Raw genomic sequence first — 72,089 nt, forward strand, 5'->3', positions numbered from 1 at the left:
GGAGCTCACATCATGCTCACATAAGATTTTGTTAGACACGAGTGGTTGAACCTGGATACTTCTAGGTGGGTCCGGGGGCATTAAACTGGGTGTTAAAAACTTTGTCACACTATTAACAATAGTAAATAGTAATCACTGCAAATAGCATATCAAAGTATTATAACAAAATTATAGCATTACAAAAATATGTTAGACAAATAAAATAATACATTTAAAAATGTATTTATAACTGTAACAAATATATAGTTGCATGCAAAAATAGGGCCCTGTTTTTTTCCCCCAAATTCCGTTTTATTTTATTTTATTTTATTTTTTTCAAATTCTCATTTTTCTGGTCTTCTTTTTAATGGTCAAATTTAACTTTATTAATCAAAATGTATTTAATCATGTGTAATTCATTAAAACCATGAATCTTATACAGTTTACCTCAATTTATTAAAAGTTAAGGAATATTACATGTTTAGGAACTAGGTTTAATTTTTTTTTTCACTTTACGTTTTATTGTTACCAAATATGTTTTAGCATGTCTGTTTATTTGAATGCATAAAAACAACTTTTATTTATTTTTACAATAGCCTTATGGAATTCTGTGCTGTGTATTTTTCTGGTTATCAGGTATAAAATATTGATTTAATTGATGTTTTAATGAAAATTATATTTTATTTTTGGCAAATAAAGGGGATTTGCTATTAAAATGTTAAACATGGAACATGCAGGATTCACATATAAATAGTCTTTTGCGGCATAATATTCACAGATACCAGTCCGTATCGCGACTTGATTTAAGTTTAATGACCAACTTTTGATTAAATCATTCAAACTTTGTCAAATTCCGTGGAAATCATAGGCCATACAAAAAATCATTCAGGGCTGGAGTAAAAACTTTCGGGGCTCGAGCCCCGAATGATTAGCCCTAGCGACGCCCCTGGTGTCATTGTTGTAGGCCAGGGGTCACCAAACTTGTTCCTGGAGGGCCGGTGTCCTGCTGAGTTTACCTCCAACTTTCCTCAACACACCTGCCTGGACGTTTCAAGTATACCTGTTAAGAGCTTGATTAGCTGGTTCAGGTGTGTTTGATTAGGGTTGGAGCTAAACTCTGCAGGGACACCGGCCCTCCAGGACCAGATCTGGTGACCCCTGTTGTAGGCCTAAGAACAGAAAACTGGCAATTGCTTATAAGGCCTTTCCAGGACTATGCACACAACATTTGCACCTAATAAACATGGCAGACATTGCAGTCGTGTATTAAATATTAAAACCGATATTAAAACACTAAACAAATTCAAAGGAAAAGTGAATCTTAGTCTGCGGACTGTCTTTTTTTAATAGTCTAATGCCTTTTTAAGCTGTTCTGTCATGGTGATAACATCATGCAAACACAAGCACATGTCTTCGTGTATTTGAAAAGTATGCTGCTTTGCAAGCTCAGTGTTTGAACACTATTTAAGCGTGCAACTTTCAGTCAGAAGGTAGACAATGCCAACAGTACACAATGTTCCCTACTAAAGGAACTCCCCCTATGTGCAGCTGGCACGAAACGCATCATGACCTTTTAAATACTTAAGTGATTCAAAATCATCATGACACTATTCTTTATTCATTTAGACATGTCTATTATTCCGTAAACGACATAAATGACACAGTTTGTGTGCATAAAACTCACAATTATGACTTTGAACAAGTTGTTCAAGAAAAGTACCAACGGCACAATGCAGGACAAAAACGGACCGTAGCATAGTTTCGGGGAGGGGGGTGAAAACTACTAACATTGACACGGAAGTGTCTTTAAATAAGTTGATATAATTAACAGACTTTTTATAAAATATATTTCTCCTACTATTCTTATAAAAGCAAAAGCAGAGTATAATAAAAACAAAGAATTAATAACAAGAACACAACGACATCCTGCTTCAAGTTTTCCCCATGTAAATACATGGTATCGTCCTCAGACACTTATATCGTCCCAAACCTTATAAGAGTTTGATTTACTCACGGGACGCAGTTCGTTTAGATATTTAGATCGTTACATGGCGTTATGAAGGTGCTGATCATGTATACTATTTTGACTCATGATTATAAGCTTTATTTCTAAGTTTTACTTTGAATGTCTGGCTGCCAAATTAACAACTGGACACTTGGATTAAGAGAAGAAATACGGACATTTTTGGATTTTTATCGTTGTTGTGCCGTTTTTGTCTTCGTTATCTTCGTTATACCAACAGGACGGTCGTTTACAATATTTGACGACACGGTTTACAGTGTTTAAAACGGCTTAATTTACTTCTGCAACACGATCCATTGTTGAAGAAAGGATGTCATCGTCTGCAGAACCGTTTTCCTACATCGAAATGAGTCGAGTCAGCGCAGCTGGCACTGGTACGTAACTTTATTTCTGTGTTATTTCCTTCTCATCTTTTTATATTTGCTGTTTATTCTGTTTTAGTCACTCTGCCTTTGTTCTGCTTCAAACACAACGTAAGTGTCAAGCGTTACTCTTGGTAACAACAACAAACATGCCAGTGTTCACTGACGGTAACATTTGTGAAAGTTAGTTCGTTTGATATAAAAGTGAGTTAACCAGTCTTGGGCTTTTCATTCGTTAAGTTCTGCATGTCTCAACATGTCATCGCCGAGTTCATTCAGGTCAGCAGAGCAGGAATATCGGGCCACGAAACTACCAATCCTACTATGGCGAAGCGCTAGCTTCTGAATATTAAACAGGCAGTGATGACGTTGCTTGGTAACAGGCCCTGAGCGTCCAATCGCTTAACTTGATAAATATTCATGAGTCTCGCTAAGTCTTTAGTTTAGCCAATCGTAGAGGTCCGCTGGTCAACGTCACTTTATGTTGTAAATATTCACAAATCTCAATCTTCTCCATAGTAGAGTTCGTACATTCGCAAGCGGGAATACCAGGGAAATCCTGAGCGCTCGTCTGTCCACAGCTGTCACTTCATAGCTCTACACAGGCGTCATTTTAGAAACTTACTGTATCTGGTTAACAGTATTACTGATGGGTTGATGAGAGAAAAGGCTAGAATGAAAGTTTTTGTGTCAGCTTGCCATCTGCTTCTCATTAAAGAAGTCGTGACTGCCGCTGCTTCTTTTCCTCTCCGCGTACACATTTAGATATTTGCCCTATTGTTGTATTGTACTTTATAGGGTTTTTGGCTAATTCAACAATTTGCAACTCCTGTTTGTATTGTAATGTATGGGTATCTATGTGAACTGACAAAACTTGAACAAAGACGAAAATGTTATTATATTTAAATATTTTATGTATTTAATGTATTTTAAACATTTAAGTAATTCATTTTGCGATACAGTTATTAAACATTTAAACTATTTTACATAGAAAAAAAATGTAAAAATGTTAATGCTTTAAGTAGTTTAAATATTTAATATATACTATATCTTTTACAGTATAATTAAATATTATTTTATTATGCTTTATGTCTTACATGCATACATTTTACATAGTTATGTTTTTTTTTTAAAAAAAAATCGAATGTGTTAATTTAATACAATTATATTAAGAATTTTACTTATATTTTTTGTTAATGCTTATTATATTTAATATTTTAAGCTAAGTTGTATTTTTCTGTGTAAAATAGTTTCAGTATTTGAGCTATTAGTTTAATTAAATATTAGTATGCTTTTTAACTTTTTTTATTATTTTATTGTTGTATATATTTGCCTTAAAATATGTAAAAACAGCTTGGCACAGAAATCATAGATTTTGGTCTATACTGGTAAGTACATTTATACAAAAATCAGTTTTACAATTTATAAATAAAATATTAAATACATTAAATAAAATACTAGATTTTTTATTTTCTTTCCTTTCTAAAAACTGACAAATTGGCAGTTTTGTTGTAAAGAGGCTGGGTGTTTTCCAGTAATGTTAGGACAGAAATGTAACAATCGCTGAACTGTTAAAGAACCTATTGTCTCACACGTTTTATGTTTCTTCTTCTAGACATCAGTAGCGACGATCATCTCCTAAGAGAATTGGAGCCCAACGATTTATTACAGGAGACCGAGTGGTACTGGGGTGACATATCAAGGTGAAATTTTATTTATTTATTTTATTCTGGAAACAGTTTATTCAGAATAAATCTTTGTATATGTTTGTTTGCTTATTATTCAATTAATGTTGCTCCATTGTGTGTCAAACTATTAGGGAGGAGGTGAATGAAATACTCCACGGCATGCCTGATGGTGCTTTCCTGGTCCGAAATGCCTCTTGCAAACGGCAGGGAGAATATACATTAACTGTTAGGTAAGGTTGGCATGTTTTAGGATTCCTACTTTTTCAGAAACACAGCATTTATGTGTATTTCCAGCAGTGGGCAAACAATGATTAGAGCGCTTTCACACCGGAAACAGACTTTTGTCCATGTTGCTACCATTAACACGTTAGCACCAATGTGTCATTAAAACTCTGATGTGATTGGCTAGTAGCATTTACTCTGCCTCGTCTTTCAAACTCACATTAGAATATCTAAAAATATATAATAATAATTTTTTATATAATATTTTTTTTTATTTTAACAGTCATTATTAATTGTCATGTGGCATGTGTTTTGTACTTTAGATGAAATTGTAATGGAGTAAATGTACATGTATACAGTTTTAACAGAACACAGAGTACAGATTCCCCAAAATAATACTTAACTAGCGTAGTAAAGTACTATTACTCGTACTTTACACTGCTGCTAATTTGACAGATTTTTTTTTTTTTTTTTTGAACAGTGTAGATAATTGAGACTCTTTATACTTTATACTTATCATTTACTCTTTATACTTATCAGAGCAACCTAATCTTTAATTGTCTTAAATGGACTTTGACATTTAGTTAATCTCATGGCTTAGATAACAAATAGCATCAATATAAAATGGTTTCAACAATATTACAGTTACTTAAGCGGAAAAGACGACCACAGATTGCTAGATCTGATTTGTTGGCATTTCAGCAATGTTTTTTTTTTTTTTTTTTTTTTTTTTTTTTTTTACACATGACATTGCATTTCCAGAAAAAGCTGTATGTGTGAAAGCTCTTCTTGAAATCCCCACAGGAACAACGGCACCAACAAACTCATCAGGATCCACCATCAAGATGGGAAATTTGGGTTCTCGGAGCCTCTGACCTTCAGCTCAGTGCCGGACCTGATATCTTACTACAGGCATAGGAGCTTAGTCCAGTACAACAGCTCCCTGGATGTCACATTGGCTTATCCCGTGTCCCACTTTGACCCGCTCCGTACCTTTTCAGTGAGTTTCATTGTGAAGATCATCTTTGTTGAAATGCGCTTTTTAATTTTTTAAAAATTTTTTTTTTTTTTCTCTCTCAACAAGTGAACAGTTTTAGTCATTAAACCTCTTGTATTTTTAGGATCTACCTGTGAAGGAAGAGTTCTTGAGTGCAACCAGAGAGAAACTTCAAGAATGTTTAAGGCTGTTTCAGAAGACGGCAGAGTATGACCAGCTATATGATGCTTGCACTACATTATTACAAGTAAGCCTGTCAAATTACAGTCTGCCAAATTACTATTGTAATTATAGTTTTTTTTTTTTTTTATTAGATTTTATTTTTCTATTGTTCTCAATTTTTAACTGAATTTCAGTTCTAGTATTCAAGTATTTTTTTTTTATTAGTTTTATATATATAAAAAAATTACAAAATTATAATTTTTAATTTTTTTACTGTAAATTTAATAAAGATTAGGTTAAGTTCTGTCTGTACTTAATTATGTTAAGTACAGTATATATTTAAAAAATCTTATAAAATATTAAAATATATATAAGTGATAATTATTAAAACAAATGTAAGTGTGTAAGTGTATATATGTGTGTATATGTATATATGTATAGATTTATATATAACTATATAGAAAAATACTCTATATACTATATAACATAATGTATTATAGATGTAACTGATACATTACTTATTGTGTGTATATAAGGAATGCAAAAGGTTCAGATCAGATAAATGTATTTCTAACCACTGCCATCTAGGAAGAAATATAGGATTTTTAAAGCTAAACATATTCAGACAACACTAATTTGCAATATATGACCCTGGACCACAAAACCAAGTAGCACGGATTTGTTTGTAGCAATAGCAAAAATACATTGTATGGGTCAAAATGATCGATTTTTCTTTTACGCCAAAAATCATTAGGATGTTAAGTAAAGATAATGTTCCATGAAGATATTTTGGAAATTACTACTGTAAATATATCAAAACTTAATTTTTGATTAGTAATATGCATTGCTAAGAACTTCATTTGGACACTTTTAAAGACAATTTTCTCAATATTTTGATTTTTGACTCTCAGATTCCAGATTTTCAAATAATTTCATTTTAGCCAAATATTGTCTTATCCTAACAAACCATACATCAATGGAAAGCTTATTTATTCAGCTTTCAGGTGATGTAGAAACCTCAATTTCAAAAAATTGACCCTTATGACTGGTTTTGTGGTCCAGGGACACATATAATGTATTATAATGAGAGGACACACAAGCATACAGAGCTGCTCTGTCAATGAGCTTGCGCTAGAATGCAACTCAATTTTAAACAATATAGAGTGAATCATGAATAATTTAAACACTTCTGATTGGCTGTTGTGTTCACGCCTTAAACAGACACATCTATGATTGGCTATGATACTCAGTGCTGCAATTGCTTTTCAGAATGCAAACACAAATATGCCCGGGAACGGAATGTGAATGTTAATTGTTATTTTAGCTAGTTTTAAAGGCAATGATTCCAGGTTTCGTTTAGTTTTTTTCATCTAATTGTAAAAGAAAAATTTATAGATGCATATCAAGTGTATCAAATACATTGCTTTTCTAAGATTTTCCCTGTTGCTTTACAGGAAATCCAAAGGAGAAAAACATTAGAGGCCGTCAGTATGACCGAGATCTCCAAAGAACAGAACTCCTGCAAGGATTTCCAAGACACAGTCCACAGTGAGCTAAAAGAGTGAGTGTCCATATGATCAATATGTTCAACTTACACAGCAGTGCTAAAAGAGCACCAGTATTTCTCTAGGAATTAAATTTGGTAATGGGATTAATGAATGTAGCTTGCCAGGGAAAAATCAGGATGTTATGTGGGTGGCTGGTTGGTATTAGGGTCACTAGGGTGTTTTGTTAGTGGTTGTTAGTACATTTATACGCAGCTAAAGGAGCATTCTGGGTGACAGGGCCCATCACAAGTCTCCACGATCAGTGTTGGGGAAAGTTACTTTTAAAAGTAATGCATTACAATTTTGCGTTACTCCCTGAAAAAGTAACTAATTACGTTACTTAGTTACTTTTTATGGAAAGTAATGTGTTACGTTACTTTTGCGTTACTTTTTAAATCCGGGCAGGGCTTGATGCTTTGTTTTTAATATAAAACAATTCTAAAAAAGCCAGTTTACACCAAAAGTGAAATGAATTCACCTCAGGCTGAAAGAAAAGTACATTTATGCAGGAGATCACTCTTCAGCTATAAAAAGAAAAAAAAAGCACAAATGTTAGTTTATCTAAAGTAATTTTTGCTTATTAGTATGGTTGAATTGCATCATTGAAGGTCAGCAGCAAAGACACTGGTTAATAAAATGGGATAAAATACATAAAGAATATTTGTTTTATTTAACATATTTAATTATTGCAGGGTTGCATCATATTTTGAGTTTGCATTTCACTGTTTTTATTCATTTTGAGGAATACTGAATCTGTTTTTTGTGAGTGAGATGAATTAATGCATGTTCACATTTAGTCTAGAATACAGTAACATCATGTTTACTCCCAATTTCTTGACAGGAGACTTGTCAATCGGTAAATGGAGAAAAAAAGTAACTGGCGTTACTTATTTCAAGAAGTAACTCAGATATTTTCTTAGAAATTCAAAAGTAATGCGTTACTTTACTAGTTACTCAAAAAGTAATATTATGTAACTTGCGTTACTTGTAATGCGTTACTCCCAACACTGTCCATGATATTGCGTAATTTACAGTATAACACAGATTTTGGATGAGTAAAAGAAATGTAGGTCTGTACACATGATACAGACTAGTGTCTGTAAAAATGAAACCTCTGAAAGGCTGCTGTTTAATTATGCTGACTGTATGGTCTGTCTGTCGAATGAGCTAAAACACGAATATAGATATTATTAATGAAACCTAATTTCTGTCGCTCTGTTAAATCTATTCACCCAAAATTGACACTTCAATAAGTTAAGAGGTCTTAAAAGAAATCCATATGAATCGAGTGGTTTAATCCAAATCTGATGACACTAGACTTATTATGTTCTTGTATTTGTTGAAATATTCTACCTGTCACCACTGATTTGATTAAAAAAATCATGTTTTAATTCTTTAAGCCTCAATATAAAGGCACCTTTTGAAGTTGTTTAATTTCCCGCTTCTATTAACAAAAATCAAAGGGGGCAAGTGGGTACACGTCTGGCTGCTGTCTGATGCAATAGGTCTGTAAGGTCTGTAGAGACAAAGGCACAATGGCTGTGAACGGGAACTGGCATTTAGAAGACAAATTGAGGCGCTCCTAGAGCTACGGCCGTGCATGAGGTGTTGAGATTAAAAAAAATATATCAGAGTTTCTCACTTATTAATGAGTGGTTATTTTCTCAGGTCTGAATATGAGGTAAAAGAGGAGGAAGAGAAAAATGTGGAGCTCCTGGAGGAAGAGAGCTGGTTTGTAGGAGATCTCGGTCGCGGTCAGGCAGAGGAGCTTCTTCATGGGAAACCGTCTGGAGCTTTCCTCATTCGCAACAGCAGCACCAAGGACTGTTACGCCTGCTCTGTAGTGTAAGTCATCAGTCAGTGGTCTTTAATAACCGAAATGCATTCCTGTTTGTTTGTTTCATAACTTGACTGTCAGCTTTAGAGTCTGTAGTCTCATATAAGAAGGCATTTGGCAGTTTGTTTTAATGAACCGATTTATTTAATTGAACAGATTGACTATGTGTATTAACCTTGAAGAGATAATTCGCCCAGTAATGAAATTCTGTCATTTTACACCCCCCATATTGTTTCAGACCTGCATGACTTTTTTTCTGCAAAACACAAAAGATATTTTAAAAAACATTGTCAACCTAACAGTTTTGGTGACCACTGACTTTCAGTGTATGGACAAGAAGTCCACAGACATTTCTCAAAATATCATCTTTTGTGTTGCATAAAAAGTCATACAGTTTTGTAATGACATAAGAGTGACCTAGCTTATGAAAAGAACTGAAATGAATCATTTTAAGAGCTTTTTATTGACCTTTTAATCAGAGATGCTATTAAAATATCAAATAAATGTCATTACTTTCATAGTCTGAAGTCATGAGACAATCAAGCATTGCAAAACTAGTCCAAAAACTCTGTCTTTTTAGTATCATACTTAGTATTTTTGTCTTGTTTTCCAGTGTAAATTTAAACATTCTTAAATCAAGAGACATGTACTTGAAAAGTGTAATGACATAAGATATTACGTTTTGTTTTGTATTAAAATTAAGATAAAATATCTGCTAGTGGGGCAAGAAAAATAATCTTGTTTTAACTTCAAATTTAGATTTATGTGTGTGTCCCTGGACCACAAAACCAGTCATAAGTTGCACGGGTATATTTGTAGCAACAGCCAACAAATCATTGCATTGGTCAAAATTATAGTTTTTTTCTTTTATGCCAAAAATCATTAGGATATTAGGTGAAGATCATGCTCCATGAAGATGGTTTGTAAATTTCCTACCCTAAATATATAAAAACTTAATTTTTAATCAGTAATATGCATTGCTAAGAACTTAATTTGTACTTAAATAGTTTGTTTGCCTCTGATCTTCATAAATATTTGTACAAATGAAGGAGGGCTTCACTCCATGGTATTTCATAGTTGTTGTGCTTCGATCATAATTTAATTCTGCCAAACAAAGTGTGCAACTAAATTGACATTAGTTAAATGTCAGTCTAGAGTTTATCAATGCAACGTTAAAGTGTTTTTTCTCCATCAGTCACTGATTATCCCTTTAGGTTGTGGCTGTGTTAAAGGCCCAGCCTCTGTTTTGGGAAATGGCCAATCATAGTGTAGAATTTCACAGTGGCACCTAGTGTAGCCAAATACATTTTAGTGGCTGCTGGAGCCACGCATGCCCATATATAGTCACGCCTGGAGACCAAAGTATTAAAAACGAAAATGAAAATATTTCATGATTTTGCTTTCATTCTGATTTTAGGTTATTTTTTGGAACTTTGTTTTAGTTTCAGTTTCCCTAACCCTACTCTCATCTCTTCATCCACAGGGTCGGCAACCAGGTGAGGCATTGCGTGATTCGCCACACGGAGCGTGGCTACGGATTCGTCGAGCCATTCGATCTCCACAAGTCTTTGAAGGATCTGGTCATGCACTACCATCACACCTCCCTGGCACAGCACAACCAGGCTCTGGACGTCCGGCTCGCGTATCCAGTCCACATGTCCGGCTTCCCAGCCGCTCACAGCTGAATCCGCTGGCCTCACGCCGGAGATTACCTGCACTAAGACTGAAGGAGATTTCGCCCTAGTTGGCGTTTCCCTCGATTTTACCATTTGGACAATGTACATGTGCAAAGAGCGGAAGCGACTGTCAAGCTGTTTGTTCGTATACTGCACTTTCCAAAGCATTCCTCATGGTCATAATGATACTCCAGTACTTGAACAAGTGTTTAATGAGCCCTTTGTAGACATGTTTACAGACGCTCACGAAATTTGTTTTTAAGAGTTTTGTAATACAGTCATGCTCTTTTAAGCAAACAGATGTTGTAGTAGTTTTTGTGGGGATGAGTGGTTATAATCTTTTATTACAATTCATTCATCACCGAAAACATTTTAAAAATGTATTTTGTGAATGTAACACCATTATAACTAAAACAAGATGCCTGCAGTCCACGTTCTTTTGCGCACCCGAGTAAGGATTTTACGTTTTTTGACGCATGGTTTATTTGTTTCAGAGAAAACTGGTTTTAGTTGATAAAAGTTGAATGGCATTTTAAAGACAGCTTGAATATTTTGTGCACAATACAAGTATCTATTTTGCACCTGTTACAGAGTAACAGGAAATATATTTGTTGAATATAAGTTTCTGCATACTTCTAATGTTTACCTTTTTTTACTATGCGTTTTTAGGAAGCCAGGACAGTGTAGCTGTCTTGTGGGCTGAAAAGCCCAGGCACTTCACAGAGTTTAATACATAAGTGTGTCTGTGGTTAACGACACTATGCCAAACTGCTTATTCTTGAGATGAGCAACTCTGTAAAATCTTTTTTTTTTTTTTGTCATTTGTCAACAGAGCAAAGGGAATGTCTTCCCTTCTTTTGCAGAGCTTATTTTTTGCTACAGTGTTTTCCTTGCATGCTTCTTAAAAAAATTAAAACAAAAATGATTGAGAATAAATTCTGAGTTCGTCTGATTTATTAAATGCATTTAATTGCATTACAGTTTATTTTGATGAACTTTTTAGAAATTCTGCTGACTGTAAGTGACTTTGCAAATAAGGTTAGTAGAATAAGTTGTCATAAAGCCATTAAAATAAAGCATTAGGAGATATTAAAGGGATAAACGTAAATGCTGCAGAAATTTTGTTCCCAGTTAGTTTATTTTATGGTTTTAATTAACTGTAATAAACCCTGAATAGAATTTATTGAAAGTTCAACAAAAAACCTTCTCAAACAAAAAATTTACTTTAAATCCTTGAAGGAGAAGTACACCTCCAGAACAAAGATTCACATATAATGTACTCACCCCCTTGTCATCCAAGATGTTCATGTCTTTCTTTCTTCAGTCGTAAAGAAATTATGTTTTTTGAGGAAAATATTTCAGCATTTTTCTCCATATAATGGACTGATATGGTGCCCCGATTTTGAACCAAAATGCAGTTTAAATGCAGCTTCAAACGATCCCAGCTGAGGAAGAAGGGTTTTATTTTCATAAAAATAATACAATTGATATACTTTTTAATGTCAAACGCTCATCTTGTCTTACTCTGCCTGGACTCTGGATCTGCAGTGATGTAGGATGATTTTGAAATGATTTTTGAAGTTGAGGTAGAAAATACGATTGGAGTTTTTCATCATACCCTAACTGTCTTGAGCCAGAATACACAGAGTTCAGGGAGAGCGAATCAAGATGAGAGTTTGAGTTTAAAAAGTATATAAATTGTATTATTTTTATGAAAATATGAAAATTTTATGAAAATCATTTCGCTAGATAAGACCCTTCTTCCTCAGCTGGGATAATTTACAACCGCATTTGGGATCGTTTGAAGCTGCATTTAAACTGCATTTTGGAAGTTCAAAATCGGGGCACCACATCAGTCCATTATATGGAGAAAAATGCTAAAATGTTTTCCTCAGAAAACATAATTTCTTTACGACTGAAGAAAGAAAGACATGAACATCTTGAATAACAAGGGGGTGAGTACATTATCTGTAATTTTTGGTTCTGGAAGTGGACTTCTCCTTTAAATGTTCATCTTCATTCGCTAATGACACCTTTTCATAAGAACAGCCCAGTGTTTAATGAGTGTCACTGAAGAGATTTATTGCAGAAGAACAGAATGTTCAGAAGAGAAATCTGTGTGGCATTAGGTGGGACATTGTAACAGGTTGGACGTGAGATGGGTGTTGAGATTAGCTCTCACTCTCTGCGTCAGCACTATGGATGGGCTTAAAAGCTTTGTGTGTGTGTCAGTGTGTTAAGAGCAGCAGTTACATCATGCAAGGACAGCCTGTAACAAGTGCACATGTGCAGGTGTGAGTAAACCCTGATTAGCTCATACAGGCCCTAGACAAAAATCCATGAAATCTGTAATGACATCAGAATCCTACTGCAGCTTTTCTTTAGAAAATAAATATAGACTGATTCATATCACTAAATACCCACAACCACATACATATTTTTAATTTGAAAACATTTACACAAGATTCTTGCTTGCAAATTTGTTGCCTGATTATTCGTAGGTTTTTTTAAAATTATTTGTAGTGTTTACTAAACAAGCAAACAAACCAGTGTTTTTTTTATCATTAAACAACTATTATATAACCATTACAACTATTATATAACAACTATTATAATATACACTACCAGTCAAAAGTTTTTGAACAGTAAGATATTTAATGTTTTTTTAAAGAAGTCTCTTCTGCTCACCAAGCCTGCATTTATTTGATCCAAAGTATAGTAAAAACAGTAAAATTCTGAAATATTTTTACAATTTAAAATAACTGCTTTCTATTTGAATATATTTAAAAACTATAATTTATTTCTGTGATCAAATCTAAATTTTTAGCATCATTATTCCAGTCTTCAGTGTCACATGATCCTTCAGAAATCATTCTAATATGCTGATTTGCTATTCAAAAAACATTTATTATTATTATTATTATCAATATTTAAAACAGTTGAGTACAGGATTCTTTGATGAACAGAAAGATCCAAAGATCAGCATTTATCTGAAATAAAAAGCTTTTGTAACATTATACACTGTACATTCAAAAGCTTGTTTTTTTTGGGAAAGAAACAATATAATATAATATAATATAATATAATATAATATAATATAATATAATATAATATAATATAATATAACATAAATTAATACTTTTATTTAGCAAGGATGGTTTAAATTGATCAAAGGTGATGATAAAGACATTTATAATGTTACAAAATATTTTTTTATTTCAGATAAATGCTGTTCTTCTGAACTTTCTATTTATCAAAAAACCTGAAAAAAATCTACTCGGCTGTTTTCAATATAATAATAGTACAATGTTTTTGGAAAATCAGAATATTAGAATGACTTCTGAAGGATCATGTGACTGGAGTAATCATGCTAAGTTAGTAAAAAATATTAGTAACAAAATATTTCTAAATTGTACTGTTTTTGCTGTATTTTGGATCAAATAAATGCAGGTTTGCTGAGCAGAAGAGGCTTCTTTAAAAAAAAAAACATTAAAAAGTTACTGTTCAAAAACTTTTGACTGGAAGTGTAGTTTTAGTTTTAAATATTTTAGCACATCATGTTAAACTAAATTTAAAATAAATAGAAGTTTTTATATTTTTTTTCAAGTAATGTAAACATTTTCTTTTTATGGTTTTAGTTTTAGTTACTAACCTGACACAAATTTAAAAAAAAAATGTAACTATTGCTCATATACCTTTTATGCTCAACTTGTTTGCTTGTTTTTTGGGGGTCAAACTAAAATTTACTGTAACACCATGTTTTTTTTTTATATCCATTTATACAGTGTCTGGATAATAGTAATCATTCATAACAGATAAATGGAGAAAAATTTAAACAGCACAAGATGCTCCACGTTGGCCTTCAATGTTTCTTTCCTCAGTTAAACAGGAAAATTAAAACAATTCAAATTTAAACATTAAAAATGTTTTCTGACTCTATTTGTAAATACAAATTAATTTAATGTACTTTAGCATTTTAATCAACAGATTAAAAATGTGTAATTCGTTAAAGCACAACAAAAGATTATTAAAACATAGGGCCTATGATTTAACATTTGCTTGAATGTAAAACTGTACACTGAATGCAAAACTGAATACAAAACTTTAACATTACTATGAAGTTTTTAAAAGTGTACTTCAGTGTGTTAGCAAGCGATTGCATCTGTGAGTGCATTACTGCCATCTCCTGGCTGTTCGAATCATAAATTTTCATCGTATATCTTCTACAGTAGCCCTTCCAGCCTTATTTACAAGAGATTCACAGAACTTCCCAACAGTCTCCAGCTGAATCCTGTTTATAAAATACATCTGGGCAGATGCTGAAGTTCAGCTTTTACTCAAGCTGTGCAGGTTTTATGATCATGACACTATCTATTTTGCACTTCAGCACTGGTGACTGTGATTAAAGTTTTAATTGCTGTGTGCATGCTTTGTGTTCATAGTCATTTTTATAAAGACCGTTGCTCTTAAAACACAGAACAATTGGGCTGTTAGGAGTACAGACATTCCTGCTGAACAGGCTCTGTTCAATCTGACAAGTCGAACAAGTCGTCCATTTCGCCCACTGCTTGTACCAAACCCTCCTGAACACAACTTGTACTACAAACCAGAGAATACAGAGAACGATAACAAGCATTTTTTGTCCACATTTAGTTCACATTATTTTGTCCAACCCCTGTCTATACTCATGTATACAAACATACAGTTGAAGTCAAAAGTTTACATACACCTTGCAGAAACTGCAAAATGTTAATTATTGCACCAAAATAAAAGGGATCATACGATGTTATTTTTTTTTTATTATTTAGTACTGACCTGAAAAAGATATTTCACATAAAAGATGCTTACATATAGTCCACAAGAGAAAATATAATAGTTGAATTTATAAAAATGTCAAAAGTTTACATACGCTTGATTCTTAATACTGTTACCTTAATGATCCACAGCTGTGTTATTTTTTGTCCTGAACAGTTAAACTGCCTGCTGTTATTCAGAAAAATCCTTCAGGTCCCACAAATTTCCCAGCATTTTTGTGTATTTGAACCCTTTCCAACAATGACTGTATGATTTTGAGATCCATCTTTTCACACTGAGGACAACTGAGGGACAACTAATACAGAAGGTTCAAATGCTCACTGATGCTTCAGAAGGAAAAACAATGCATTAAGTCAGGAGGTGAAAACATTTTGAATTTGCTGATCAGGGAAAATTTAACTTACTTTGTCTTTTGGGAAACATGTAAGCAGTACTAAAAAAAAATATATATATATATATATATATATTGGCAAAATACGAAAAATGTACACATCTGATCAATGTTCTGTTCAAAAGTTTTCACCCCCGGCTCTTAATGCATCATGTTTCATTCTGGAGCATCAGTGAGTGTTTGAACCTTCTGTAATAGTTGCATATGAGTCCCTCAGTTGTCCTCAGTGTGAAAAGATGGATCTCAAAATCATACAGTCATTGTTGGAAAGGGTTCAAATACACAAAAATGCTGAAAAACCAAAGAATTTGTGGGACCTGAAGGATTTTTCTGAAGAACAGCAGCAGTTTAACTGTTCAGGACAAACAAGGGACTCATAACCAGTGTTGGGGGTAACGCATTACAAGTAACGCAAGTTACGTATTATTATTACTTTTTCCAGGTAACTAGCAAAGTAATGCATTACTTTTTAATTGACAAGAAAATATCTGAGTTACTTTTTCAAATAAGTAACGCCAGTTACTTTTCCCCCCATTTATTGATTAAAAGTTCTCCTTTCCCCATGTTGAGAGAAATCAGGAGAAAGATGTTAGTTCTAGAATAAATGTGAACATGCATTAATTCATCTCACACACAAAAAACAGATTCAGTATTCCTCAAAATGAATAAAAACAGTGAAATTCAACTCAGAATATGATGCAAACCTACAATAATTAAATATGTTAAATAATACAAATATCCTTTATGCATTTAATACCATTTTATTAACCAGTGTCTTTCAACCATACTAATAAGCAAAAATTTCTCAAGATAATCTAACATTTGTTTTCCTTTTTTTTATTGCTGAAGAGTTGATATTTTTCTTCTGCGGTCTACTGTACAGACGGAAATTTACTTTCCTGAGGCTTTTGATGCGAAAAGGCTTTTACATTTGCCAAAAATGGAACTTTTTATATTAAAACCAAACAAGCAAGCAAGTAACGCAAAAGTAAAGTAACGCATTACTTTCCATAAAAAGTAACTAAGTAATGTAATTAGTTACTTTTTAGGGAGTAACTCAATATTGTAACTCATTACTTTTAAAAGTAACTTTCCCCAACACTGCTCATAACTATCACTAAAACAAAACAAAACAAACAAACAAAAAACATCCACAGCTGTGGATCATTCAGGTTTGAACAGGGTCATTTTTATAAATTCAACTATTATTTTCTCTGTTGGACTAAATGTCTTTTATGTGAAATGTCATATTCAGGTCAGTGCTAAATAAAAAAATAACATGCATTTTGTATGATCCCTCTTAGTTTATGTAAACTTTTGACTTCAACTGTACATCTACACCTTACATTCTACTTCCCTGTTAAAAAACAATAGAAACCATCACAGAAATTCTAATGGTTTCCACTAAAAATAGCATTAAAAACATTACAAACTTTTAACCATTTAAACATTAAAAATGTTTTTCTGTAGTGTGTTTTGGGACATATTCCATTAAGATTTGGATGGCGGCCAATTACCTATAGAAAGCCACAGGGTACAATTTCAATTAAAACCAATGCAAGTCCCATTACAACTGGTAAAACCATTAACGTCACAAATTTTGTGATGGTATGTGTTTTTTTTTTTTTTTAATAGACCCATATTTTCCAGGAACAGTATCAAAGCAGAGGTTTCCCTTTATTTAATATATATTTTAAAACTATTTGTAATTGTTAATACTATTTACGTTCACGCAAATCGTACGTCATCGATTAGTCGGGTCTGATAGGCTGAATCGCCGACGAAGGAAAACTCGATTCCCATGCGGAAGCGGGTCTGTCTCTGATCATATGGATAAATGGAGTAAAGAAAACAACCACATTAAAATGTAAGTAGACTAAATCGCGCTGTACTCGTATCTGCTTTGCATGTCAATCAGGGGTTCTGGTTTTCGCATGTTTTGCAGTTTGAGCGTCCTCTGCGGATGGTTTGTTGTGGTTTGAACTGGGCTGTGTTTTAGATGACAAGCTGCTGTCACAGGAAACATGAAGACGTTTCAGTCCACAGAGGGTGATGCGAACTGTCATTATTTGGGGTGTGGCTTAGTGGTTAAACGTCTGGGCTGGAAACTAGAAGGTTGCAGGTTCGACAGGTTGTTCCTGTGATTTATTTACAGCAGCTTGACAGTCAAAAAGCAGCCCAGCCCAAACCACAACAGCCGGTTACATTACATTAGAGATATCAAATGAGATTTAATTTTGCCATACGACATCACATTTGATGAAAATACAGTTCTACTCGTAAGTTTTCACACCCCTTAAAGAGTTATATAGAATTTTTCTTCTGATAAAAGTGAAAATCTTATGTTACATTTTAAGTCTTACAAGGGCAGAACCTAATTTAAAAAAAAAAGATTTTTAAACAAAATAATACAAATGTATACATCATTCTGTTCCATTTTATTAACCAGTGTCTTTCAACCATACTAATAAGCAAAAATGACTCAAGATAATCTAACACTATAAAATACATCTAAAATTCGCAGACGAATCTAAAAATCTAAAATTATAAAAATACAGTTCTACTCATAAGTTTTCACACCCCTTTAAGAGTTATATAGAATTTTTCTTCTGATAAACGTGAAAATCTTATATGTTACATTTTAAGTCTTACAAGGGCAGAACCTAATTTTAAAAAAATTGATTTTTAAACAAAATAATACAAATGTATACATCATTCTGTTCAAAAGTTTACATCCCTGCCTCCTAATGTGCAATATTGCAATATTTCTCGAGCATCCCTGTAGTAAATGGCTTTGGATGAAAAAGTCAGCTTTCTTTAAAAGTATTAAATGTGTCTGTTTGCGTGTCTCTGTGTGTTTTAGGTAAAAGAGCATAGTTGTGGTGTCCAGCTGGAATCATCATGTCCTCCGCTGGTCCATCACTGTCGTACCCTCAGCGCTCTTCGGCGGGAGGTGAAGCCGGGGCAGCGAGTGATCGTGGAAATTACTCCTCGGACAGACACGCCGGGCTCCTGCTAGCTCAGATGAACAAAATGCGTCTGCAGTCTGACTTCTGCGATGTGCGACTGCTCGTAGGCGGACGGGTGTTCGGGGTCCATAAGCTGGTGCTGGCTGCCAGCGGGCCATATTTTGCTGCTCTGTTCTCTGGAGCCATGAGCGAAGCCCATGAGGAGGAGGTTCGCATTGTCGGAGTGGAGGCTGATGTCTTTGAAATTCTCCTGGAATTTATTTACACTGGTATTGGTTTGTCCATCACTTCACACATCTTTTGGGAGATAATTAGTGTTAATTTACTCATCCTAAAAGCATCCTAGATATAGATTCATTTGTTTCTTCCTGGGAACATATCTTTGAGAAATTTAGCATTACGTCACATGGATCCTCTGCAGTGAATGGGTGCCGCCAGAATGAGAGTCCAAACATCTGATAAAAGCATCACAATAATCCACAAGTAATCCACACCACTCCAGTCCATCAGTTAATGTCTAGAGAAGTGAAAAGCTGTACGTTTGTAAGAAACAAGTCCATCATTAAGGCATTTAAATTTTGAACCATTGTTTTTAGCTAAAATACAAATCCATAATCTATAAAAATGCTTTCTTTTTTGAAAGTCGATCCAGGTCATCACCTGTCCTCCAGGCTTGTGCACAATTTAGAATTTCAGAATTGGCCGCCATTCAATTCATGAGTTGGAATTTGAATTGAATTGACTCCGCCCCACAGGAAGTTGAATTTGAATTGGAGTTGGAATGACAGGAAGTGGAATTAAATTCATGGCAATTCAAAGACATTCCACACAGTCATACAACAGAAAGAATGTGCTGAATCTCACATACAATTACATTAATTTTGTAATTTAATAGCATAATTTCATTACACATAACTAGTCACTCCTCAACCCTGCATACATTTTGTTCCAACATATAGATAATGATCAAATTCTTGAAATAAATTACTCCCTCAATGTTTGATTAGTTTTGTTCAAAATGTTATTTTCATTTCAAAGTTCATTTCCTGTTAATGTAATCTGTACAAGTAGTTCAAACTAATATCATTTATGGAATATGTAATGAAATCATATCTGACATATATTGTAAAGCTTCATTGTTAAACACTTCACTTATGTATATGAATTTCTTTGAATTTGTATTGAATTGCAATTCTGCTTCCTTTAATTCAAATTCAAATTGTAATTCTAGATCCTGTTTTTGACATCAATTCAAATTCAAGAATTGAATTGGAATTTAGGAGTCATTCTCAATTTAATTCTGAATTGTGCACATGCCTGCTGTCCTCAGAAGTCCTCACATCAGAATCCACTAACATATTTATTTAGAGTTGTTTTAAACTCTTTTTGCTCGTAAACAGTTCTTGATCTGTGCAGATTTCTCTCCTGATTGAGGTGAGAGGACTATTTTGGCCAGAAGCAATGGTTGAAGTTAAAGTCCCTTAATGATGGATTTGTTTCTTACAAACATGCATCTTTTGGCTTCTCAGGATGTTAACTGATGGACTGGAGTGGTGTGGATTACTTGTGGGTTATTGTGATGTTTTCATTAGCTGTTTGGACTCTCAATCTGACGGCACCCATTCACTGCAGAGGATCTATTGGTGAGCAAGCAATGAAATGCTACATTTCTCCAAATCTGATGAAGAAACAAACTCATCTATATCTTGAACGGCCTTAGGGTGATTAAATTAAATTTTGACCAAATTTTCATTTTTGGGTGCACTATTCTTTTAATATTGCTCAACTGAACAAAACTCTAATGAGAAGTATTGAGCTTTGAAATGTAACTCAACCAGTTATGTGAACAATACATCAAATCATCCAACTTTGTGAAGAGAGGTGTGCTGTCATTTGACTATTTGCACTGAAATGACTTGAGTTATATTTAGAGACCAGAATAATAGAGATTTTGAGGTGTGCTCTTTTGTCTTGGGCTATTAAGCAGTTAAAGGAGAAGTCCACTTCCAAAACAACAATTTACAGATGATGTACTCACTCCCTTGTCATCCAAGATTTTTCTCCATATAATGGACTGATATGGTGCCCCGATTTTGAACTTCCAAAATGCAGTTTAAATGCGGCTTCAAACGATCCCAAATGCGGTTGTAAACGATCCCAGTCAAGAAGGGGTCTTATCTAGCGAAATGATCTGTTATTTTTATAAAAATAATACAATTTATTTACTTTTTAGTCTCAAACACTTGCCTTGTCTTACTCTCCCTGAACTCTGTGTATTCTGATTCAAGACAAGTAGAAAAACTCAGACCGTATTTTCTCCCTCAACTTCAAAAATCATTTCAAAATCATCCTACATCGCTGCAGAAGTACCGACCCAGTCTTTGCAAAGTGAACATGCAAAGAAGATCAAGACACCCTTAACAAAAAAGGCAGACAGCGATATAGGACGATTTTGAATGTTTTGAGTTTTTCGACATACCCTAACTGTGGACTGAGGTAGAATACAGGGAGAGTAAGACAAGACGAGCGTTTGAGATTAAAAAGTATATAAATTGTATTATTTTTATGAAAATAACCGATCGTTTCGCTAGATAAGACCCTTCTTTCTTGACTGGGATCATTTACAACCGCATTTGGGATCGTTTGAAGCCGCATTTAAACTGTATTTTGGAAGTTCAAACTCGGGGCACCATATCAGTCCATTATATGGAGAAAAATCCTGATGTTTTTCTCAAAAAACATAATTTCTTTACGACTGAAGAAAGAAAGACATGAACATCTTGGATGACAAGTGGGTGAGTACATTATTTGTAAATTGTTGTTCTGGAAGTGGACTTCTCCTTTAAGAGAACTACCAGTGCATTACAAAATTAATGAAAATTACATTTTCTACACCCAATAATCAACCAGATCATCTTCACTTGAAGATGCACCATTATGGCCTAGAGGCTGCAGTCTCTGAAGCTTTTCCCACTATATGAAAGCCAAACATATTTAAAAAAGCTCTTCTTTTGCTCCGGACAGGTTCTATTGATGTGACGGTAGACACTGTGCAGGAGCTGATGGTGGCTGCAGACATGCTGCAGTTGAGTGAGGTGGTGGATATATGTGGAGAATTCCTGCGGGCTCATATGGACCCATCCAACTGTGTGGGGATCTATCGCTTTTTGGAGCAGATCGCCTGTATGGATCTCTTACAGTTTACTGAAGACTACATCCACGTTCACTTTCTAGAGGTGGGTTCACTGATGCAAGTTTTCTACTTTAGATATTTGCAGCATTGAAAAGAGAGTTTTGGTCATAAAATTCAAATTCATGGGGGTCAATCCCAACCTTATTGGTTACCATGCAGTTTTCAAAACTGTCCAAACTGATCATAATAATCCACAAGTAATCCACACCACTCCAGTCCATCAGTTAACATCTTGAGAAGTGAAAAGTTGCATTCTTGTAATAATCAAATTCTTTATTAAGATTCTTTTATTAAACTTTAAACCATTGCTTTCGGCTAAAATATGAATCTGTTATCCATAATAATGCTTTCTCCAGTGAAAAGGTCGTCTTGCCTGAATCAGGAGAGAAATATGCACAGATCAACCACTGTTGACATTAAAACCAGCCCAAAACAGTCCTAAGTAAATATGATGGTGGATTTTGATGTAAATACTTCTGAAGCCAGGTGATGGACTGGATGGACTTACACTGGAGGAAGTGTTTTTATAGATTATGGGCTCATATTTTAGCTGAAAACAACGATTTGAAGTTAAAATGTCTTAATGATGGATTTGTTTCTTACAAACTTGTAGCTTTTCACTTCACAGGACATTAACTGATGGACTGGAGTAATGTGGATTACTTGTGGGTTATTGTGATGTATTTACCAGCTGTTCGGGCTCATGTAGCACACTAAAGAATTATGTAAACCCTTATTGTAGGTTGTCAGAAACAAAAAAAAAAGAAGAGAAAAGTAGAATTCATAATTTTTAATTCATAACATCTGTTTTTATTGGGTTGTGGTCAATGTTCAAAAATTAGTTGCACTGGCACAGATATTTTTTTATGTTTTTTAAATGCTGTGATAGGGCTGTGAATGATTAATCGCGATTAATTGCATACAAAATAAAAGTTTAAGTTTGCCTAATATATGTGTGTGTACTGTGTGCAATTATTATGTATATATAAATACACACAAATTAATGTGTATATATATGAGAAATATGTTATTAATATACAAAATGATTTTATTTATATATAATATAAATTATATAAAAATTATAATAAATACATATGCTTGTAAATATTTCTTAAATATATACATGAACGTGTTTGTATTTATATATACACATAATAATTATACACAGTACACACACATATATTAGGCAAACTCAAACTTTTATTTTGTATGCAATTAATCGCGATTAATTGTTCACAGCCCTATGCTGTGACTATTTAGTGACTATTTGCACACTGAGGTGCAAATGCAAATAAATAGAATCTAACATGATTTGTAATTAGCATTTATTGATATTTGTATTTATGTCTGGTCCTCAAATCCTTGGTTCTCACACTTCTTTTTAGTATAGTTGAGATCCAAAAAAATAACTAAAAACACCCTATGTGAAACTCCAATAGATTAAATTATTAATTATTATTGAAAAAAAAAAAAAGTTTTCAATTTTAAGCAAACTTCGAATCTTAAATTTGAAAAAATTCTATGTATTTATCATATTTCAGTGTTGAGGTTTTCTGTTTTTTTTTTTTTTTTTTTTTTTTTTTTTTTTTTTTCTTTTCTGTTTTTCAAAGTGTTGATTTTTGTCAGATTGCATTGAAACCAGCAGATTTCACTCCTATCACAACTGATATAAATAAAATGTGTTCTGCCTTTCCCAAAACAACTTTGCATGCACAGTCAAGACTCTAAATGAGAAAACATTTCAACAAAATTTCAAGAAGAACCTGATAGTTTAACCGGTGTTTCAAGCACTTTGAATATCAAATGAAAATCAAAATGACCAACACAACAAGAGGGTTTTTCAACCTCAGGTTACTCCAGGCAGGATGTAAGTCACGAAGATAAATGAGTATGAATACTGCCCAGTTTTGTTCTACAGTGATTGTCTTCTCCAAATGTTTAGTCTGCTTTTAAAAACCATTGAAAACCTCCACATCTTGTGTCTGTTGTCAGGTTTGTGCCTCAGAAGAGTTCTCAAGCTTGTCTAAAGATCAGCTGGTGAAGCTGCTCCGCAGTGAGGAGCTTAGGATCGAAGACGAGTATCAGGTGTTCACGGCTGCTATGGACTGGCTGCACCACAACGTGCCGCACAGGAAGAAGCATGTGGTGGAAGTTCTGGAACCCGTACGCTTCCCGCTGCTGTCTCCACAGAGACTCTTCAAGTACATCGAGGGTGAGAGAGAAACTGTGTTTCACTTTAGCGCTCCTCAAAAATCTAAATTCATGTTAATTTCCTCTAATTTCACAGAATTTCACATAGTGTAATGTAGGTAAAGGTTATAATTTACAGAAATAAGTTGTTACAGAGACATTTTAAGATTTTTTTTAAAGCATAAAAATAAATCAGGACAGAACAAGAAAAGAATGAATAAAATTGGAATAAAATATTCTTGTCAAATAATACAGGCATGTCAAGTTATATTAAATATATACAGTGGGTACAGAAAGTATTCAGACCCCCTTAAATTTTTCACTCTTTATTATATTGCAGCCATTTGCTAAAATCATTTAAGTTCATTTTTTTTCCTCATTAATGTACACACAGCACCCCATATTGACAGAAAAACACAGAATTGTTGACATTTTTGCAGATTTATTAAAAAAGAAAAACTGAAATATCACATGGTCCTAAGTATTCAGACCCTTTGCTGTGACACTCATATATTTTAACTCAGGTGCTGTCCATTTCTTCTGATCATCCTTGAGATGGTTCTACACCTTCATTTGAGTCCAGCTGTGTTTGATTATACTGATTGGACTTGATTAGGAAAGCCACACACCTGTCTATATAAGACCTTACAGCTCATAGTGCATGTCAGAGCAAATGAGAATCATGAGGTCAAAGGAACTGCCTGAAGAGCTCAGAGACAGAATTGTGGCAAGGCACAGATCTGGCCAAGGTTACAAAAAATTTTTTGCTGCACTTAAGGTTCCTAAGAGCACAGTGGCCTCCATAATCCTTAAATGGAAGACGTTTGGGACGACCAGAACCCTTCCTAGAGCTGGCCGTCTGGCCAAACTGAGCTATCGAGGGAGAAGAGCCTTGGTGAGAGAGGTAAAGAAGAACCCAAAGATCACTGTGGCTGAGCTCCAGAGATGCAGTCGGGAGATGGGAGAAAGTTGTAGAAAGTCAACCATCACTGCAGCCCTTCACCAGTCGAGGCTTTATGGCAGAGTGGCCCGACGGAAGCCTCTCCTCAGTGCAAGACACATGAAAAAAAACCTGAAGGACTCCAAGATGGTGAGAAATAAGATTCTCTGGTCTGATGAGACCAAGATAGAACTTTTTGGCCTTAATTCTAAGCGGTATGTGTGGAGAAAACCAGGCACTGCTCATCACCTGTCCAATACAGTCCCAACAGTGAAGCATGGTGGTGGCAGCATCATGCTGTGGGGGTGTTTTTCAGCTGCAGGGACAGGACGACTGGTTGCAATTGAGGGAAAGATGAATGCGGCCAAGTACAGGGATATCCTGGACGAAAACCTTCTCCAGAGTGCTCAGGACCTCAGACTGGGCCGAAGGTTTACCTTCCAACAAGACAATGACCCTAAGCACACAGTGGCTTCACAACAACTCCGTGACTGTTCTTGAATGGCCCAGCCAGAGCCCTGACTTAAACCCAATTGAGCATCTCTGGAGAGACCTAAAAATGGCTGTCCACCAACGTTTACCATCCAACCTGACAGAACTGGAGAGGATCTGCAAGGAGGAATGGCAGAGGATCCCCAAATCCAGGTGTGAAAAACTTGCAGTTGCATCTTTCCCAAAAAGACTCATGGCTGTATTAGATCAAAAGGGTGCTTCTACTAAATACTGAGCAAAGGGTCTGAATACTTAGGACCATGTGATATTTCAGTTTTTCTTTTTTAATAAATCTGCAAAAATGTCAACACTTCTGTGTTTTTCTGTTTTTCTGTGCTGTGTGTACATTAATGAGGAAAAAAAAATGAACTTTTTAAGGGGGTCTGAATACTTTCCGTACCCACTGTATATATTATAAAACGGATGGTTCTGGTCCTTGATTCTGATTGGTCGAGCCGTGTTTGAAGCGGTTGTAAATTACTCTACAGATATACACCTTTGTTTACGTTTGTTTGTTGCTGGGCAACTACTTTGTTGCAACAACTGTTTCTGAGGAACTACATTGTTTGGCGGAAGAATACTGTTTCTATTAATATCATAACACTTTATTTGCTCTGTTTTATTTTGTGAAACGTTACTACCACTGATCTATATGTAATGACTGGATCGCTCATTGTGTTCTAAACTGCCGTTAGGCAGTGAAACCACCGGAAGTGTTCGATCTGCCATCTTAATATTCCCTACTGGCAGAGAGCACCATTGACTCACAGCTAAACTAAAACTAAAACTAAAATCACCCGATTTTAAGCGTATCAGTCACACAGGACTAGTTTTTAGGCTATGTGTATCTAAATTAATTTTTACTTAAAATGGTATCTGCAATGTTTATCGTCTTTTCGAGCAGGATAAGCGATGTTTTCCAATCGTTCAGCTGATCCAACGCAAAATATATTTCTTTATGTAAGGAATTATGCAGGAAATTTTAAACATGAACATATCTGGTATTAGTATGTGAAATTGTTTCGAATATACAATAAAAAATACAATACAAGCCTCTGTTACTATGTTACCTAAAGATGGCGCAAATTCTATTATATTAAGTGCTTTAAATTACATTATCTGACTATAACACTAACGTTACCTGATTTTGCTCAATGAAAATAGTCTGAAACAAATTCAAAGCTGAGCTGCATCTCTTCAAACACAGCTGTGTTCCGTTCATGAATGAACGTGCGTTTTTAAATGAATCTGAGTCATTGATTCAATTATTCAATTCGTAAAGAGTCACTTGCTTCATTCCTGAATGAATGATTCAGTGATAAAATTTAGTGACTTTGTGCCATCTGCTGGTAGCTTCAGTTTCATGTTAAAGTTTCTTTTATCTTTTTTATCTTTTTTAGTTATTTAAATCATTTGATTTTTCTATATTCAAAATGTTATATTTAACATTTTTGCATTATTTACATTTATTATTAACATTTATCTCAACATGAATGTTATGTAGGCTGAATTAACAAACGTTTAAAGCATTACCTGCTTTAAAATGATGTTAACGAAATCATTGTTGAAACATGCATTTAGCCTGTACGAATAAAACACTATAACAAAACAGCATAAACAGTGATTAATTGTACAAGGCAAATTATATGTATACAAAGCATAAATCTTTATTCAGATTTTAGAATGAGCATTTTGACATTTGTAAACGTGGTGAATATTCGATGTTTATCATGTTCCTTTGCTGTTCGCTACTGTAATGTATATGAACGTTACTTTTTAACAAGCAGAGGAAATTCCAGACATTAAACAAATAACCGTTTACATGCTTAGAAAGTTTGCGTTGTGAGAATGTACAGTGAGACGTCAGATATGAAAACGCTAACTTGTTAGGTGATGTTTTTATTCATTCAATGGAATGTTTGCGAATACTAGGGAATGGCAATATGGTTGCGGAGTGGCTTCACTTCTGTGACGTCATGAGCAATCCAGTTCTCTGTTATAGATCAGTGGTTACTACATGGAATAACCATATAATTAGACCTAACAACACCCCTTAGCTGTTATAAATTCGCTGTAAACCACGGCTTCTCGGGGCTTATTGCTTTATTCATATAATGTTAATTCATGTTAATTCAAAAAAATTTTTTTTTAATAAAGAACAATTCCTTGATTAAATCTGAAAATGAGTCTTCAATTTTGAGTAATGTTGAATTTCATAAGGTCTCATTTTTTTAAATCACATTTTAGTATTTGACAAGCTACAATAAAGGTTTTTTGTTTTGGCTTAGCTGTTTTTCAGAGTGTTTTTTTGGCAAATTGTATTGATCAGTAAATGATTACATTCATTGTTAATAGTAATTTGAAAAAGTATTCCTCTGTCAAATAAAACAGGCAATGCAAGTTATGTTAAAATATAAATTCATACACAATGATTATTCAAAATGTGTTACAAGAGAATTTAAGAGCATAAAAATGAATGAGGACAAAAGAATACATTAATTAAAAGCAATGCAAAAAAAAAAAAATTGATTTTGCAGTTATATTAACTATACACAGTATTGGGTGTAAATGCAATACTAAGTAACTAATTAATGTTATTTAATTACTTTTCCCTTGAAAAAGTAAAGTAATGGATTAATGTTAATTACTCTAATTTAATTACATTTTCTTTATTGTTGTATAATTGTATATAAAACAATAGTGGATTTAACATCAACTTTTGACATCTAATGATAAAATGTGTGTTTTTAATGTAACCTTCTCTCTTTAAATACTTTGTTTAGTTCAAGAATAATTTATGCAGTTCGATATTATTTATTTGAAAGAATTAAAAGAGCTGTTTCATGTCTGTCCTTGTATTGTTTAGTATGATATGGGATTTAAAAAGTAATAAGTAATGCATTGCTTTTTTAGACAGAGTAATTAGTACAGTAATCTAATTACTCTGTTGTAGTAGCCAATATTTTTTGAATTACTTTTTTAGACTTCCTTACTCATCACTGACTGGATGATAAAAATAAAGTGAAGTACATTAGCACAAGTACAGACTGTTTATGTTTGGTCAGCAACTTGATGTATTCATATAGATTTTAATGTATGTGCAGGTGTATATTTAACAACGAATGTGGCTCATTTAATCACATTTTAGAGCTCTTTATGATGTTTGATTTTGTGTACACATTGGTGACAGGACTTTCCCTTACAGGTATTTCTGACTTCAGTTTGCGAGTTGCATTGCAAACCCTTCTGAGAGAGTACACTGAAGTCAACAAGTCCCCTAAGGAAAGCAAACCTTTTAGCCTACTGCAAACAGCCAAGGCCCGGCCCAGAAGAAAAGCCCGCAAGTACCTCTATGCCATTGGTATGTAAACTCTTCTGAGAGCGTGCAGATGTGATATTTGCCTTAATCATGTTTGTCTGATTCAACATCTTTCTGCTTGTGTCTCTCAGGTGGATACACTCGTCTGCAGGGTGGCCGATGGAGTGACAGTCGGGCTCTGAGCTGTGTTGAACGCTTTGATTCGTTCAGTCAGTACTGGACCACCGTGTCTTCCCTGCATCAGGCCCGCAGCGGACTCGGCGTGTCAGTACTGGAAGGCATGATATATGTAGTGGGAGGTAAGTGTGTAGATGTTTTTGTGTATTTTCTGGATATATAAGTAAACCATCCAACCATATTTCGATTTGGGACTCAAATTTCAAGTTTAGGACAGATAATTGGGACACAGCATATAATTTCTGTTATAGCTATTGTGTGGACTTCCCTATTCTCATAGAACTAGAATGATTATTATAGCTTTGTAATAATAATAATGTTTTTTGGCTATTAAACCATCACTTAAAACACGCTAGCAACTGCACAGCAGTGCACTTAAATAGTACTTAGTGAATTTTTAGATAACAGTGATAAACATGCAGCCGTCTTGTACCGCACAGGAGAAAAGGACTCCATGATTTTCGACTGTACGGAGCGCTATGACCCAGTGACCAAGCAGTGGGCGGCAGTGGCGTCTCTGAACTATCCACGCTGTGGAGTTGGAGTTTGTTCCTGCCACGGAGCTCTTTACGCACTTGGTATGCAAATTTAGATGCTTTCCAGCAGGATGACTTTAGGGACTCTTCAGGCTTTTGTTCAGTTGCACTTTTGCACCATGTTAGTTTTATTTAAAATTTGACAAGGCAGGTTATTGCAGCAGAATAAAAACACTTACTTTTTCTTTTAGCAGCACAGCCTGAAATGCATCAAAAATAACATATTCAAACACCACAAATGTATAAAATAGAAGTTATTTGCATGGGAAATAATGTAAAGTTTATGTCTTTTTGAAAGTTCATGTGATTTGTGCATGTGTTTAGCAACATTCCTGTAGCTCAGCAGAGCATAGCTCTTGTAACACCAGCATCATGTGTTCTCTGGCAATGCATGCACTGATAAAATGCACACATTAAGTGCAATGTACAGTATGTTATTTTCCATTATAGTGTCTGGCATGAATGCAAATAATTATGCTTTCAGGTGGCTGGATTGGTTCAGAAATTGGGAAGACCATGGAACGGTATGACCCAGAGGAAAATAAATGGGAGGTTATTGGGAGCATGGCTGTTCCTCGATATTATTTTGGCTGCTGTGAGCTGCAAGGTCAGTCCTCATGGAGAGCTCAACTGTGTTGACAAATGACTTTTTAGGTTTTGATGTGTTGAACTTGAACATCCAGTTTCAAACTTTCATCCAGTTCACTAAAAAGAACCGGTTTAAAACAACATTTACATACCAGACATAACTGTAGAGCGCTGCAGCAATGACATATTTTTTCACTCATTTTTTATCACTCTGGTTCCCTCAACAAGAGCCCAACAGGATTTTTCCATTTTCCATTTTTCCATTGGCTTTTGGACTTTTGTAGAAAATTAGATCTGTGACCAACAGAGGTTTATCATTCTTACACGTTTTGTTCATCATGATGAACGAAATATGCTGGATTACACATATTAGGTACTGTGTTCTAGCTACTTTTTGATTACTTTTGACATCGATCATAAGAAAATCTATTCCATTCTTTATCATCATCGTTATGAAATGTATTGAGCATTACAGTATGTCAGAGTTTTCCAAACTGGGGTTCGTGAGTTGATGAAAAGCAATTGATTAATTAAATAATAAAAATATCAAATGAAACAAAAACACTAATTTTAAAATAAAACCAATTAAAAGGAAGGAAAAAATAATGATTAGGGTAAATCAATAAATTATGAATAATTCACTACCATTGTGTGCAAATGTAATCATGTATTTTAATTTAAAGTTCTGGAATCTGATTACATAATCCAGATTACATATAATCAATTCCTAGCACTGCCTACAAAAATACAGTTGAAGTCAAAAGTTTACATACACCTTGCAGAATCTGTAAAATGTTAATTATTTAGCGGGATCATACAAAATGCATGTTATTTTTTATTTAGTACTTACCTGAATAAGATATTTCATAATAAGACGTTTACATATAGTCCACAAGATAAAATAATAGTTGAATTTATAAAAAATTGCCCTGTTCAAAAGTTTACATGTTGATTCTTAACACTGTGTTGTTACCTGAATGATCCACAGCTGTTTTTTTTTGTTTAGTGATAGTTGTTCAGGAGTCCCTTGTTTGTCCTGAACAGTTAAACTGCCCACTGTTCAACTGAGGGACTCATATGAAACTATTACAGAAGGTTCAAACCCTCACTGATGCCCCAGAAGGAAAAATCATGCATTAAGAGCAGGAGGGGTGAAAACTTTTGGAATTTTAAGATCAGGGTCAATTTAACTTATTTTGTCTTCTGGGAAACATGTAAGTATCTTCTGTGGCTTCTGAAGGGCAGTTCCGAATGAAAAAAATGTGATATTTAGCCAAAAACGAAAAATGTACACATCTTCATTCTATTCAAAAGTTTTCACCCCCAGACTGTTGTGTTTCCTTCTGAAGCATCAGTGAGTGTTTGAACCTTCTGTAATAGTTGCATTTGAGTCCCTCAATTGTCCTCAGTGTGAAAAGATGGATCTCAAAATCACACAGTCATTGTTGGAAAGGGTTCAAATACACAAAAAATGGTGAAGCGTTCTTGGGACCAGAAGGACTTTTCTGAAGAACAGCTGGCATTTTAACTGTTCAGGACAAACAAAGGACTCATGAACAACTATCACTAAACAAAACAAAAAAAACACAGCTGTTGATCATTCAGGTAACAACACAGCAATAATGATCAAGTGTATGCAAACTTTTGAACGGGGGTCATTTTTATGAATTCAAATATTTTCTTAAATGTCCTTTATGTGAAATATCTTATTCAGGTCAGTACTAAATAAAAAATAACATGCATTTTGTATGATCCCTCTTATTTTGGTAAAATAATTAACATTTTGCAGATTCAGCAAGGTGTATGTAAACTTTTGACTTCAACTGTACATCATCGCTGCAGCACTCTATTCTACAGGCAGGTAAAATAATGTTAATCAGTAACCAAGCCAGTGCATACTTTTAGTGCATCATGGAAATATGAAATAAGTATGCAGGCCCTTGTCTTCAGCATGTTGTGCGACTGTTTCAGGATTCATCTATGTGATTGGTGGCATCAGCGATGAGGGTACGGAGCTACGCTCGGCTGAGGTTTACGACCCCATCTCTCGCCGTTGGAGCGCCCTGCCTGTCATGGTGACCCGACGGGCGTACGTGGGTGTAGCTAGTCTCAATAACTGCATCTATGCTGTGGGAGGATGGAATGAGGCTCTGGGATCATTGGACACAGTGGAGAAGTACTGCCTAGAAGAGGTTAGAACTCCTTCATGCCCAGGCTACAATAAATAATCAATAATCAAAATAATCTGACAAATCTGATTATTGATTAATCACGTCTGCACACTGTGCAGGAAAACATCCTCTGGTTATGTCACTTTACAGTAGAGAATAACTCATTTCTGTGAACAAAACACTTATGACACATAGCGGAGGACAGAGTGAACTGCTGCAGGAAAAGCTGTCATAAAAATAAGAATGCTGTATATTACCGCTTCAAACAAACTCATAAGCATATATGTTTAATATAATTTAATGCGGTTTGGCCTGTCAGGTGCTTGACAGAGCATTTGAGACGTGTTTTGACGAGCTATCCGGCATGCACATGCATCAAACAGACGGAAAACAATAGAATAGGAATGTAATAATTCTGACTTAATACATTTTGTGGAAATATGTTTTGTTGGACATTAAACAATTCTACGTGTAACACAAGTAACTATATTTTCATATGAGCAGTTACAGTAAAGTATGTAAGCTTGTTTCTGCCATGGAGAAATAAAAAGGTACTTTCTTGTAATTGCGAGTTTACATCTCACAATTTGGACTTCTCTTTGTAGAATAGTGTGTTTATATTTCGAAATTGAAAGTTAAAAACTTGCAATTTAAGAATTGCGACTTTTTCAGATTGACTTTGCGATCTCAATTTTGACTTATAAATTCACAATTGTATGTTTGTATCTTGTAAAAATACAGTCAGAATTGTGACTGTATATTGCAATTTCGACTTATACAACTGTGAATTTATATCTTGTAATTTTGAGAAAAAAGTCAGAATTGTGACTGTATATCTCAATTTTGACATAAATTCACTATTGTGAATTTGTATCATGATTTTGAGAAAAAAGTCAGAATTGTGAATGTATATTGCAGTTTCAACTTAAACATACAATTGTGAATTTGTATCTCGTGATTTTGAGAAAGAAGTCAGAATTGTGAATGTATATTGCAATTTCGACTTATAAACATGCAGTTGTGAATTTGTATCTCGTAATTTTGAGGAAAAAAGCCAGAATTGTGACTTTGTAAATCGCAATTCGTCTTATAAATTCACAGTTGTATTTTATATTTTGTAAATTTGAGAAAAAAAGTCAAAATTGAGACTGTCGCTGTTTTGACTTATAAATTCACAATTGTATGTTTATATTATGGAATTTCGAGAAAAAAGTCAGAATTGCAACTTTGTATATCACAGTTACGACTTATAAATTCTCAGTTGTATGTTTATATCGGAATTTTGAGAAAAATATTTGAATTGCGAGAAAATTGCAATTGTGAGATAAAAATCAAAATGACCTTTTTTAAAAAAAAATAAAAAATTATTGTGTGGAAGTAAACACGACAGTCTGTTTTCACAACAGTCACACGTTCACAATTGTTTTCATAGCCTTCAAATCGCACATTGTTTGAAGGACAACACTGGGAAGGTTGTGGAATAACATTTACATTTTTTTTCATAAAAATTTTAACAAATAATATTTGGATAAAATAATTGGCAGATTAATCGATTATCAAAAGAGCTGTCTACATGCAACACTGCTGACATGTAGAAAAGTTAACCCTTCATGCAAATGTTTGACTTCTCGTTTTAATGCAGTATGTGGCTCTGTTGTTCCAGGAGAAGTGGGTGGAGGTGGCGCCGATGGCCGTCCCGCGCGCTGGGGTAACGGTTGCGGCCGTTAATGGTTTGTTATATGCGGTGGGCGGTCGGACCTCTAGCCGGGACTTTTCAGCACCGGTCACTGTAGACTCTGTCGAAATCTATGACCCCCACCTGGACACGTGGACGGAGATCGGTAACATGATCACCAGCCGTTGTGATGGAGGTGTAGCTGTGCTCTGACAGGCCACATATTCACATCCAGCAACATATCACTCATCTCCACTCTCAAAGTGACTCTACAGTGTCTAATTTATTACCATTTTTAAATGAGTGAAGAAAGACACCGGGTAGCTTGTGGAGTTGAGGAGGCTTGTAGTATTGTTTGGGAAGTAAGTATCAAGGTGAGTGTTTTTAGTTTTTTACACCACTTGTGTGCTTTAAGACACTGTGAGATCATAAGCAATTAAAATAGTGGTATAACAGACATCCAGAAGAATCACAGCCTGCTTCGAAAAGCCACTCAGTTCAGCGGTACAGCACATGATCCATTATGTTGAGCTGTTTGTGGTGTTCATCATCATCTCAGTGCTGCTGCTTTGAATATTAGCCAGCAACTTCTTTTCTTGAGTTCTGTTTCACATTTGCCTCTCATTTCAAAATGTTATATTTTGCACTTTTGTATTGGAACTTTTTGTTTCTCACGATCTTAAAACTTGTGGAAACCTGCTTGATTGTTGTTTAAAATATTTTAATACATTTAAGTACTAGAATTTGTTCAGTTGAGAGCTTTAATATTTCATTAAAAACCAGACATTTCCTGGAATAAATAGAAATAATGTTTTGCCACTTCACTTTGACTCTTATCTGACTCATTGGCAACCAAACTTTTACAAAGATGTATGGTAACACTTCAGTTTAGGGACCAGTTCTTAATATTAAGAATTAAGAACTGCATGCATATTACTATCATATTGGTTATTTATTTATTTATTTATTATTTTAGTATTATAAAGCACATATTAACACCTTGTTCTGCATGACCATATTTTATATCCGTTAATCCATCTCGTACCTAAACGTAACAACTACCTACTAACTATTAAAAAGCAGCAAAATGATGATGATGGCATGCGTTTGGTCCATTCACTTCTTAACCCATGTGGGCCAATATAAAATGTCAAATCCATGTCAAAAAAACAAAAACTGACATAGATTATCAGTTCTGTTCATAGCTAAAAAAAAAAATCATTCAGTTTAGGATTTTAACCCTTTAAATGCCTTTTTTTTTTTTTTTTTTTTTGCATAATGCCACTGCTGTTTTTTTTTGAAAGACAAAAACAATTTTTTCCATATACAAAATGCTAAACAGATTTTTTTGGGTGTTTTTGTCAGCTAATTGATAACTGGATTAAATACAGCAGTTTTTATGAGGACTTTTTTTGAGTGTAACTATTTATCTACCTAGTGTAAAATTGATTTACCAAAATTAGGAAATGAGGGTGAAATATTGAAATTCCAATAAAAATACACATTTACACAAAAATGTATGGTGTTTGCATTAACAGCCAAACTGGGTAAAAAAAAAAAATCCCTAGGATGAACAAGGGTTAACTATGGAAGCCTGCTTTGTGGCACTGTCTAAATAAGGAAATTGTTCCTTTCAATTCTGAATTGAAAGAAAAAAAATAAAAATGGCGAGATACAAACTTGCTTTTGTGTGAAAAAGGTCAGAATTGCAATTTGTTTTTCTCTCAATTGACTTTTTGCAATTCTGAGAAAAAAAGCTCTGAATCGTGACTATAACTTATGAGTTTATACCACAATTTTGACAACAAAAACAGGCAGAACAGGTTATTTCTCACAATTCTGACTTAATTTCTCAGAATGGCAAGTTCATATCTTGCACTTCTGACTTTATAACTTGCAATTGCAAATTTATATCTTACAATTCTGAGAAAAATTACGCACACGTAACATTTTTTTATTCAGTGGCAGAAATGGGCTTCCACAGTAAACAATCACTAACATAACATCAGTATCATCAAGTACAATAAAATGTTGAATGAATAGGACATATATTGTAGTCAACATTTCAAGTGGATTAAAACCTTTCATCAAAGTTGTCCTAAAACCAAAACAATACTTGTTCTTGTCTTTTCGAATTCAAAGTTGCAAATTAAAAGAGCATGTATAGAAATATTTCTAATGATAATCATTCAGTCACACACTTCACTGTATTGGTGTAGTTTTATTACACTTGCACAGTACATGTAAATAGTTATAGAATAAAAAAAGAAAACATTTGGTTTAGACATTGTTTTGAGACATTAAATGCATTTGTCAGATTTCACATTTCACCACCACACACTTGACAGATTTCTTTCAAGGAAATGTTTAAGATGCACCAAGGAATGAAACAAAACTCTAAAACAGGCTTGTAGATTTGTAAGTGACAGACCTAGAGACCTGGAATCTAAACCCTGGCATGACATTTAAACATATTTAAAATAAAACATAAACAATGTCAACTTGTCAACATATGCAGCATACACAGCATCGTTCTACATGTCACAAACAGCTGGTGTCTAGTCATTTGGCTTCCTCAGATTCTTTAAAATTGTGCCATTTTAGGAAAACCTTTTTGATAAACTATTCACGGTTCAGTTGTATGCCTACAAATCACGAGTTACATTAGATTACATCGTTTTCACACTCAAAGGACAATGAGTAACATACAGTACTTTGAAGATCGGGAGAAACAAATATAAACTTCAAACACATTTTAAAACTCACTAAAACTATTGTTATGCATTATACAAGGTGGCCTGGAACCACGATTTTGCTCATGATTCGAAAACGAGTATTTTATCATGTGACATCACTTTTAATCATCGGGTCAAATTTGTTACTTTTATTATAATAAATGGTTTAATTGCTAATAAACATAATGGTGTCATTTAGCTAAAATTAGGCAAGAAGATAAAATGAATTGTGCCTGTAATCTATAGTTTAAAATTATGTATTACTTTGGTTTTCATATTATTTGATGGTCACGTTTAATTTTTAACAGGAATACATTTGATAAATCTACTAAAGATCAGTTGTATAAGACTAAAAGCATCAATAATGTCTCCTAAACACACCTAAAGACTTATGGCTGTGTTTATAAGCTGCCTTGCACTAAAAACATTTTAAAGTGAAATATTATCCTTTATTTACAAAGCGTAATCTGAGCAACATGCACGTAATGTGTATGCGAATCATGATTACGCATTTCAAGACACCGGAGGATGAGACGCAACCATTTCCATCAGTTATTCGTTAAGAAACGAAGCGTCAGACGTTCAGATGCAATTATATGAATGAAAGCAGGTGTGGGACACTGCTCATATGTGCAGATAATAGATCTGAATGTTTTAATATTGCCAATGGTAAGCTGCGTTGTGTTTACAACTGCAACAAAGACAGAATTCTGAGTTATTATAAAAGATCAGCATAGAAAAAAAACAAAACAATAAATTAGTAAACATGCTAGCTAGATATATAAAACCTATTATTTGTATTGTTTCTCTTCCATTGTTATAAAAAAATGTGAAAGGAAAAATATCAAAACAGAAACATTAAAAAAAAAAAAAAAAGGACTTAGAGTGTTTCTTGGTTACACATCTACACATTTCTGACCTTTAGCCCAGGAACACGTACATGGTCGAAAAATAAACCTGGAATATATAATATTAGCCTGCACCGTGATGAGTACATTTGACATTCTGCGGTGTTGGAGTATTGACTGAACCTCAGAGAGTCTTTCCTGGGTGGAATGTTGAGGTTTGAAGACGTTCTGCTGCAGCTGGAAGTGAAGAGAGAGGTCGCTGTGGTTCGCAGGTGTGCTCTCGTCTATGATTTGTTGGCGCCTCTGACCTTTTGAATTTCCTGTTCGAGGAAGAGAAACAATGAGGAACTTACTGAGTAAAATATTCTCATATGAGAGATGACAGATAAAAGTGTCTGTTACGGTGATGGAGGAAGACACTAGAGGAATTGTAACATGAACAGGGATGTAACGGTACGATGGTTTTGTGGTACGCTACGGTTTTAAACAAAGACAGTTTATATATCATGCACATTACTGTGTGAATTAAAAGTCAGGTTTTTTTTCCTCCCTAAAATCAAAGCAAAAGAATTAGAATACATTAGATACACTGAATTATGAGAGAAAAATGTCTAAAAGAAAAATAAACTAATCTTTATATATATATATATATATATATATATATATATATATATGCACATGTATGAAGAGTTCAGATGCAACACCTTCTGAAAGCCACCTCAGTCGAAAATGCGATAATGGTACTGAGTGAATGCTTTCGACATATTTTACGTCCATCAAATACTTTTACTTCAAACTCACTAAATCCCAGCCTCAGCCCAATCAGAAGTGGCAGTACTTACATAGAAACCTATACATAGGAGCATGATAAAAATGCTTATTTTAAAGAAAAACGTCAGATGAACTTGCAGGCTTTATGAATATCTATTTATACATTTTATATATATATATATATATATATATATATGAAAAAAAACAATACAGATTTAGATACAATACACTATGGAAGCTTATTTCCACCACAGTAAAATTTATTCCACAATAAAAGTAAAAAAAAAAAAAAAAAAAAAAAAAAAAAAAGTAAATATAATTGTGACTTATTTCAAAATATCCCACAGTTCTGACTTCTTTTCTTTCAATTGTGAGTTATAAAGTCCAATTCTGCTAAAAAAAAACAAAGTCATCTTATAATTCTGACGTTTTTATCTCACAATTTCAATTTTATAACTTCGCAACTGCATGTTATAAAATCTGAAACGCAAAATGTAAACTTGTAATTGCGAGAAAAAAAAGTCTGAATTGTGAGATAAAAACTCGCAATTACCTTTTTTTATTTTTTTTTTTAACACTTTGACTTTAACATGGTTCCACAATACACTTCCTTTTGGAAAATAAATAATTGTATATAAAATGTATAATCGTGTTTGATGATAAATATTTCTTGCTAAATTAAATTTTTACTTTGGATTTTGTTCATCTATTCCAAATAAATCCAAAATAAAGTTTAAAAAACAGTTTTAACTGAAAGATGTCTCTGTGTGTTTATCAAAGGGATGTCTATTAAAAATTTAATCAGTGCATCTTGATACTGTGATTAAGTGGCACTTCTCAAAATCTCATACCATTAAACTCCTGTGGCCAGATTTACTAACAGTTTGTTCTAGCACAAGCCCTCTTTTGCATTAAAAAAAACAAAAAAAAGGCAAAAACTGTCTTACTAAAGACACGCAAATAGTTATTTTTACAGTTGACCTCATTGCACATGGATTTGTAAGGTTTCCTATTCAGATGCAAATTTTATAGGAGGAAGTATTTAGTTTTGCACTGGCACTTTTATGGGATTGTGGTCTGGCTAATTCAGTAAATCTGGCCTCTTGTGATGAACACTTAGACTGGAAAGTCTTACCTCAAGAAGAGCATCTTTTAATTTTCCATACGCTATGTTAAGGTCATCATTGATAATCACCACATCAAATAAACCTGGCTCTTTACCTGAAATATGGAAATGCAACAGTTAGCATACTACTTCAGATGTGCAGTATTTTATTAAAATTAGTATAGAAACAGATGCTTACTTATTTCCATGTCAACTTTGGCTGCATGTAAACGTTTTTGTAGACTTTCCTCCGATTCAGTTTTTCTGTCCCTTAATCGTTTTTCCTGAAAAAATACAGTTATGCATTTCAGAAGACATGTAAACAATGTTTGGATTGAGATAGATGATTAAAAATATTTCTCACCAGGATTTCCATTGACGGGGGCTGGATGGACACATAGATGGGGTTGAGATCGGTTCTCTTGATGTTCTTCACTCCCTGCATGTCAATGTCCAAAATGCAAATCAAATTTTTGGCTTGAACAGCCTGTACAGCTGCTTTACTGTGAATGGGGCAAAAATGATGTTAGTTACAATTACATACATATCCATGCATGCATACAGTATTTATCTAAAAACATTAGTGATGCTTTGTTCATGAACGATTTATTGCTTCTGTCTCATAACAAATGATTTAAAGACTCGGGAGGTAAAGTAATCATTGTATGTTCCTCGTTTTTTGCTGCATTATAATGATTTCCACATTTGGAATATGATCAAGATGGCATAGGTGGATGTGTTTGGAGAATCTGGCTGTTGGAAATATATTTAATGGCACAATAACACAAACGTGTTATTGAAACAGTTAAAGCTCAGGAGTTTCTACCCCTGGTGATGGACAACCACTGTCCTGCAGAGTTTAGCAGCATTTTTACTTCACCGGAATTGTATGAAACTCAGTAAAGGACATGATTCAATAAGATTATGGTCCCGAAAAAAAAAGTTGTCACATCTGTCTTGTTTGCAGTCAAAAATGACCACACTGGAAATTAATGTACAAGGGTGACTGTACCTTGTTCCATACATGTTCCCTGAAAATTCAGCATTTTCGATAAATTCACCATTTGCTATGGCCGCCTGCATCACTTCCCTGGTAACATAATGATAGTCTGAAAAAAAGAAGATATGCATATCAGTATGTCTCTCATTGACATACTTGTCACTGATAAGCCAGAATACTAATGAAAACAAGAAACCAACAAAACAAATTCATAAAGCATGTGTCTGAGTGCTTCATTTATGCACACAGCTGCCGCCCCGTTTTTAGCTCATTGTATCAATCAATTGTTTACAGCTACATCAATATCACATACCACAAGTTCATGAATTGATTTTCTCTTGATGATCTGCATGAGAAACTACAGATGAAGACAAGACATTTGACAAGATTTAGCTTTTCTGGTGCCCAAACTATTGTTAATTTGTCTAATTTTTGTATATACAGTTAATAGTCATTTTGTTAATATATTGATAGAAATTTTCTTAGCGCCCGCCACCGCTACAGCCTGTTCTCACCAACACTAATGTTCGGCACAAAAAAAATCACTTTGACTAATTTGGAAAAAAAAGATGGATGAAAACAATCTTTTCTCTCTTTGACAGTAGGCAGGATGCATGCACAAGCAGAAAACCATGCTATTTGCTTATCAAAATCTTGCTGTACCCTATTTGTGTTTCTTTTTTATTAGGAGAAGTTCATTTCCAGAACAAAAATTTACAGATAATGTATTCACCCCCTTGTCATCCAAGATGTTTGTGTCTTTCTTCAGTCGATAAGAAATTACGTTTCTTGATGAAAAAAAATGTAGGAATTATCTCCATATAATGGACTTCAATGGTGCCCCCAAGTTCAAACTTCCAAAATGCAGCTTCAAATGGCTCCAAACAATCCCAGTTGAGGAAGAAGAGTCTTATCTAGCAACATGATCAGTCATTTTTAGAACAAATTAACTAGGGGTGTGACGAGACACTCATCCCACGAGACGAGACGAGATGAGACAAGAATTTTAAACTTTTCTTAAGAAATCCTCAATGATGAAATATATGGGGAAAATAGTCTTTTATTCAACTGAAAAAGGCAACATGCAAAAAAAATGTAGGTGCATTTTGAACATTTTATGAAATTAAACTTCTATTTTAATGAATTATATTATTATACAGTATTATGAATTATACAGTAATAACCTTTTTTTTGGCCTTTTTCATGCTTTTTTACGGACAGGACACTAGAGACTGACAGGAATGTGTGGGGCGGAGAGCCGGGAACAGGACCGGCAAAAGACCCAAACCCGGGTCACCAGCTGCGAAGCCGCACTACATGCCAGTGCGCCAACCGCCAGGCCATAAGCACCAAGGTAATAAACAACATTTAAACAAAAGCTTCATGATTCTGGATAAATTGAGAATCCCAGTTGTTTTTAATAAATTGGAAACCAAGATCCTCTCACAATTCTGGAGAAAACAAAAATTAGAAAACTAAACAAAATAACGCAATTTACTAGTGGTTCTGACAAACTGTTCATTGTTTAAGTCTTTTAAAAACATATATTCATTTAAACAAAATAATTAAAAAAAAATTATAATGTGGTTAAAAAGACTGTTTGTGTTGCTCTTTCCTCGTTCACATTTCCCCCGACCCTCTGATTCACTAACATGGGCAGCGACAAAACACTCGCGATGTGAAACAGTCCTAATAGCTAAATCGTTGTCATTCAGGAATAAGATCACGTGGGTATTTGAATCGAGATATCGATATTTTAAGGATGAATCGTGCAGCTCTAATGTAAACACTGCAAAATGTTTTGGGAGGATATCGAGTGCAACGAGATCTTGTCACATCCCTAAAATTGACAATTTATATACTTTTTAAGTATATAAGTCTACGTAAACTTTTTTTTTCCGGTTCAATGCGGTCAGTACAGTTAGGATATGTTGAAAAACTCTCATCTCATTTTCTTCCCAAACTTTACAATCATTCTACATCACTGCAGAAGTTCCGACCCAGCGTTTATAAAGTGCAAAGAAGATCAAATGCACTATACAAAAAAACGGTGAAACAGCAATGTAGGACGATTTTGACATTGAAGAAGAAATGGAGACGGGAGGTTTTCAACATACTCTAATTGTATTGACCCGGATTGCACAGACTACGCATGAGCATGGCAGAGAAGAGACAAGACGAGCATTTGAGGTTAAAAAGTATATGAATTGTCAGTTTGTTTCAAAAATGACAGAGTGAAATGTTTTCCTCAAGAAACATAATTTCTTATCAACTGAAGAAGAAAGACATGAACATTTCGGATGGCAAGGGGGTGAGTAAATTATCCGTAAATTTGTGTTCTGGAAGTGAACTTCTCCTTTAATATATTTATGTTTGTCTTGCTGCCATGACTGATATTTCTCATAACCGCCTTTAATTTTGTGTTCATTGTTTGATTGTTGCGATAAAAGCACAAGGGCAGCTCTGTGCTCCTTTCTGTTTGGCACCTGCTTATTATGGATTAGAAACAAGTAGACAAACACCCATTCAGATTTTTTTTAATGTGCTGTTATGCTGTTATATATCAAACAACTTCAAATACAATAGCACAGAGGATGCAAGCTGTGTCTGCATTTTTTCACTGCTATTCACTGTCAAAAGCAAAATATTGTGTTTGTGAGCAACTTGGCTGATCTAACAATAGCGGCTCTGGGCAAGCAACCAAAAGCGAGACTATTACTGTATAAAAAATGATTGCACTGACAGAACGTTAATGTTTGTGTTGACCTGAACAGTTACATAAACTGCCCTTCATTCAAATTAGAATGTTTAATCGCACCAAGCTTTTGTCTTGTTGTGAACAGGCTTTAAAAGTTGTTTCTGTTTGACTGGTCACTCAAATAGCTGTTTATGCAATGAATGCATGTCATTGTTGTGAAAACATGCTTGCTGGGTTTTGTGCAGTGTTTTCTGTAGCACCCAAGAGTAAAAGCCTAACCTTTGCCGTTCTCCTCTCCTGGACGGGGGTTTCGCGTCGTATCTGATAAAAGACAATTCGTGGTTATTTTTATTTTCAATTTCCACTAAAGAACTGCTGTTCAGCATTTGCACTTCAGTATGTGACTTACGGGAAACGCTGAAGCCAAAGACACCATCAAACTCATTAAGCAGCTTCTTTAGCAGAGTGCTTTTGCCAGCTCCAGACGGTCCGCTCATCACCACAGGCCTCGGTCCAGCCATCGCTAAAATCACACCAGACACAGAGAGAAAGCGGCCTTCAGAAAACCTCAAGACAAAATTCACTTTCATACAAGGATGAGTCCTTACTGAACAATTTACTTAGTACTGAGCTGAGCTTTGAGTAATATAATCAAACAAGAGAGAGAAACTTCCCATTTCATTTTCCATCTAAAAAAAAACATTCATTGTGTATTATAGGTTCACCAAATCCAATGTACAACAACCACTTTATTGTATTTTAGAACAATATAATATTATAAACTTAACTTACACCCGTCACGGTGTTTCCTATACATCATTTCATATTATAGGCATTTTATTTACTTATGCGGTTATATTTTGTTTTACTCAAACACATACATACTACCAGTTAAAAGTGGAATAATTATGACTTTATTATGTTTTTTTTTTCTTTATCAGAAAGAAGTCTCTTACTCTTACCTAGGCTTCATTTATTTAATCAAAAATACATTTAAAAGTAATATTGTAAAATATTATTACAAATAAAATTTTTATTGGAATATATATAAAAATGTAATTTACTTCTGCGATCAAAGCTGAATTTTCAGCATCATTACTCCAGTCTTTAATGTCACTTGATCCTTCAGAAATCCTTCTAATATACTAATTTGCTGCTCAAATCAATTATCATTGGTGCTCGATTATTAATAATTGGTTATTATTACTATCAATGTTGAAAACAGTTTTTGTTGCTTAATAATAATAATAAAAAAACCTAATACTTATTCCAGGATTCTTATTTCATGAAATAAATAGAAAGTCCAAAAGAAGATCTTTTATTTGAAATAGAAACATTATAAATGTCTTTACTGTCACTTCTGATCAATTTAATGCATCTCTGCTGAATAACAGTATTCATTTATTTTTTTAATCTTACTTGGCCCAAACTTTTGAATGCTGAATGCAACGGTTTACGCAAAAATATCACAAAAACAGCACAGATGTTTCAAATGTTGGCTGCTGAATGATTCAGCTTTGCCATTAAAGGAATAAACTACATTTGAAAATAAATTAAAATAGAAAACATATCTTTGTAGACTTAAATTGTAATTATGTTTTACAAATTTATATTATATTTGATCAATTAAATGCAGCCTTGGTGCACATAAGACCCTTTTTTTTTTTTTCAAAAAATCATAATATTTTGAACATGTATAAAATATAAGGGGAATACAAGGATGTTTTCTCCTCAAAATTGATCTCAACATGTTTCAACAGGCCTGGAGCAATAGCTTGTTAACTCCGAATAGAGGTAATGTGATCTGATGTGTCAATACACTAAGGACTTTTTAATGACTATGATTGTGGAAAACTACAGATCCTGTATTGAGCCATTACATCTAGCTAAGCAAATAAGCTAACAATGCAAATACAAATCAGCAAGTAGGATCCAACCACAATAACACACACACACACACTCAAACACATTTTTCCGAAGAAACTCAATAAAGAAACTGACATGTTAGCGATGTCTTTCATTAAACAATTTTAGTATTAACTGCAAACACTGCTCTCCTAAATCTTAGGTTTACAGGGTTTATATTTAAGCATTTAAACAATATTTCAATGCATTATTTACAAGAAATTTACATCACAATCCAGACTCTGTAAGTGCACTGCTTACCTTGCTCAAGTGTAAAAGTGTCACTTCGGTGCGTGCAAATGAAACTGAAAACATGCACAGCACTCAATATGATCTGAATGTTTGTGTGTGTGCCTGCAGATAATATCCTGCTCCAGTCAGCTCACAGGAAACCAAACGTGTCCAACCCAACCCAGCCTTCTTTACTAGTTACTGCCATGGTATCAAAACATTACAACATACTGACTCAGCACTGGGGAACACTTCTGCTTAGCGCATATGAAAAAAGAAAACAAAACAAAAACACCCAACACTTGTGAATTATGCAATTTCCAACTGAGCTACTAAATTATTCAAATAATTACATAATTAATAAAAATAAGGTTACACTTTATTTAACGGTGTCCCCAGTGTAATTATACCTTGAAGTACTGAGTAATATTAATATTACTCATAATATTAATTAATATTAATAATATTAATTACTATATGGTTAGAATTAGAATGAGGGTTTGGTTTAGGATTAGCTGCATGTCATTATGCATAATTTATCGTTATTACTATACCCTTATGAAAATTAACCCTAGTTTTATTATAGTAAAAGTGTAGTAACCATAGTTTTTGGTACATTGATTTCCATTTGTATAGCCATAGTTTTACTACAAATACCATGGTTAAGCTATGGTTGGTGTAACAAAATTTTAACTATAGCAACCATCATTTTTTGGTTTTATTTGTAGTTAAACCATGGTTCATTTTTGTAAGGGTAGTAAATACATGTAGCACAAAGACACCACAAAATGAAGTGATACCCTAAATAACTTATAAAAACCTTTTAGCAACAAATAGGTGAGTGAATTTCATAGAAACATGTGAGAAACAGCTCATACTTTAGTCCAAAATAATTTATTCTGCATTAAGAAATGCTTATTTTTAGGTCTATTAAGAACACATTTTTCTTGTAGTATTATTATAAATGAATTCCAGAATATTTTTACTACACTTTTCTATGAATCCACTTAAAATCTACACCATGCAAGGTCAGTGTTTTGGCCTATGTTTTATTTTTATACTATTCTGTCACCACACATTTACACACTCTGTTTTTTCCACCTTTTTCTATCTCTTTAAACACTAACAGTTCCTTCCCTTTCCTAAAAAACAAACAAACAAACAAACAAAAACTATTCATCAAGTCTAAAACTTTTTTGATCCAGTCCTATGCAAAGCATGCTGGGAACTACAAATTCACTGCCTAATTTCCAAAGCTATTGATTCAAGACAATTTTAAGTTACAACTTTTTTTTAAATCAAGAAATTTCAGTTCAAATTACACCCAATATTAAGACAATGTAATATTATGCCAACAGAACTTTAACAATCACAAAGTAAAAAGTACTTTATGTCAAATTATTACTTTGACTGGAGTAATATTTCATTAGGGGTATTTAATCTTAAATTTATGATCTGTGCACCACTGCTATAACTAATAAATCGAATGCAACTATGCAAGATCCTAAAATGGCATCTTTGATTTAAAATAGCCTTGCATCTTATTCCAGTGAGCACTGAAGTGACGTCTCAGAGCAAACACAGCTGTGACTGACATAAGGCACTTGAAGGCAATGGGCTTGGAAGTCCAAATGGCTCCTTTTCAGTGTCAAAATCAGAGACACCGGTCACAAGATAGTGTTTACATACACACTGCATTCAAGAGAGTTTTCCTTTTGTTATACTGCAGTTAAACTCTCTCCCTTAACAATCTGTGCTATTACAATTTCTATTCAAGTATGCAGTTAAATCAAACTAATCGAACCCTAAACAATCTACATCCCTGCATAATTCACTACAGCTGGACGTCAGACTACATTCAACAGCTGTAATCACATGCAAGCGATAATATCATTTTATTGAGAGAGAAAAAAGCTTTGCTTCAGCTGATCATGTGCTAACACCGTTTCAGCCTCTTTATTACAAATGGTCATAAGACATCTAATTAAACACATCACATACTCATAATAAATGAGCTCCACGTGTGCATCCACAGTTTAACGCAAGTCATACGGTGCGACCTCTTGACATGTGACAAGCTTTGGCTTTTAGTACCTTAAAGTATCTTATGTTGTGTGCTGTGTAATGTCTATACTTGTCAGTCAGAGATAAGAGATGCTCTACATTTCAGAGTTTTCAAGGTCACAAGATTATTTCTAAAAACTCGAATGAATGCTTCCTCGTTTCCTCGCTCCCCTGTCCTTCAGTCCGTGACACATAAACGGATGATGGAATGAGCTATCTTAAAGGACACTCTCACTTCTCTAAGTGCACTGTGAGGAAGCGAGGAATGAAGAGGAAGCTTTTAGAGGCGCTACAGGAGCAAAAATCCAGAGAAATGTCCTCCTTCATCTGTCACAATCATTTCAATGCATGTTTTACCATTGCAGTTCAAATAAAAATGACGTTTTACATATTTTGACCCAGAGAGAATTCTACTTTTTCCTAAAAAAGCTAGTTATTGTTTTTGCATTGGACTAAACCTTGCTGACTTTGATTACAGAGTATAACAAATTACCCCCAAAACTGGATAATTTTTGTACTTTATTGTACACTTTTTAACACTTGTGGTGTTACCAGTCAAAAACGACTACTAAAAATTGCTTGTAAATTTCTCAATATGCTGCATTATCACCAAATCTTGGACTCAGTATGTTTTTTTCCCAATTAGCACAGGGTTTGTATTTATTTTTTAAACTGAATGTTCATAAGTTTCATTGTTTGGAGCTTCCATGTCAGTTTTTAAGTGACAAAAGCCCTTACTTGTGGATAATTCTGTCAATATTCGCTCATAAAATGAGGTACATAAGCTCAAATCACAAAATTTCCAAGTCTTTCAGCCGAGCACAAGGGTTAATTTTAAACCTGAGGGGAAAAAAAAATCCCACAAATGATCAAGAATAGTCCAAAATGCAATTCCTCTGTGCATAGTTTCATTCCTTGTGTACTTTCTTCACATCCTACTTGAAAAAGAAAAGAAATTGAGGATGCACAATTTTACTAAATTAGAGGCACCCAAAGTCTTTGCCTGTTATAAATAACTGTTTGATTGCTCAATGTTCTTTTCAGCTCACTCAAAGTTAGACAATGCATTGATGCAATGAAGATTACTCAAACACTTCAGTCACCCTCCACCTTTTCCTGCCTGGTTAGAAGCACATCTCATGTCATATTTCTTTTTTTGGAGATTTAGAGAACTTTTTCTTCTATTGAAGCACACAAGATGCTCTTTGGAACATTTTCTTATCATACCAGATCACATTAACATTGTTAAATTAATGTTTATTTTTCAATGTAATATATTCTTGTAAATGTTAGGCTGACAGTATGCCTTGTTATTCCATTTCTTTTATATTAAATGAGAAAAATGCAAACCAGAAACATTTTCACTAGTAGTAGTCTCAGACATTTGGACAAGACTGTACATCCACATGCAGTTTCCATATTTTTAACAAAGCCACAGACACAAACCCCTAACTATAAATAAATCTATCCAAGCATAACTGTGTATTGTTATTTACACTTTATACACTAGATACTAGATTGCATAATGCATTACACGTGTATTACATGCATATGATTAAAGCCAAAAGCAGCAAGTTCGCTTCGAAACATACCGAACGTGGTGAATAAAATCAGCTACGAGAGTAAAAAAGCATAAAATCAACATTATAGTAGCACTTCACAACTTATTTACTGTATCATCAACAAAAAAAGATGATGCAACTGGCGACCATCACATATGATTTAAAGCTACAGTTCGTTTAAACTTAACTTACCTGAAAAAAACCTGGAGATAAACCTCATATACATTGGGGAAATAAAGTGATCAAATACGGGGAGAAATGTCTTTCTCCCTTCGCCTATAATCTTCCTTTCTCGCTCAGGTGACTGATTTTCGCATGAGAGCCATTACTGATGCTTTGATGGCGTCATCAGGCGGCGACGCATTTCACGCAGATCTTTAGAACATCGGAATTCTGAACCCGCGCCAAACTGCACATGATGTTGACATCATTCTTATACGGAAACGCCTCACACACAATTTAAAAAAAATAACATTTTGTCATATCGTACGGCACAGAACTTCCTCGACACGATGTTTGCGGTGTTTAAAAAAAAAACGCAACATGTTGATTTTCTAAAACAAAGGCAGTTGGTTTCCCGGATGTTGTTGAAAGCTAAGGCCTGACTCTTCTGCTACACACGTGTAAAACATCTCAGCGCTTTTAGGAAACTGAAGTGTGTGTAGATGAGCAGAAGTCATGTTCGGCTCATCGAGATCTGGAGGGGTGAGAGGGGGTCAGGATCAGTTCAACTGGGACGATGTGAAAGTGGATAAACACAGAGAGAACTATTTAGGTGAGTACTGAGCTAACAGCTCTAGCCGCGGCTAGCAACTCAGACTACATTAATATTGTTGATCTATATGTGAAAGAAACGCCAAACATGCGATTATATTATTTGCACAACTCATTTTGCGCGCACACAGTTTAATAAATTAGTAATTGCTAATTAGAGTTGAAGTAACTGGTTTGTGCTAACATTTTGTAGCTCACGCTGTGTAGCTTAAATGTATTTCTGTAAACATATTGCTAATCCATGATGTCAGCATGACTGTTTGTCCTCTGGGCTGACGTAGCATTAATGTCTCTTTGCTGAATAAAGTTTTTCACATTTGTAGTGTAAGTTACATGCAGACATTCCTACCTTTTTCCTTGGTGTGATCTCTCATTACATCGTCTGCTTATTTTATGTGTCGGATACAGCTGTGCCTTTGTAGGTGTAGACGTGTTGAACTTTCTACTTTAGGCACCAAGAGTGGCATGAGACGTGGTCTCAACCTTCAACTCGGTATTTTACAAACCCTACTATGGCAAAAGCTGCGCTTCTGAATATTAATAAGGTCGTGCGGGCGTTGCGTGGTAACTTGTCCCCAGCGTCCTGCGGGACTCACATAGAGCGCATGCGTAGCTCATTAATATTACTGGAGAGCAGGTTGGGTCTTGGCCTATTGGGCAAACGTGACCTAAGCTGTTTAATATTCATAATAAATCGTCGTCATAGTAGGAATCATAATTTGATGTTCTACAGCTTTTTGCTTGTTTGTTTGCCAAGACATTCAACTGACCTTTCGTTTAATTTACATAGTTGCTTGCTGTATCAGTCAGAAGGTCAGCATGAGTTTTTGGTATATTGGTTCAGCACTTCCATGTTAGGTTATTATAGGAAACTAAAACTGAAACTAAAATGAAAACCATTATTTTGTTCCTGAAAACTGAAATAAACATAACAAACTTTATTTCTGCTAGTTTCCAAGGTATTTTTTTTTCATTTTTACTTAGTTTATTTTAATGTAATAAAATAAGTAAAACTGAAATATAAATGTAATAAAATCTATAGACATATATGAGAAAAAAACAACATAAAACACAAATCACTATAATCACTAAAACATTAGTTTAAAAATTAAAATGAAAAATGTTAAAATAACAACAGATTAAAAATATTAATAAAAAAACAATAGTTTCTATAAAATAGTTTTTTTTGTAAATGAATAAAAACAGTTTTTATAAAATAAAAGCTAAAACATTTTTTCTACCCTGTCACAAACATATTAAGCTCTTTTAAATATAATTTTTGAAATGTAAGACCATATTATGATTTTATTTTCATGACACTTAAGCAACTTTTCACCAAAATTCTTATTACAATAATGCCAATAAATATATTTATAAATAAATATATATTTATATATTAATACATTTATGTAATTTTCATTACAGGAATTCATAGCTTTTTTCTTTCATTAGAACTGACATAAATGCAGTACAACCAATATTACAACACTGTGAAAATACTAAGAAAAATAATTGAACATTTACAACAGTCTTTGATGATATAATATTTTTCAACATTATAGTACTGAGAATAAAATGTATGTGTTTTACAGTGATGAAAATGTGCTCAATTGTCATTAAAATCATGTGACAATGCGAAAATGTTTCTTTATCCTTAATCTAAATGTAAATATGATAAATATGATTTGAAGCAGATTGTGTTACCCAAGGTCCTGTGTTGATTTTGTTTTTCTTTTGTTTTTTTTAGGGAATTCTCTCATGGCACCGGTCGGCCGGTGGCAGAAAGGGAAAGATTTGACATGGTATGCCAAAGATAAGAAGGGTGGCGCAGCTCTGTCTAAAGAGCAGGAGATGGCAGCCATACGGGAGGCAGAGCACGAGGCCATGTTAGCAGCACTGTAAGTGTGACTGATTCATAAGTTAAGTGCAGAAGAAAATCAGTAATCTCAATTGTCTTATCTTATGTATATTTTTCTGTTTTAGGGGTCATAAAACGATCAAGAAGCAACCAACTGGTCTCACCAAAGAGGTTTGCATTTGTAAAACATCCAAACAAGGGCGTTAAATGATTTGTAGCATTTCTTGTTGCCGTTTCTGATGCATATTTGTCCTGCTGTCATTGTTGGCAGGATCTTGCAGATGTGTGCAGGAGGGAAGGAGAGGTGGATGAACGGGACGTGGACAGGGTCTCTGGGCTTGGAAGCTCCAGGTAAAGCAAGTGCTGTATGTTTAAAGGCTTTATGACAAGTTTGCTTGATCTAGACCTATTAAAGATGCAGTAAAGATGTTCCAAGTAACTTATTTATTAGGGTCATTTTATGGTGGAATGTATAATCTGGGCTCTACAGTGCGACTGAAAACTACTGCGTGCAACTATGAAAAAATATTTAGGAGCACCGCGTGCGAGTGACCCGATCAGCATATTAGTGTTTTTGCGCTGAGGGGAGCTTCAAAGGTTTCTATGTGTTTTTGCAACGTTGAGTAATGTATCAGACATATCTCACAAATCTTTTCATAAACGGGGACAGCAGATGAAATGCAGCTCTGTAGCTAATTCTGGGGCAGTTTTGTGACTATTGTCTATTGTCCCTGTCAAATAATGAATTAAAATGAAATAAACAGTGTAGAGAGAGTGTAAATAAGAGATTCATTGTACAGTGTTGAGAGCTTCCTTGATTATAGTGGAACTTTGTGAGATCGCGATGAACTAAGATGAGTGACAGCTTTTAATGATTTTTAAGGGAGTTTGTAAATGAGGTATTGATTTATTACAACAGTTAAATAAACAAGAAGTTAATATTAAGTGACTTACATTGTCTGACTATAACACTGTTGCCTGATTTTGCTCTATTTTGTCATCAAAAATAGTCTGAAGCAAGTCACAACTGAGCTGCTGCTCATCTCCATTCAAACACAGGGTTTGGTTTATGAATGAATGTGCGTTTTTAAACTAGCGAGTCAATGATTCAATTTCATAAAGAGAGTCACTTGCTTTATTCCTTGAATGAATCAGCTGTTGAAACGAATCAAGTGAATGAATGACTCAGTAATTAAATCAGTGACTTGCCGCCACTTACTGGCAGTTTTAGTTTCATTTTTAAAGTATCTTTTCAGTTATTTAAATCATTTAATATTTCTGTATTCAAAATGTTATATTTAAAGCATTAATTTCAACATGAATTTATGAATTTGACTGCACTCATGCCACCTCTGAGCCTCATTAAACGTATGAAAATACACCTACAAGCCACTTTTGTGTTGTTCTGTGCCACCTCTGTAGTACAAATTAATTTTGTTAATACTGATTTCATTTGATTGGTAATTATTCTTATTCTGTTGTTTTAGTTAGAAATTTTAAAAAGCTTAAAAAATATAATAAAAAAATTGACATAAAAGATGACATTGACACTTTTAATAAAGTTAGAAAATGCCATTACAAAGGTAAAAACTAAATTCCCTTGTAAAAAAGCAGCAAAATATCACCTCATAATGGGAATGCTAATTTTTTGATCAGATTTTTTTGATTATTGTTTAGACGGTGCTTCTGAAATTTTGACTGTGCTTCTAAATTTTTTAAGTTAAACAAGTAAGCGTAGAGCCCTGATAATACTGTAGAAGTTAAACTTTTAAAGTTTTTTTTTTTTTTTTTTGTCCCACCAGTTGCTATTTTTTTTTTATCTGAAGCTTTGCACTGTGTGCATTGCAGCATGAACAATAAAACGTAGATCCAGATTATGAATGGGTTATGTACAGAAAGCAAGGTTTAATTGGCATTTGCATTGAAATGACAGGATTTGCTGTTTTTTAAATCAAAGAAATTCAACACAGGCATTCTGGGAAATCTGGGAAAGGGTCTTCCAACCTTGTCCACAATTTAATGGTCCATCTATCTATCCATTTGTAAGGCCTATAAACCTTCTAACTTAATGCCCTTTTAAACCTCCTTTAACTTTTTAACTTTCATTTAGCCTGTGAATGAAAAGTGAAAAAAATGACTTGGTACACTTTTAAGGTAAAAACATACCACAATATTCCAGGTTTACACAAGGTTTGACAATATTGCTAATAAATATTTGTATGAGTGAGTCTGTTATTGACTTGATATTTAGAGGCCACAACCGAAATAAATAGAAATGCAAAAACTTTTGAAGTGCATATTGATGTTTGACAAAATAAAATCACTTCAAGCTGAGAAACAGCACAAATCTTAACTAGCTCCTCTAGTATTACATGTTTATTTAGAAATAAAATATAAGAACCCTAACATAGATACCTAATGAAATTCTGGTGTTTTTCATCATCAGAGCTGGACCGAGAGGAATGGTGCTCTCCAAACAAGAGAAAAAGAAGCAGTAAAAATGGGTTTGCCAGTTTTTACGGTAATTAGACATAAATAATGTGTGTTGATGTTAATTTGATTCTGAAATGCATCACAATTTTAATATCTCAAAGATTATTACAAGCACTGTAAATCACTGATCTTGATTGATTTATTTATTGTCAGCATCACAAATCTGATAGACCGCAAGATGCCAGTAAGAAGTCTGAGGAGGCCGACAGAGCTGATAAAGAAGATAAAAGGTATAATATATATGTGTTTGTGTGATATAAAAGCAAGAATATGTTTACAATCTTTTATGGGCCAAAAACACATTGGAAAGATTTCATTAGTACAAACATCGATACTACTGACAGAGACCCCGGGATCTAAGTTGAGTGCTGATATAATTTACAGATCTGACAAAAAGAAGAAGAGTAAAAAGGAGAAGAAAAGTAAGAAAGAGAAAAAGAAGAAAAAAGAAAAAACAAAACACAGAAGCAGAAGTGACTCTTCAGATTCAGACTCTGAAAGCTACAGTAAAAGGTAAACTGTCTATAGTTTTTTCCATCATGTCAATGAACTAAATTAAATACTGTTATTGCTTGTAGGTGGGAATTTGTTTTCCTTCTCTGATGTATAACACAATTTGTTCACAAGAGGGCGTTGTAACACAATTTTATTGGTTTTAGCTCATCACATCTTTCAGTTAGAATTTCCTTTTTGTCTGATAATTTTTTTGAACACAGTGGTACGTCTATGTTTGCTTCAAAGAAAATGACCACACTGTGGCTCTGTTCAAAAACTGAGCTGCCTTTCCATCTTCTAAAGCATTTATTTGTTTGTTCATTCATTCACCTTAATATTTACATTTCAAAGTTTGCAAATTTGCAAACAAGGCTAAAGTAAGCAGAGTGATTTGCAATGCAATAAGTTTGACGCAAGCATGTTTATAAAGTAGCAAAACAATACTCATGACCATAAAAACAGTCATTCATTTTAATTAAATTAAACTTTAATTGATTTTTTTGGCAGGGGGTTGGGGGGGGATTATTAATTGTAACTCCTTAACTGGCAATTGCTTTTTGTAATATCAGTTACCCATTCAATTAGTTTTCATAAACAATATACTATTTGTAAGATGAAAACCTTAAATATGAAAACAGCAATGACATTGCATGGCCAAAATCTTCCAGGTTTGAAATATTTGTGTCTCCCACTAGTGGCTGATGTGTGCAATTCCACTGAGAGACATTCTGAATGTATATAAACGTTATAATTTGTTAGAATGGAAAATTGAAATGAGAAAAAATAATTAGGGAGAATCAATAAATTTTAAGTAATTTACTGCCTTTGTGTGAATAGTATGTAATCTGGTAATCTATAAAAAAAGTCATCTGAAAGTAATTTGATTATGCACATTTTAAAACGTAATATAATCGAATTAATTTTTATAATCTGATTACATGTTCCAGATAACATGAGTTACTATCCATCACCGGCGGTTATAGAGAACAGGTGGATTTGATATGCACAGTGATTTATTTATATAGCTGTATAATTGCTTTAAAAGATGAGATTAAGGTTTTCAATATAACATTTTGTACATAGAAATATGAAATGATTTAACAAGGCAAGTAGGTGACAAGTTACTTTTATAATGAGTTTGAATAATTCATTCAAACATTTCATTCAAAAAAGGCTGATTCATTTAAGAATGAAGCAAGAGCACATCATTAAAAATGGGCCACTAAATCATTCACTCAACCGATTTGTTTTTTTGCAATGCTGCTGCATTTCACGGTAATGGACTGCCAGGGAAGAACATACTGATTACAGTCCAGTTGTAGCTGCTTCTTATGGTGCCAGGTCTGTGTTAAAACTGCTCCTGCCACGTAAAGATTATACTTATTTTAAAGCCGTTAAACTATTGATGCGAAGGTAGGCTCATGGAAAGCATATACAATTGATAACCTTAAAGCCACTTATCTATAGTAGTGATTTCCACACGTTTAGAATGTTTTCTTTTTTTCATATGTATCTTGTAGCTATATGCAGTCAAGTCAAGGCGGATGGTAAAGTGGTCTTTTGGCATCTCCATGTGGTCCTATTTGGTATCACACCTTGAGTTATTTGTATAACAAAACACTAAATTATTATTTTCACTCACAGTGCACATTGCAAATCATGAAAATGAAAAAGCGTTTTTTTTCCTTTTACAGATGAAAATTACTTTCAGAAATATTTTACATTAATTCCTTAAAACTTAAAATGCCCTTTTTGGAAAGACAGCTATATTTACCTTTAAAACCTGCAGAAAATAAAGTTTTGTGATATTTATCCTCAAACTTAAACCAGAACTTGATAAAGCATTTACATTAATTGCAAATATGTTTTAGGCCTCTCAAATCTTAGTCTTATTTATTTATTTATTTATTTATTATTTAGTTTACTTCCAGAACAAAAAATTACAGATTATTTACTCACCCCCCTTTTGTCATCCATTCATGTCTTTCTTTTATTCATAAAAGAAATTATGTAAACATTTCAGGAGTTTTCTCCATATAGTGGACTTCTATGGTGCCTGCAAGTTTGAACTCCCAAAATGCAGTTTAAATGCAGCTTAAAATGGCTCTAAATGATCCCAACTGAGAAAAAAGGGTCTTATCTAGTGCAACCATTGGTTATTTTCTAAAAAAAAATTATAGTTTATACACTTATTAACCACAAATGCTCGTCTTGTCTAGCTCTGCCATGCGCATGCATACTCTGTGCACTCTGTGCTCTGTTCAAGACAGTTAGGGTATGTTGAAAAACTCCCATCTCATTTTCTCCTCCAACTTCAAAATCGTCCTACATCGCTGCAGAAGTGCCGACCCAGTGTTTACAAAGTGAACATGCAAATGCCCTTTACAAAAAAAAAAAAAAGAGTAAAACAGCGATGTAGGGCAATTTTGATGTTGGAGATGGGAGTTTTTTGACATACCCTAACTGTTTTGAACAGGAGTACGCATGCACATCACAGAGCTAGACAAGACAAGCATTTGTGGTTAAAAAGTGTGTAAATTGCACATTTTTTAAAAAAGAAAATAACCAATCGTTTCACTAGAGAGAAATCCTGAAATGTTTTCCTCAAAAAACACAATTTCTTTACAACTGAAGAAAGACATGAACATCTTGAATGACAAGGGGGTGAGTACATTATCTGTACATTTTTGTTCTGGAAGTGAACTAATGCTTTAAATGACCTTTCAGTCTGACTTTTTAGTCAGGGTTCAAAAGCTACAGGCATGTCATTTTGGTTGTTAAGTATATTTTTAAACGATATTTGATATGTTTCTGTCACTTCTCTTACTGTGACTTCTCACTAAGCTTGTCTTAATCTAGCGACCCGTAGAAAAGTTATCTAATGAAAACTAGTGTTCTTTTTATCTGCTCTGTCAAATATTGCACTGGAATTCATACGTGTTATTCTATAATTGAGGGTACGTTTCATGTCCATTGATGATAATTCTATTTTTGTTTCAATGTCAGTTTTACAATGTCCTCTATTTGAGTTCAAAATAATAAATAGAAAATGTTAAAGTCAATATTATCTATGTTAAATATATCCCCACAATTGAAATACCTTAGAAAAGTAGATTGTTTAAATGTAATTTTCTTTCAAATAAGAAAATATTGTGTTACACAATTGTGTTAACTGTTACTAACCAAACACCCCCTGACATCTAAAAATGTAAATGTTTAATCACAAAACCATGTGACCAACACAATGTAATGTAATTTTCCTCCACGGCAGACATTTTGAACACATTATGGTGATAGTCCTTTTCATTTTTTTCTATATTTGATATCCAGTGACCTATTCTCAATGAGTGTGTTAATTGTCTATCTACGATGTTGGGTGCATTGTTATGGTTTGCAATATCTTATGATTTAAAAAAAAATAAATAAATTCAAACCTGATCAAGAAAATGACATTTGAAATGAAAAATGGTGAAATTACAGTTTGTTCATAACATAGTTTACAAACTCAGTACCAGCAAAAGCATTTTTCTTTCTAATCCAAGTGGTGTTTAGTGATTAAGTTTGACAACTAGCATATAAAATATGTCAAATGAAACCAACAGGTGTTTTATTTAGAAAGCAGCTTGTTTTTACACTTTTCCTGATGTGAAATGTCCCTAAATGATAGAATGGCTTATATATTCACATTCTGTGTCTGTGACAGTAGACGAGGACAGTGTATCCCTCATAGTCTTATGGTTTCCCCTCAAACGGAACCAAACTTCCCATGCCCGCCAGGAATAAATGATTGTCTAGGTGTGTTTTGTGCTCCCCAGGCGGAGAAAAGATCCCCGGGACCACCATGGTCCTAATCCATCAAGGAGCAGTCAGAGTGGAGCCGGAGCCCGTGACAGCCATTCAGGAGGGGGGCCAAAGGCCGACCGCAGGACTCTGACCCCCCCTCACCAACACCGCCGCCGACGGCACGACACGGACTCGTCCTCTGACGGCCACCGCGCTGGTCGAGGCTCCCCGTCAAAAAGCTACCGGCGGCGCCACGATAGCAGCTCAGACGACTGATGCCCCGCTATTGCCCCTTTATCCACACCTCCTCACCCTGAGAATGGATCCCATCAGCCCCTTTGTCAGACTCTGGACAACTAAGGTCGCAAGACGCGGAAGATGTACGTGAAGCAGACTAATATGAATTTCCGGGTCCATTTACACTTATCCTGTAAATGCAGAACAAAACTTCCCCGTCAGACTAATTAGGTTGGTGCATCAAGCACCCTGAAAACAAAGACTGCATTTCCTTTAGTAACGCTTTAATGTTAAATCTCAGGAAATCTGTCCAAAACTGGGTCACATTTCATCAGATTTTCTACATTTTGTACATAATTTCCCCCCCAAAATACACAAATAAAAAAATGATTAAGACATAATTTGTTGTACTAAATTTGTGCAAATTCTGAGTTATCTATTTTTTTTAAATTGTATCAATCAGAAAAAAAATTTATCAAAATTTGGAATGACAAAAAACTCAAAGTAATGTATTACAATTAAAGTTTTGGGGTAAAATTGGGAGAAAATGGTCAGGGAATTAATATCACAATGCAAAAAATGTTAATAGTCCTAAATATAGGCTTTGAAACCTAATTTCTTTTTTTGATTTTCGAGGTGAAATGTAGCATGTTTTGGTCTTTAATGCACAAAGAAAAACACAGCAGACATGGTAACTTTTTACTCTTGTGTATGTCTATTGAAATAAACCGTGTTTTTACAGTGTGGTGTCGTCGAGTCTTTAATGTACCTCAAAAAGTTTTTTAAAGTGATACTATTATCATCTGTGTGTAAACTGAAATTGCAAATTTGTGAAAGCGGTGATGTCATGCATGTACACTTTACACGTTTGTGTAGTGTTTCTTTAGAAAATGCATCACCATCTACTGGTCTGGCATGCATAATACAGCATTTTTAGTCATTTTCGCAGATCTGTGTGAACAGGGATCATTTTGACCATGTTGTCTGTACGCAAAATAAATAAATAAAGGAAATCACAGTAATAAGGTGCTGCGATGGTAATGCGTCCAGCACTATCATTTTGGAAAGTGCGACTAGATTTCGTAACTGTACTTTTTAACGTTGAATCTCAGGAAATCTGCCCAAGACATGTCTTAATGAAGCTTGTTTTAGGCTGTTAAATTGACCAAATTTTTGACATAATTTCCCCCAAAATACTTGAATAAAATTAATTAATATGCTATTTATTGTACTGAATTTGTGGAAATTCTGTTTAAAATCATTTTCTTTTATTTCAGATTATCAGATAAAGATGTAATCAAAAATTGAAGTGGCAAAAAACTCAATTACAATTAAAATTTTGGAGTAAAATTAGGAAAAATAATGTCATGAAAATAATGCAAAAAATGTTAGTAATCCTAAATATAAGCTTTGAAATCTAATTTCCTTTTTTCGTTTTGAGGTGAAATGTAACCTGGACATGTTTTGGTGAAGACTGAAGAATTATCATTGAAGAAAGACAATGAATTATCATCACTGAAGAGTGCATAAAGAGAAAACAGCAGACATGATCACTTTTTATTGGTGTATATGTTTAGTGAAATAAACCGTGTTTTTACAATGTGGCATAGCTGAATCTTCAATGAAAAAAAGCTTTGAAAATGATATTTTGGTCATCTGTGTGTAAACTATGACAAATTATGTGTTTTTGTAAAAGCGGTGATGTCATGTGCTTGCGTTTTACTTGTTTGCATAGTGTTCCTTTAGAAAGTGACGTTGCCACCTACTGGCCTGGCATGCATAATAGTAAGTAAGTAAATTTTATTTCCAGAGCACATTTAAATAGGGGGTCTTTTAAAACTCAGTGGGCTCAGGGGAGGCGAGAGAGAAATGCGGATTCCTGCTGTAACTTTACATGCTGGTGTCACTGTTGGACAAGCTTTCTTTAGAAAAACGAGCGATTTATACACTTTTTATTGTTATATTTAGTAATACTGGCATTGTTTTATTTTTGTACTATACATGTTTTCTCATCCAATATTTTGAGGAGACACTGCCTCCCTTGCCTCCTCAGAGGAAGCACCCTTGCTGTAAATGTAGGGTTAAACTTTACTGTCAGACAAACTTGGTGCGTCCTGCAGTCTGGACACAACATTTCCTTTAGTAACTGTACTTTTTAAGGTTGAATCTTAAGACGCTATAGTTTTATTCCATTAAAATTGACCATCAAAGTTTTTGACATAATTTTTACTGAAAATACGCATTTGTTGTACTTTTGTGTTTGAATTTGTGCTTAAAATCATCTCTTATTACAGCAATCAGATTCACAGAGGAAAATTTTGAATTACAAAAAAATATGTATTACATAGTAGTATATATTTTGTAGTTTTGCTGTAAAATTTGTCATGAAAATAATATCACAATGCAAAAACTGGTAATAGTATTACTATAGGTTCTAAAATCAAATGTCTGTTTTACTTTTGATTTTGAGTTGAAATGTACCCTGGATGTGTGAAGAGAAAAGACAACAGACATGACCACTTTTTATTCTTGTATATGTTTAGTGAAATAAACAACATGATTTCGTTGACTCACCAATGCACCTCAACACCTCAATCCTTCAGATATTGTTTTCTCAATCTGTTTTGTTCTTATGTTGAGTGCTGCTTCCTGACTGTTGGAATGTACTCCTGTCGCTATAATAGAGCGGAGTGTTTGCATTTGCATTGAGTTTGCTGTGAAAGGCGGCATTCTGTTGGCTGGCACCTGGGGCCGTGCGAGAAAAGAGCAAAGCGCAGACAAAAGACAAGTGCAAAAATCCAGGCCCAGGGATGGCCCGAGCGCCACACACAAACCCCAAGCCGCTGGAGCAGCAGGAGTGGGCTGAACAAAAGCCACCCTGTAAGAGAGCCAGCGAAAGGGAGTGGAGGAGAGCAGCACCCCTCCTTTTCCCACCATCATGCCTTCCCTGCCATGTATTACTGGCTTGGCTGCATTATCCATGGCAGCCTAATCGGGCCAAAGGAACGTTGTCCTAGATTGCTTTCCCTCCCCCTCGTTGGGCCGAGCGCCCCGGCGCCTGATTCCAGGCTGCTGACCTCGCAGGGCCCGGCCGATCCTATTTGTCACTTATTAAAGTGCTTCTGCTGAGAGGCGAGGGAGGTGTTTGGAGAGCTGGAGGCCGTTTCGGTGGAGAATTAATGACGGCGACACTCCGGTACACAAGAGAACACCCTCACACCAGGCACACTTACCGCAGATCTCCGCCCTCCCCTTAAACGCCCAGTCGCTCACCAGAGATGCTTCACTTCCATGATCAACGCTGAAGCAACCAAACCGGGTGCTATAGACTTAAGGGGAATTTACACAACACTGTTTTATAAAAATGTAGAACTTCTTATGCATTTTGGCTGTTCTTTTACACAGCAACAGCATTTAAAAAACACAAACTGTTGAAATGGGTTTCAAAGTGCACATTTTTCTAAATAAAACTGTCATTTAAAAAATGTGAATTAGTGAAAACTGTAATGTCATGTCATAGTGTTTCTTTAAAAAAGGGCCTGCAATGCATAATACAGCATTTTAAGTTGTTTTTGTGTATTCTTGTGAATGGATCATTTTAAAAACATTGTCGTCTGTATGCAAAAAAATTTAAAGAAAACTTGTCATGTAAACGTACCCTTAATGCACATCTATTTTTGACACAATTTTTGTCCTGTCTAATGCTACCCTGCTGAAAATAAATAAATAAATAAAACTACAGAAACCATCACAAAATTTCTAATGGTCTTACTGGTTATACTGGGAATCATATTGGCTTTAATGGAAACTGTGATGGTCCCTGAGGGCCTCTACTGGTAATTTGTCACCTTCTATTGGTGGCTTGTTAAAACCATAAAAGTTGTAATGAAATATGCCCCCAAACACACTACAGCAAACGGATGGTTTCAATAGTTAAAGGGGTCCTATTATGCTCTTTTACAAAGTCTTGATTTTGTTTTGGGGGTGTACTAGAACATGCTTTAATGCTTGGTGGTTATTTTTAACATAATTTACATTATTACAATACATTTCTCCCAGCCTGGCACATAAGGCTCGATTAGTTCCGGGTTTAATGAAGGCCAGCCTTCTGAAAAAACTAAATGTGTTGTGATTGGTTAGCTGTTCCACTGCGTTGCGATTGGCGAACAGCTTAGATGGTATTTCAGTACTGCCACACCCCTTGTCAAAGAAGCAAGTTCTGTGTACAACTGTTAGTGCAAGCTAGATTAAAGTGATTCTTACATATTAAATATAGAGTCCTTTATTAACCCACCGGAGCCGTGTGAGACACTTTTTTATTATGGATGGATGCATATTATTGGACTTGTTTTGGACTGATGAGGAGAAACACAATTCTATGACGTTCTAAAGCTTGGGAGTGCCAGGATAAATTTTAATAGAACTTTGAATGCATTCGTCTGAAACAAGGAAGTCATATACACCTAGGATGCATGGAGGGTGAGTAAATAATACGCTACAGTAGTGTTGGGTCCTATCGTCAGCCTGCGAGATCGCCAATGCATGATATTATCATGCTAATGCATTTAATTATTTACATACTTAGTTTCATAGCCCGAAACCAGCTCCAGCATAAGGCTAAAAGCAGCCTAACATTATCAAAGAACATCATCACTGATCAGCCTAGCCTATTCTAGTGCAAGTTTATGCATTTTAAAAAACACTTGCGTTATAAGTGAAGCTATCTACACTGTATGATGAGTAAATCTCTTACCACACACTGCACACGTCTGCGGTGCGTTATGGCTCCGACACGGCAACCGGAGTAGATCGTGGCCTTGGCATGCATTTCGACCCTCTGTACTGCACACGTCTGCGGCGCGTTACTGCTCTTAAGTGGCCACTCCAGTCAATGCTTGTGTTTATACCCGCCGCGCTGTGGCTCGTTGAAGCGGTTCTCCGTGCTGCATTGCTATGTTTAGGCTAATTCCCCACCTCGTCCCTACCCTCCCTCCAATAATTCAAATTTCCGTAGGCGGGATTTAATTTAATGATATTCTAATGGGCCGCGTTGTGACATCACTGCATGCAGAAAACAAGCGCTGTAGTCCAAAGGAACCTGTTGTTGTAGTTCTTGAAAAGGGATTTGTTAAAAACAAATCTCCTTTTGGAGTGGACTTTGGGATTTGTAACTTTGTAGATCTTTTTTATGCCCAAAGATACAAACCGCACACTGACTAAAATTCAAAAAGTGAAAAAGCTTAATAGCACCCTTTAATAGTTGATGGCTTGTAATGGTATTTGTAGTGGAAACCATAAGAAATTCTGTATTGGTCTCTGTTATTTTTAACTGTCATTCATTGCAATTTTGAGAGTGATTGGCGAGTATTAATGAGGGATTTGTGGACACATTAATGTTTTTTTATTTAATTATTTTTATTATTATTTTTAGATTTGTGGAGTAAAATTGATAGCTCATGTAAAATTATACCCTCGAGACTGAGATCCAGAATTGGCATAATTGACAGTAATACAATTTTATTTTTTTCCAAATACTCAGTGTAATTAATGGGTTATTATTTAGTAATTTCATTATTTAGATGTACATTTCAGACATTTTTTCTTTTCTTTAAAAGGCTGATGTAGTGAAAGTATCCATTTGAATTCATAGTTAAAATATAGGCAATTAAATACTATGTAAATTCATATGCCTGTGAAGAATAGTCATAGACAGACATCTCTATGATTGGCTACAATGCTCAATGCTGCAAAAACTCACTGTAAATGCAAAACTTTGATGTTCTTCAGAGAGCAAACACATACCCATGAGACTTAAAAGCAGCAAGTTGGTACCTGGTAGACTAGTATACAGAAAAGATGGTATGGTCACATATATAACACTTACACTTAGATTTTATGGGAAAAAAAAAAAAAAAAAAAAAAAAAAAATAATATATATATATATATATATATACATACACTGCACTCCAAAAGTTTGGAAACACCCCTGGCAAAGTGTGGTTTGGACGATATCAGTATAAAACCTTATCATTTTTGGTGCAAATGCATTAAAGTAACTTGAAATTATCATTGAAAACCAGCAATAATAATTTTCATTTTTATTACATAATAATGGCAATATATACATATCGAAGTCAGACATGCCCCTTTGTCAGCTGTGATGCTGGTTACTGGTTTAAACTTGGCCCAGGTTTTTAAAAGATTTTTGGGTCAGCACAACTTAATAGCTTCAACAATTGATTGCCAATTAAGTTTAGAATACAATGAATTTAGGCCAAGATTATGCAGATCTGTAATAACTGGTAATAGTGGATATTTTGATGAATCGAAAGTTTACATTTTTTCTATGTATAAACTGTTTATGTAATAAAATATGTTTTTGTAGTTTGTGTTGTCCCTTATCAGTGCAAAATTATCACAAATTAAAAAGAATCCATGCCAATATTGTCCAAAACCCCACTTTTCTAGGGCCTTCTAGGAAAAGAAAATCAAATGTCATATTGCAGTTTTTTGTTTTCCTGAGGAGTAAAAAAGTGATAAAACTGTGTGCATACAAAGCAGGTTACAGAAAATACTTTTAGCTTTAGCTTTGGTAAACCCCTAAAACAGAAATTACAATTTTATTATAAGGTTTTGGCCTGAGGATTAACTTTATGTATTTATTTAATAAAACTAATGTAAATTCTAATGCTTAATCATCACCATCTTTTATTTTTTAGGTATGAGCTACCTTGTTCAATTACTGATGCCACTGCAGACAATAATTATTTCAGCGCTGCTTCAGAATAACAAGAGGGCAACAGTGAGTCCAGTTATACTAGTATCTTTAATTACAGTGCATTTCTGTCAAAATGAATAATTAAAAAAACATAGGTTAAGAGTCACACTATACAACATTTTGCTAAGAGATTCACATAATTTTGACCCAAAGTAATCAGTGTCTACCAAATTAGAGGTTAATTGGGAAAGAGAGAGAAAAAGATAAATAATAAAGTAACTTTTAAACCATCAGTCCTAACATCGCCTTAAAAGTGACCATGAAGGTTGTTAATCTGAAACGGGAGTCTCTGTTTACCATAAAGGCACCATGGTTACGCTGGGGAAAAATGACTTCTACATGCACAACAGAAAACTCAAACAGTTGTCATTGATATTAACATGCCAACACTATTGAGATATGCTTTCAGGTTATGTCTTCTTTTAAAAGGAACACAACTGATTTTGTTAGAGACCAAGTTATAGCATGTGGTTAGAGATGAGGCTGTTGTTTATTTCTGGTGGTGGTTAGACTAGAGTTTGAGTTCAATGTAAGAAATAGAAAGTAACACTTAAAAGTGTCAACACAACATGAAATTTAATGCTAGGTGCATTAAATTAAAACCAATGTTTCAGTTTCTTTTCTGGGTAAATCTAAAAAGAAAAGAAATGTCCAGGTCACATTTCACCACCCAAAAATAAAATAAACGTAATATTTTGCATAAAGAAAATGAAGCCTGTTTTTATAAAACAATTACATTTTTTATATAGTCACATTGTTTTCATGAAACAACCTCCAGTCCCCTTAAAAAAATATTTCCATTACTGTTCCGTGCCTGAATGTTTTACTTCACCCTACTACAAACCTTGATTAACCTGAGCCTCGCCAACATTTCTCCCACATACTCACAACGAAACATGTTGTGTATTGGGAATCTCATAACAGGAAAAATATATGTTGTAATCTTTGTGTAGCTGACGTCACACCTCTATGGCTCCTAAAGCATCACGACAGTAAAGCTAGAGGTCACTTCAGCCTTTGCTGAGAAGACAGTGTAATCATTTTTGGTTTCTTTTTTTTACTCAAAATTGAACCGTAATATGTGCAGGTAGTGTCCATAATGATTTCCTGTACTCCGTTCAAGACAAACATAACAGCTTTGTTTACAGTACTTCTAAGAGAGAGCCTTATTATAAGCACAATAAAATAATACATGTGCAAGATTCAGTTGAGACCTGACAGAGTTTACAGGACCGAAACTCTTTCCGATGACTCAAACGGTAAGAACGGAAAAAGACAGAAATAAACAACGAAAGACTAAATCTATTTTGCATAATGGTGCTCAAAAAGCTGCCTCACAACAAAAAACTATTTACATTAAACGAGAGGGCAACACTTCAACAACGTTCTTCCCGCTGTAGGGCCCTGTTTTTCCGTGTTAATGGGGTTTGAAATGAGCGCAGCTTCCAGCACCGTTTGTTTAAAAACAAAAGTAAAGCAAGTGTTGAGAATATGGAACTAAGGAAGATCAGTACAGTGAGGTCATTATTTCTGGTTTTTCAGTTGATTGGACAACCAGTCGAGTCCTTCATAGAGGCCGTCGCCGCTTGTGGCGCACGTGGCCTGAATGTACCAGTTCCTGTGCCGGAGCGAATGCAGCCCCAGCTTGTCCGTGATTTCCGCAGCATTCATGGCGTTCGGTAAGTCCTGTCGGACAAACAGTGTCAAATGTGTAAGAACATGCCAGTGGAAAGAACTACATGCAATCAGTTGAAAGCTGTCAGTACCTGTTTGTTGGCAAACACGAGCAGAACTGCTTCCCTGAGCTCATCCTCAGCCAACATCCTCATCAGCTCCTCTCGCGCCTCATTCACACGCTCTCTGTCGTTGCTGTCAACCACAAAGATCAGACCTAAAACAAAAAAGCAGATTAATGAACGGAAGGAATTGACTTCCGACCAATTACACAAAACGTTTTGTATAATGCCTGCTTTATATTTTGTCCCTATAAAGATGTGCTAGTTCCCAGGTCTGTCGATTTAACACGTGAATGCCCCTAAAATCCAAGATATGAGGCCAAAAAAAATGCCCCATATGTGTTTTTGTCTTATTTTTAGATCATATATAGTTTATAGTTTAGCAATATTACATTAACAACAACTGACGATTTAAGTTAATATTGTGTTTAAGGGCTGTCAAACGATTAATTGCATCCAAAATAAAGGTTTGTGTTTACATAATGTATGTGTGTGCACTGTGTATACAATACAATACAATACAATACACACACACAAAAAATAATACAATAACACACAGCAACGTTTGTTACTAAATGAATCCTTGTATTTAATGAATTGAGTGAGTCAATGATTCAAAGACTCGTTCATAGTCCCCATTTACAGAAGCAGTTGTTTATTTTTATTGCCATGTCAGCATCCAAGGCTATCCTCATGGCAAAAACCAAATTGGAATAACATGAGTTGCAAACACAAAATAAATCCAAATAAACAAACAACTAGAGTAAATACAATTTAAACGATTTTTATTTAAATTTATATGATTTAAAAAAAAAAAAAACAAGACTATAATCTTTTCAGATAAAGTCTTACTAAAGCCCCTGAGTGAGCGTACTACATAAATAAAGTTTTCTACTTGCAATAGTCCAATAAAGAGATCTTATAAACACCACTTAATCAAATCTTGTTTTAAAAGAGAAAAAATTATATATATATATATATATATATATATATATCTGGTCCTCTTCACACCAGGTATTAAGATGCATTTTGGAGTAAACCAGGTGTAAACGGGGCCATAAGAGTCTCACTTTGCTGTTTCTGAATGAATTAGCCATTTGAACAAACCGGTTAAGTGAATGACTGAATGACTCACTCATTAATGGTTTTAGCTTCATTTCATATTTCAATACCCAATTTTTTTTTAAAGTCCCATTAATATCCATTTATTATTGTTTAAGCCATGTTAAAACTAAATATTTATTTCTAAAGCACTATGTCAGATGTCTTATTCGGTGCTTTTCTAATTTAACATGATTAGGGGTAATTTTTTTAGACAAAACTTATGTGATTAATTACATTACATTACATATTGTAACTAATTAGATTAAAAACTGTAATCACTTAAAAGCCCTAGTAGTTTTATTTCTCCTACAACCCTTGCTTTATCCTCACATAAAAAAAAAAATATTTAAACTTAAATTACCATCATATTAATTTCATTATTTGGCAAGTAGCTGCAGAATAAATCAGTCATTATCACAAAATACCAGACACAATGGACTACTTGCACAAATACTTCCACATTCTACTTATTACAGCTCAGGTGTTTCCAGTAACAGCGTTAAGCGCATATGCATACAGAGAGTTACACAGGAGAATTAATACTACTGTGGATTATTACTATATTTAAGAGCTGTCAGTAACAATTAATCTTGTTTTCAACATTGACATGAATTATATTAAACCTGATTAAATGTTTCTATAAATAGATTTTCTTTTCCAAATGTGCATTCTGAACAGTAAATACATACTTCCCTCCCAACCTGCATCAGTAGGGCTCATCTTCTTATTAAAAGTGTTTTTCATTTAGAGATTATATTTCCTAACTGTTGTGTTTGAATTTATAAATCAATTTGACTCATAAACAGAATTTGACAGTGTGCTTGTTGTGCTGTTAATCCAGTTTTAAAACAGTTTGAATAAATATAGTAACTGCTTTAAAAAAAATATGCATTAAAAAAATAATGTTAAACATATTTCAATTAATCCTAAACAATGACACATTGACAGCACTATGAATATTAATTATGAAATTTGACATGTCAATTCCACACAGTGAAATAATTGTCAATGAATGAAAGTGATTAAAACATTCAATACAAATTAATAAAGGTTTTGATGTTATTTATCAGAATCTCTCTTTTCCTGTCACTAAAAAGGTAATTTTTTTTTAAAGTCCTCTTGCAGACACTCCTTTTAAGTGGCATTCAGTACAAATCACACTTAAAAAGCCAAACTATTTGAAAACACAAGTGTGTGACAAAGCTCAGTACAAGAAGTCGATACTGACAAAAACTGTCCAAACATGCAGATTCCTTCTGCCTAGGTTTACTTTGAGATAACAATCAGCTAACTGTAAACCACGGTGGCATGTTGGAATTTTTTTCCCCTAAGCCAGAAAGAAAACATGGATTGGCAAAAGAATCACGAGGGTGTTGGGTGACAGTACAAATGTAACATTTACAAACCTAAACCTATGACCTATTTGATCTTATTCATATATAAATGTAACTACAGTAGCCTGATTAACAAAAACAGACAATACTGACGGAAATTTTTTTGTGAACAGCGACACTGTTCACAAAAGTTCACAAAAAAATGAACAGGACTTCTCGACTCTACCACAAAACACTGTATTACTAAGGAAAATAAGTTGTACCTTGTGTGTTCTGGAAATAATGGCGCCACAATGGTCGAATCTTATCTTGACCGCCGACGTCCCAAACTGTGAAACTTATATTCTTGTACTCCACAGTTTCAACATTAAAACCTTGAACACAAAACAGAAACCAAATATAAGCATTCTCTTTTCAAGCGCTAATATTGGGGAAACAGATCTCAGTCACCTACCGATTGTTGGGATGGTGGTAACAATTTCGCCCAGCTTTAGCTTGTACAGAATCGTCGTCTTTCCAGCAGCATCGAGACCCACCATAAGAATTCTCATCTCCTTCTTGCCGAAGACTTTAAAGAGGTTTGCGAATATGTTGCCCATGTTTGAGAGGTGCCTTTTTCACTCCTCTGAAACACAACAGGACAAAAACCTCATTAAAAAGCATCATCCACCGACAACACAAACTTATACACCAGCTAAACACATACAGGACAACAAAGTGGCTACATTTTTATTCCTCACTCAAGTGCATACCTGATTCTCCAAGTGACTATAAATAAATCAAGAAAAGCTGCAAAAAGCTCTCAAAAAAGGATAACACAATCATGTCATATATAATCACATATTTTCATAATAAAGCTCTAACTTAACAGTTTGGACAACAATTAAAATATTACTGTTCAGATGCAATGCAAAAGTGCAAAACCATCCTAAATTTGAATGATATATTATCTGTTTACTAACCATAACGACTTCAGTGAGGTTTAACGTGTCAGATATGAACTTCAGGTCTCTATAATAATTTAAAACAGTAAGCTGATTAAACTAGTTTTGTTGTTGATGACTAAAGGCTGTGCAATACTCATACATAGCACTTCATAACAAAGTTGAGCTTAACAGTTAAAACAAGTTTATGTATTAAATCATCTGAGAAAGAAGTAAAGTTGTCTTAAGTCAACAGAATGTTGTTTCCTTTGTCACAGACACTCACATCTCAACGGATTTTATTCCGTTTAACTCCGAAATTCTCATACTATTTTTTTCCAACCGGTAACGTATCACAAAATACTATTTACCGTTTGCTACCGTAGTGGTAACATTTTGAAAACTATAATTAAAGATGATAGTAAATACGTTTTTCAAAAACAAAAACTCACAGTTCAAGTTTCCTCCTTAACTTCAAGGCGTTTCCTCCCTCAAGATGGCGGGTTTCCGGCCACGTCAGTGCGTCGTGCATCACTTCCGCCGAGAAGGTGATAAATACCAGAGAACTCTGTAGGTCAGGTTTGGTATTACATGTGTTTAATGCTTTTTTCCTTATGGTTTTTCACAATTTATTACTCAGGTACAACACGCACACACGTACAGTAATATGTTACACTGCTTTTGAGTAATTTAAAATGTACTATATTGTGGTAATATCGATGTAACGGATTTAGCGTGTTAATATTTTCTCAAAATTGTCTCAGCTTTGATATTATAGCAATAAAGGTAAAAACAAAAGTGTAAATATAGATAAAAGTGATCATTTTGAGTTGTCATTCTACGAATAATAGTAATAACAACAATGGCAACAACAACAAATTAGATAATATTCAAAAAATAGATGTAAAAAACTGCAAACATAGTTCTGTTTCATATATGTGACCCTGGATCACAAAACCAGTCATAAGGGTCATTTTTTCTAAATTGAGATCTGTACATCTGAAAGCTGAATATATAAGCTTTCCGTTGATGTATAGTTTGTTATGACAGGACGATATTTGGTCGAAATACAACTATTTAAAAATCAGGAATCTGATGGTGCAAAAAAATCAAAATATTGAGAAAGTCACCTTTAAAGTTCTTCAAATAATGTTCTTAACAATGTATATGACTAATCAGAAATTAAGTTTTCATACATTTACAGTAGGAATTTTACAAAATTTCTTTATGGAACATGATCTTTACTTAATCTCCTAATGATTTTTGCCATAAAAGAAAAATCAATCATTTTGACCCATACAATGTATTTTTGGCTATTGCTACAAATATACCCCAGCGACTTAAGACTGGTTTTGTGGTCCAGGGTCACATATAACAGTGACTTTCAGTTCAGTGCTTGAATTTATATTTAGGCAAGCCCATTGTTTCACATTTTCTCCTATATGAACACAATATTTGTACACCTAAAAATGTCATTCGTATTATTCTTGCTTTGCAGACGTTTTAAGCAAAGCAGTGCTTCTTATGCATACAAAGGCGCTAATTCATTTGTGTAGCATCAAAGTATGTTAAAAGCAGAAAGCTCACTTTCCCCCAGACAGCTGTCTTTTCATGAGGCGTTTCTCAAGGCCAGGTTAACAGCTGCTACACCTCTGGGGGTGGAAGTTTGAGACCTCAGCTCCCCGTCTCCTCCACGCTGGCACAGA

At 34.3% G+C, this 72,089-nt stretch overlaps 5 protein-coding genes across 7 annotated transcripts; 3 read left to right on the forward strand and 2 right to left on the reverse strand.

Annotated features, from left to right (window-relative positions):
• The first annotated feature begins 1,974 nt into the window (after window positions 1–1,974).
• On the forward strand, window positions 1,975–11,429 carry pik3r3a (phosphoinositide-3-kinase, regulatory subunit 3a (gamma)). Its single transcript, XM_051093584.1, has 8 exons — window positions 1,975–2,376; window positions 3,980–4,067; window positions 4,184–4,282; window positions 5,079–5,274; window positions 5,396–5,518; window positions 6,888–6,994; window positions 8,649–8,825; window positions 10,301–11,429. Exons 1-8 carry the CDS (start codon window positions 2,313–2,315, stop codon window positions 10,500–10,502), a joined length of 1,056 nt encoding a protein of 351 aa, XP_050949541.1. The 5' UTR covers window positions 1,975–2,312; the 3' UTR covers window positions 10,503–11,429.
• A 6,045-nt stretch (window positions 11,430–17,474) lies between these two features.
• ipp (intracisternal A particle-promoted polypeptide) lies at window positions 17,475–34,773 on the forward strand. The gene is made up of 10 exons (XM_051093550.1): window positions 17,475–17,566; window positions 18,563–18,937; window positions 21,693–21,904; window positions 23,854–24,073; window positions 28,689–28,844; window positions 28,934–29,101; window positions 29,420–29,557; window positions 30,000–30,122; window positions 32,075–32,295; window positions 33,938–34,773. The coding sequence occupies exons 2-10, from the start codon at window positions 18,601–18,603 to the stop codon at window positions 34,160–34,162; spliced, it is 1,800 nt and encodes a 599-aa protein (XP_050949507.1). The 5' UTR covers window positions 17,475–17,566; window positions 18,563–18,600; the 3' UTR covers window positions 34,163–34,773.
• A 1,382-nt stretch (window positions 34,774–36,155) lies between these two features.
• On the reverse strand, window positions 36,156–50,224 carry guk1a (guanylate kinase 1a). Of its 3 annotated transcripts, none has more exons than XM_051093612.1 (8): window positions 49,992–50,224; window positions 43,516–43,629; window positions 43,386–43,427; window positions 40,421–40,517; window positions 39,773–39,911; window positions 39,608–39,692; window positions 39,439–39,524; window positions 36,156–37,852 (listed from the first exon to the last, which is right to left on the reverse strand). In XM_051093612.1, exons 1-8 carry the CDS (start codon window positions 50,014–50,016, stop codon window positions 37,817–37,819), a joined length of 624 nt encoding a protein of 207 aa, XP_050949569.1. In that variant the 5' UTR covers window positions 50,017–50,224; the 3' UTR covers window positions 36,156–37,816. The 3 variants fall into 3 exon arrangements, with proteins under 3 accessions (XP_050949569.1, XP_050949560.1, XP_050949577.1); XM_051093603.1 differs by lacking the exon at window positions 49,992–50,224 and adding an exon at window positions 49,061–49,248; XM_051093620.1 differs by lacking the exon at window positions 49,992–50,224 and adding an exon at window positions 45,273–45,652.
• On the forward strand, window positions 49,295–59,249 carry c2h1orf35 (chromosome 2 C1orf35 homolog). Its single transcript, XM_051093593.1, is given in 9 exon segments — window positions 49,295–49,643; window positions 51,390–51,540; window positions 51,626–51,671; window positions 51,772–51,851; window positions 53,947–53,980; window positions 53,983–54,021; window positions 54,147–54,223; window positions 54,378–54,506; window positions 58,304–59,249. Coding segments are annotated over 9 exon segments (897 nt in total). The 5' UTR covers window positions 49,295–49,546; the 3' UTR covers window positions 58,548–59,249.
• Window positions 59,250–65,315: 6,066 nt separating this feature from the next.
• arf1 (ADP-ribosylation factor 1) lies at window positions 65,316–70,945 on the reverse strand. The gene is made up of 5 exons (XM_051093628.1): window positions 70,836–70,945; window positions 69,915–70,085; window positions 69,724–69,834; window positions 67,053–67,177; window positions 65,316–66,972 (listed from the first exon to the last, which is right to left on the reverse strand). Exons 2-5 carry the CDS (start codon window positions 70,057–70,059, stop codon window positions 66,811–66,813), a joined length of 543 nt encoding a protein of 180 aa, XP_050949585.1. The 5' UTR covers window positions 70,060–70,085; window positions 70,836–70,945; the 3' UTR covers window positions 65,316–66,810.
• Between the last annotated feature and the right edge of the window lie 1,144 nt (window positions 70,946–72,089).

Source organism: Labeo rohita, chromosome 2 (assembly GCF_022985175.1).
Source record: "Labeo rohita strain BAU-BD-2019 chromosome 2, IGBB_LRoh.1.0, whole genome shotgun sequence".
In the NCBI taxonomy this organism is placed as follows: Eukaryota; Metazoa; Chordata; class Actinopteri; order Cypriniformes; family Cyprinidae; genus Labeo; species Labeo rohita.

Bases quoted from the DNA above. Each gene is read 5' to 3' on its own strand.
- pik3r3a (XM_051093584.1), top strand. From the start codon at position 2,313: ATGTCATCGTCTGCAGAACCGTTTTCCTACATCGAAATGAGTCGAGTC. The intron at 6,995-8,648 runs GTGAGTGTCCAT...TTATTTTCTCAG, and splicing joins GTCCACAGTGAGCTAAAAGA to GTCTGAATATGAGGTAAAAG. The intron at 8,826-10,300 runs GTAAGTCATCAG...CTTCATCCACAG, and splicing joins TGTTACGCCTGCTCTGTAGT to GGTCGGCAACCAGGTGAGGC.
- ipp (XM_051093550.1), top strand. From the start codon at position 18,601: ATGTCCTCCGCTGGTCCATCACTGTCGTACCCTCAGCGCTCTTCGGCG. The intron at 29,102-29,419 runs GTAAGTGTGTAG...TGTACCGCACAG, and splicing joins CATGATATATGTAGTGGGAG to GAGAAAAGGACTCCATGATT. The intron at 32,296-33,937 runs GTTAGAACTCCT...CTGTTGTTCCAG, and splicing joins AGAAGTACTGCCTAGAAGAG to GAGAAGTGGGTGGAGGTGGC.
- guk1a (XM_051093603.1), bottom strand. From the start codon at position 49,094: ATGTATATGAGGTTTATCTCCAGGTTTTTTTCAG. The intron at 40,518-43,385 runs GTTAGGCTTTTA...TCTTTTTTTCAG, and splicing joins AGGAGAGGAGAACGGCAAAG to ACTATCATTATGTTACCAGG. The intron at 37,853-39,438 runs GTAAGACTTTCC...TTCCTCGAACAG, and splicing joins TAAAAGATGCTCTTCTTGAG to GAAATTCAAAAGGTCAGAGG.
- arf1 (XM_051093628.1), bottom strand. From the start codon at position 70,059: ATGGGCAACATATTCGCAAACCTCTTTAAAGTCTTCGGCAAGAAGGAG. The intron at 67,178-69,723 runs GTACAACTTATT...TTTTTGTTTTAG, and splicing joins TTATTTCCAGAACACACAAG to GTCTGATCTTTGTGGTTGAC. The intron at 66,973-67,052 runs GTACTGACAGCT...TTTGTCCGACAG, and splicing joins TCGTGTTTGCCAACAAACAG to GACTTACCGAACGCCATGAA.